This window comes from Pan troglodytes, chromosome 12 (genome assembly GCF_028858775.2).
Source record: "Pan troglodytes isolate AG18354 chromosome 12, NHGRI_mPanTro3-v2.0_pri, whole genome shotgun sequence".
In the NCBI taxonomy this organism is placed as follows: domain Eukaryota; kingdom Metazoa; phylum Chordata; class Mammalia; order Primates; family Hominidae; genus Pan; species Pan troglodytes.
Window position 1 is genome coordinate 91,551,336 of NC_072410.2, and position 61,213 is coordinate 91,612,548.

Consider the following 61,213-nt stretch of genomic DNA (forward strand, 5'->3'; position numbering starts at 1 on the left):
GACTTCATAAAGGCTCCACTCTGAGAGGTGGAGTTCAGAAAACACTGAATCTAGAAGGGGTGGCAGGAGCAGAAGCAGAAGTGCCACAAAGGTCAAGAATGCAAACTTAATGGGGAACTGCCTAGTGCCTAGATGCGCTGAAGTACAAGTGCACTAGGGGAGAATAAGAAGCGAGACATCTGGCACCCGGTCATGCAGGGCCTTAAAGGCAATCAAGGGCCTTGAAGGGGTGTTTGCCTTATTTGCATTTGCTAGGCCCTGAATTTTTTATTTTTTTTTTTGAGACAGAGTCTCCCTCTGTCATCCAGGCTGGAGTCCAATAACTGATCTCGGCTCACTGTAACCTCTGCCCCCCAGGTTCAAGTGATTCTCCTGCCTCAGCCTCCCAAGTAGCTGGAACTACAGGTGTGCACCACCATGCCCGGCTAATTTTTGTACTTTTAGTAGAGATGGGGTTTCACCATGTCGCTCAGGCTTGACTCAAATTTCTGAGCTCAAGTTGTCTGCCTGCCTCAGCCTCCAAATGCGTTGGGATTACAAGCCTGAGCCACCGCACCTGACCAGGCCCTGAAATTTCTGAGCTGGTTTGTGAGCTTATCAAGCAGTGTGTGGGATGGCACCAGCAGCTGTAGAGATGAGGTGAGGAGAGTACAAAGGAGTATGCAGACCAGGAGGCCACTGCTATCCTTTGGGGAGAGGTGACAAGGCTTCAAGGCCTGATGCTTTATTTTAGGGCAGGTGCAGCAGGGGAAATAGAACAAATGCAAGAGTAACTACATGGGAAAGAACCTAGCACAGGTCTTGGTACCTTTGACATGTGGCCTGAATTTGGTGACCAGTTGATGGTATCTAAAGAGGAGGAGGGAAGAATGAAGACAAGCTGGAAGATTTGAGTCCGCATGCCTGGAAAAAATGGGTGCTATCTGCAGAAAGCAGGGAGTCAGGATGGGGAGCTGGTTTGAGATGAGGGGTGTGGGGAGGAGTGCTGAGTTCTAAAGGTGACCATTGAGTTTCTTCATTCCCTCCTCTCTTCATGGGAGTATGGAGAAGAGGAGAATGGATTGCTGGAGTGTGTAGTTGGGTTGAAGCAGTCCTTCTGGATATGAAATTCAAGCCAGTGTCCCCAAAACCACTAGGGAGACTGTGGTAGGCCAGGTCTCACTAAGGCAGGCCTCCGTAACAACTGTTTCAGCACTGACTGAGTGGTTAAGTTAAATATTAAAATCTGAAAGTGCCAGTGCCCTATTACAAAGGCTAGAATGTAACAAAAGCCCACCAAGAATTTTGCCTAGGCCTTTCCTGGGCCTTGAAGGATGACAAGATAATGAAGGAATTCTTAACAGGGCCCTCTTAGAATTAGACAAGTTTTTTGGGGCGTCTGAAGAAACTCCCCAGGCCTCCACAAACTAATTTATGGGGGGGTCTGAAGGAACTCCCCAAACCTCCATGATTTAGCAGGAGACAAGTCCTGGACCTATTTAGATTAAGTATATTTACTGAGGCTCCAGAGAAAGGTCTTCGAGACTCAGACCTCAGTTACATATTAAAAGAATTTAATCACTTATGTCTTTAGATGAATGCGCACTTACACCTAGACATATAACTTAGAAGGTATATAAGCTCTGGAAAACTTTATAATTTTGAGTTAGTCTGGGGAGAATTTCTGGGCCTTCTTCCTACAACCAGTTACAGAAATAAAAACTCCCTTTTCTCCCAGTTCATGTGTATCTTGTTAGTATTAGAATAATAATGAATAAGCAGCTTATTAGAATAAGCAGCCTGACCCTCAGTTTAGTTCAGGAACAAGACTATGAGAGGATCTTTGAGTTGTCCAGCCTGTGTTTTCTGAGCATGCAAAGATACACGCAGTGGTCTTAGCATCCCAAAGGAGCAGGGGTGATTTGTTTGGGAGTTGCCTGGAACTGCCTTGGCATGCGTTTTTCTAAGGGGGCCTTCTTGGGAAAGGAAAGGGTATCTCTGCCCCTCTAGTAGACGGAGAGCCTGTGGTGCTCCCTCCTGAACTCTAAGGCCGTGGCAAGAGGACACTCTGGGCTAGAATCATGGTCAAAGGCATGGGTAAAGTACAGTGCCAAACAAAGGAGACCAGGCTCATCAGCTGTTCATCTCTCTAAAGGGTCATTTTTGGGTCTCCTATTCTCCATGCTGAGGCTGATGGCTTCTGAGAGACAGGGAGAAGAGCCAAAAGGAGGAGTCAGCTCTGACTCCAAGTCCCTGCTGTGGGTGACTGAAGGAGCCCCTGTCTCCACTGGACGGGTATGGAAATCCCCGACCCCTGAGGCTTAGGGTCTGTAGAATAACTAGGCTGGCATCAACTGTTCCTTCTGGAGAGGACTCAGTTTCCAACAGTCATTTTGTGTATTCTGACCAGATCTCAACTAGCCATTTCCAAAGCCACTACTATCATCCTGAGTTAATCTAGAAAAGATGTTGACATTCCTTCCAGCCCCTGCTGCTCACCATCCTCCTTCAAGACTCTGAATGGGATTATTTAAAGTAATAATGAAAAGCAAAACAGGAAATTCTTATCTGTTTTGGCAGGAAATTCTTTAGCTGTGTGGAAGGTTCTGCCCTGGGGGTTTGTGCCCTCCAGGAACTGTTCTGCAATGATTTATGGTCCAAGATGGCGCCAGCCCTTCCTTGGCCCACAGGGTGAGAGAGGGAGGCATATGCTGGACCCTGGGAAGCAGGATTTGCATTATCTTGAAATGTACATTTCTATTGATAACATATTCATTGTCTCCACTCATAAGTTATGGTCCTGTTTTTGTCTTGTCCTGGAATAAGGAGTAGCAAATTCAGGCGAAGTTAAGATGTTCCATTTCAGGTTTGAAAAGCTTCATTCTTTAGAATGTGTTACTTTATGTGAAATCCTAGGTAATAGAACATAGAGGAGAAGCTGTTGTGATAGACACTTTATGTAGGTCGTGTTATGTTCTCTCCCTACAGGTATTATTTTCTCCATCTCACAGATGTGGAAACTGAAGCTCACTGAAGTTAAGCAACCCGGTCAAAGTCACATAAGGACTAAAGGGTGGAGCCCAGAGGAAATGTGTTTTCATTAGAATCTGAGTGACCCTGAGGCCCAGGCCAGGCCAGCTTTGCTCCCCTCTGTGTCCCCAACACCAGGCAGAGTGCGTGGAATACAGCAGGCACTTGAGAAACAGATTCTGGATGAAAGGATGAAGGTGTGGGATCTGTTGGCTGCAGTGTCCTGTGGCTAGGCCTCCTTGTTCCTGTTCGCATGTGGTCTTCTGATTATTTCTAGTGTTCACCACACCGGAGATGACAAATTTCACAAAAATGCTGAGAGACTGATTGTTGGGTGTCACTGAGAGCTAGTCTCTCTCTTTCTCTCTGTCTCTCTCTTTCTAATTACCTATTGGGAGTTACATCCTTCTGTTGGTTCCACGACTTTGGGCTTTCATCTCCCATTCCTTTTTATAAGATTCCTAGCCAGGCGCGGTGGCTCACGTTTGTAATCTCAGCCCTTTGGGAGGCTGAGGCGTGTGGATTGCCTGAAGTCAGGGGTTCGAGACCAGCCTGACCAATGTAGTGAAACCCCGTCTCTACTAAAAATACAAAAAAAAAAAAGCTGTAATCCCAAGTACTAGGGAGGCTGAGGTAGGAAATCACTTGAACCCCGGAGGTGGAGGTTGCAGTGAGCCGAGGTAGCGCCATTGCACTCCAGCCTGGGCAACAAGAGTGAAACTTTGTCTCAAAAAAAAAAAAAAAAAAAAAGATTCCTTCCTTTGGAATCTGCATTAGAACAAAGCTGGTTCTGAAAGTGCTCAGAGGCCCACCTCTGAGGCTCAAGGGCCGATCTGTGTTGGAGCTGGCTCCTCCACAAACCCTCCTTCCTCCCTCATTGTCTTGACAATGTCTTGCTTAGGAGTCAGAAGACCTAGCTTCCAATAACAGGGCTGTCATTAACTGGCAGGCACTTGTACTTCTGAACCGGTTTCTTCATCTTTATTTTATTTGGCTGGCAAAAGATTTTGTCTGTAGCTGATTTTTGAATGCCTTTATCTACCAGGGCATGCGATCTCCTGTTCTACCAGTCCAGCGTGGCTTGTTGGCTTAGAGCCATCTACTTCACTTGTTTCCATTTGAGTTTGAATCTTCAGACAAAATGGTTCATGTATCCTCTTCTGGTGCCAACAACCCCTGTGTATGTGATTCTAGGATGCTTACCATGCCCCTTCATCCTGGCCTTTGCTTCCTATTCAAGAGGTTTGTCACTGGCGATGGTGTTTTCTCCACTGTCAAGCCTCCTCTATGGCTGGTGCTTCATACCTGGTGCCCCAACACTTTGCCTCTCTTCATGCCTGCTGACTGAGTCACTTCAAATTTCCACCACCATGGGCTCTTGAACTTGTGACTTCTTGGCCTGATTTTTATACCCACATTGTTAGCACTGACTGATATTAAGGTTCTCCACAGGTCTGACTGATCTGAGCAATCCCATATTCATTCATTCATTTATTCATCCATCCAAGAAATATTTATGTTAACTCATTGTTAACTTGCAGGGCCTCACTCTGCTGCCCAGGCTGGAGTGCAATGGCATGACCACAGCATACTGTAACCTCAGACTTCTGGGCTCAAACAATCCTCTCACTTCATCCTCCCGTGTAGCTGGAAATGCAGGTGTGCACCACCATGCCTGGCTATTTTTAAAAATTTCATAGAGACGGGATCTTGCTATGTTGCCCAGGCTAGTCTCAAACTCTTGGCCTCAAGCTGTCCTCCCACCTTGGCCTCCCAAAGTGCTAGTTGTGAGCCACTGCACCCCACCTCATTGTTACTTTTGGTGCTGCTAACTTACTTATAGAATGGACATAAGAATTCTTAGAATGGGCCTGAGAATTGACAATCTGTTTTTATTTATCCCTTCTAATTTGATAAGTAGGCTAACACTTGGAGATACGCGTTATATACCTGTCATAGTGTTACCAGTGGGTCTTTGTTCTTAGAGCTCCCGAGATGGCGGCAAGCCTTTTGCTCTCTGACCTGGGGTTCTTGGCCTCACGGATTCCAAGGAATGGAACCTTGGCCCATGCGGTGAGTATTACAGCTCTATTAGAAGCCATGGGTCACGGAAGAGAACTGTGGAACCCAGTGACTAGTGTTCAGCTTGATTAGGACAAACCCGGGCCCTTAGCCGCGCAGGAACAATAGCGAACCTCTAGCCCGATAGGGAACGGCAATGGGCGCCTTGCTGATCAGAAGCACAGCGTACACCCTGCTGGATCCAGAGGGGTGGAAGTTAGCAGCAGGTCTGCGACAGTGGCAATCAGTAGTGGTGGACGGTGAGCAAAAGCTCAGCTTGAGCCGGAACAAACACGGACCAGAAGAGTGTGCAGCTGCAAGATTTAATAGAGTGAAAACAGAGCTCCCATACAATGGGAGGGGACCCAAAGGGGGTTGCCACCGCTGGTTCGAATGCCTGGGTTTATATCCTCATCATTGTCCCTCCCCCTGTGCTCTCAGGTGATAGATGGTTGACTATTTCTTTACCTCCTGCTTTTAGCCTAATGGGTATTTTAGTGAGCTCTCTTTACTACCTGACTGGTCAGGTGTGAGCTGAGTTACAAGCCCCGTATTTAAAGGTGGGTGCAGTCACCTTCCCCAGCTAGGCTTAGGAATTCTTAGTCGGCCTAGGAAATCCAGCTAGTCCTGTCTCTCAATAGTCCATTTGGGTTGCTATAACAAAATACCATCGACTGGATGGCTTATAAATAACATAAATTTATTTCTCACATTTCTGGAGACTGGGTAGTCCAAGAAGAAGGCACTGGCATATTCAGTGCCTGGTGAAGGCCCATTTCCTGGTTGATAGTCCTCACATGGTGGAAGGGGCCAGGCAGCTCTCTGGGCCTCTGTTATAAGAACACTAATCCCATTAGTGAGGGCTCCACCCTCATGGCCTAATCACCTCCCAAAGGCCCCACCTCCTAATACCATCACTTTGGTGATTAGGTTTCAACATATGAATTCTGGGGGGACACAAACATTCAGATCACAGCAATGCCTGTTTTACAGATGAGGGGATGGAGACTCAGAGTTCTCAAGTTACCTACTCCGAGTCACAGGGCTAATAGCAGCAGCGCCAGGAGCCATCCACTGGTCCTCTGATTTTATCTTTTCAAGATGCCTTTTCGTTTCTAACTCCTGACTGAAAGGGGAGAGGCATTTCCAGGTTTGGAGAATTTCCTAAACTCAGAAAAGATGTTCTAAAAAGAAATTGTGTGCCTCAGCACTTCTCCTGAGAAATCACTGTTACAAAAAGTGGGTCCAGGATGGGGGGAGGCTGGGTAGGATGAGGCATCAAAGGGATTTGAGAATGTGAGCTCTACTGGGAAGTGGCTGGGTGGGAGGGGATGTTATAAATAAAGTTTTGATGCCACAAAAGAAATTGTACTTGAATACAAAATTCTCTTTTTAATTCTCAGCAAGGCAAGTTACTTCTATAGAAGGATGCACCCTTACAGATGGAGCAATGGTGAGTGCACACTTGGACAAGGGAGGGGAAGGGGTTCTTATCCCTGACACACGTGGCCCCTGCTGCTGTGTTGTTCCCCTATTGGTTAGGGTTAGACTGCACAGGCTAAACTAATTCTGATTGGCTAATTTAAAGAGAGTGACAGGGTGAGTGGTTTGGCAGGAAAAATGGTTATGACAGAGCAGGTAATCGGAATGAGTCAGGTGGAGCAGGTAATCAGAATGAGTCAGGTGGAGCAGGTAATCAGAATGAATCAGGGTGGAGCAGGTAATCGGAATGATTCAGGTGGAGCAGGTAATCAAAAAAGGTTGCTTTATGAGGAAGTTAAGTTTAAAAGTAGAAGGCAAAGAATTGAACATACTGACATATTGATTCTTTGAAAAGAAACTTAGAACTCATATCTAACAGGGAGAAAGATGGGGCACACAATGGCACATACTGCAGACCGGGGTGCTTCCTCCCAAGGCCCTGGGGAACCCTCTTGAGGACTTGAGGTTTTAGAAAAGGGCATTGTCAGGAGCTGGCAGCCACCTGTGAATTGGTGGTAATGAATGTACTAACACTGTTACCTGTTAGGAGGAGTAAGAAACACAGTCAGAAGATGCTTGGGAGGACCTTGGAGGAGAGGCAAGTTCTGGGAATTTCTGTGGGTAGGCTTTAGGGGATTTTGTAGCATTTGGGAAAGTGTTTTGAGCCAAAGCAGAAGACCAGCCTGCGGCCTCGGCTTTACAAACTATTTGTCAGGGCTGAGGTCTAACAGAGTGATGGCCTGACCTAAGCTGGAGGACAGAGAGCTGAAGGTCAGTGATCAGAAGGCTCTACACAGCAGAGAGAGACCAAGAATTGAATCTTGCACCAAGCTAACTGAGCTACTAAGAGTGTGTTTCTGTGATTTATAAACCTATCTGTCCTTTGTGTGCCAAGATATTACTTCTCAGTGTCATAAAAATTGGCGTATAAAAATATCTGTCTTCCTTTCCCAGGTTAACCTTCTCCAGGATCCTGTAGTTATCTCACTCTATCCTCTCCCTGTCCCCTTTGTGTTTTGTAGGGATGACTCACTCATTGCAGTTTGCCTGGGACTTTACTGGTCTAAGTGTTACAGGAAAGGGTTTCCGATCCAGAACCCAAGAGAGGGTTCTTGGATCTCATGCAAGAAAGAACTCAGGGCAAGTCCTCAGTGCAAAGTGAAAGCGAGTTTATTAAGAAAGTAAAGGAATAAAAGAATGGCTACTCCATAGACAGAGCAGGCCCTAGGGCTGCTGGTTGCTCATTTTTACAGTTATTTTTTGATAATATGCTAAACAACGGGTGAATTATTCATGCTTCCCATTTTTAGACCATATAGGGCAACTTACTGATGTTGCCATGGCATTTGTAAACTGTCATGATACTGGTGGGAGTGTAGCAGTGAGGACAACCAGAGGTCACTCTTGTCGCCATCTTGGTTTTGGTGGGTTTTGACTGGCTCCTTTATTGCAAGCTGTTTTATCAGCAAGGTCTTTATGACCTGTATTTTGTGCTGACCTCCTATCTCATCCTGTGACTTAGAAGGCCTTAACTGCCTGGGAATGTAGCCCAGTAGGTTTCAGCCTGATTTTACCCAGCTCCTATTTAACATGGAGTTGCTCTGGTTCACACGCCTCTGACATAAGCACTGAAAGTCCCATGACCCAGGAAACCCCCAATATGGGCAAACTAGGACAGTTGGTCACCTTAATGGTCTTTTCCTCCACCGACTCCTTCTTAACCTGTGAACATTCCCATGTCACCTCTTTGTTAACCAATTCTGCTTCCCTTGAGCTCCTATTAATTCTTTTTCATCTATGGACTCCTAAACTTCTTCCAAGTGTAGTCCATGCTCTCACTATGTCCCTCACCTTCTAGAGGACTCCTAAACTTTCTCCTACCAAACTTCACTTGCCCTCCCTCTTGATAATGTTTCCATTGCATTTAGCACTACTGGGTTCTGGGACCATATTTTCTCCTTCCATCTCTAAAGCTGCTATTTCTCTGTCTCAGATCTAGGAAGTAAACCCTGCCTCTGCTATCTCTGTCCATTTGGGACACCCCTCAGGGCCCAGGTCTTAGGTCTGTGCTTTCACTGATTTTTCCTGTAGGAAAAGCCTACAAGAGTCAGGTGGGCAATGCAACCTCTTAGGAAGCTAGAATGGAGATGGAGTGAACCAGACAGTATGTGCTCCATCTAAAGAGGTTTTACTTTAACAGGTTTTTAGAAGAGTGGGCCACCCTTGGTTTGAGTGCACAACTTTTGAGGTATAGCTGCAATCAGAAGTAAATTTTCAGGAGGATACGTGATCTAACCTGGGAAAGGAGTATTTCCACTGAAGGGCACAGTGGTAAATCTGGCTATACCTTATGCAAGAATTCATTACTCAGCTTTTGGAAATATCCCATTTTTGACTTGGGAGAAGTGTTCTTGGCCTTACATTGGGTTGAGAAGGCTCTTATCCTCACCTGACTTTGTGCCACCTTTATCCCCCAGTAGGTGATCAACAAGTTCCTAATCACACAGGTCATCACAGAGCAGTTATGACCTTGATGGGAACAGATAAGAACCAACTAGTGAAGTCCTGGGAACATCGTTAATGTGGGGAAAAAAATCTTCTAGCTGATAAAAATCTTTTCACTCATCACAGATTCATTCATCTTTCCATTGCAATTAAGGGGCAGCGTGTGGCATGATAGTGAGCCCGTGATGATAAGCAACTAATGAACAGATAGATCACATGAATTTCAGACACGAACAAGGTCAACAGCTTGAATATTTAAGCTGTTTTTAGTATTCAGTGTCACATGTCTAGAAAGGACTGTGAAGAATAATTTGTTTATTCTTCTGGTCTCTAGTGGAGCTGCATGTAAATAATCTCGTATTTTACATATTCCAAATTTTTATTATTTCCTTAAAGATTTTGTGCCCTTGGCTCCTTTATTAAAACAAATTTCTTGGGTGGATCACCTGAGGTCGGGAGTTCGAGACCAGCCTGACTAACATGGAGAAACCCTGTCTCTACTAAAAATACAAAAATAGCTGGGCGTGGTGGCGCATGCCTGTAATCCCAGCTACTTGGGAGGCCGAGGCAGGAGAATCACTTGAACCCGGGAGGCAGAGGTTGTGGTGAGCCAAGATCACGCCATTGCACTCCAGCCTGGGCAACAAGAGTGAGACTCTGTCTCAAAAATCAAAAACAAAAACAAAAAAAATTTCTTCCTTCCCTTTTTTAGCATTTTTTTGATGAATGTTTTATAGGCTTTAGAGTTGAATATAAAGTCAGTAAAACATACGTCTCTATCCTTAAAAAGTCTTCATTAGAGATGAAAGAACAAGATATACACAAGAGCAATGACTCTTGCAAAGACTTCTTATTGCTAATCCTAGATCTGCCATTTATTGGATGGCAACCTTGGGCAAGTAACTTCATCTCTTGCACCTCATCTCAGCTTTACCCTTTAAGTTTCTTTTCTGTAAAATGGGAGTTATGATAATCGTGCTGACTTTAGAGGGTTGTTCTGGTGTCCAGATGAAATGCATGTGAAGGACTTCACCTGGTATATATTAAGTACTTAACACATGTTAGCAATCATTAGTAACTTTAATACTCACACAAGTTCTGGTAATATTACCTTTATTTTATAGGTTAAAAAAATACCTGATATTTAATCAACCAAGGCTACTACATGGTTTATTTGGGCTTCCAAATTAGGCCTACTGACTTTATAAAATAAGCATTTTCTTCTGGATGATTCTACCTCCCCGACACAAGAGGTTTCTCACTGGTGATGGTGTTTTCTCCATTGTCAAGCCCCCTCTATGGCTGGTGCTTCATACCTGGTGCCCCAACACTTTGCCTCTCTTCATGTCCACTGACTGGGTCACTTCAAATTTCCACTACCCTGGGCTCTTGAACTTGAGACTGCTTGGCCTGGTTTTTATACCCACATTGTTAGCACTGACTGATGTTAAGGTTCTCCACAGGTCTGACTGATCTAAGCAATCCCATATTCATTCATTCATTCATCCATCCAATAAATATTTATGTTAACTCATTGTTAACTTGCAGGGCCTCACACTGTTGCCCAGGCTGGAGTGCAATGGCATGACCACAGTACACTGTAACCTCAGACTTCTGGGCTCAAAAAATCTCTCATCTCACCCTCCCGTGTAGCTGGAACTGGCCTCAAACAATCCTCTCACCTCACTCTCCCGTATAGCTGGAACATGTTGCAAGAAACCTCTCGAATTGATGGTGTAATGTTGTCCCAGTAATACCAAGAGTTCAGGAAAGCAAAATAGAAGGCTTCAGTATTCAAGGAGGTACATTTCACCATGCTCTGGAGTAAGTGATGGTAACAGAAGTTGAGGTTTTGTGAGGTCTCTGGGTGTCCGTTAAGCATAGGGGAGTTCCAAATGAACTGTTGACATCAGGCACACTTTTGCCTTTCAAGGGTTGTCCTTGTCGCCATTTGCATGACTCAACTTCAGCAGGAAGAGAGGGCAGAAGTTTGGCGTGTTGGGAAGGTTTGAGGACTCTCCTGTGGCTGCAAGGCCAAATCTCAGACTCACCAGCTCTGGTGTGTGACCGGCACAGCCGGGCAAGGCTGGAGGCTTCGTAGGTTGCTGCCCTTAGGACCCCACTTGCTGGGCCTGTGCTGACACGTCCAGCGCCAAACACCAGCAGATCGCCTATGATTAGCCTAGGCAGTTGGGAAGAAATGACAGGAATAGGAAACATAAGGCTGCCCTCTGTTAGCTTACAGCCTTGTTGGCAGACAAAAGAAAGACACTTGAACCCTTAATAAGTGCTCAGTTGCATGTTATTTGGTGTTGCATTTGTGGGTACCATCAAGTTCAGGAAAGGGAGAGGTCACTGTGGACTTGTGACAGAGCTGAAAAGAGGGGAATGTGCTACCAATCAGAGTGGGCTTGTGTCCTACCTGCCTTCTGCTGGAGGTTTTTGGCAGGCAACATCAGGAGGAAAGGGGATAGTGCCATGCCTTTGCCCAAGTGCTGCAAAGCGGTGAAAGGGAGGAAGGCAATTGTAATGTATTGAGCACCTTGTCTGTGCTAGGTCCATTACAGACATTGTTTCACTTTATTCTCATGAGAACCCTGTGACAGTGGGTTCAATTGCCTGTATTTTACAGATGTGGTTCAAAGAAGGGTTCAATAACCTGTCCAGGTGATAAGCTGCAGAGGCACTGGTAATGGGCTTGGTGGCCTTGAGAGAGGACTGTTTAATAATATGCAAACGTTGTCCAGAATCTTTGAATTGCTCAAGCAGAGGCACTTTTCAGTGTCTTCTTTCCAAAACTGGAATTGCTTAATAGAAACAGGATAGGAAGGTTGTGGTAAGGTATGGTTTGCAAAGTCATTCTCAGGTGCTCTTTAAAACTGTTGCACTGCTAAAGAAATGGAACAAAAAACAGTTAACACATAAGCAAGCACACACACAAATGCACAGAGTTTCTCTATCTCTCTCTTTCACACACACACACACACACACACACATACACACTTGTGGATGCTGAAGCCCTGTAGACACTGCAGTGTTCCCAATACTTTGGCCAAAAAAAAGCTGGATTAGGGCCAGAAACTACAATATCTGAAATAACTTCGTATGAAACCGTTGCAGGCAGCGGGAAGAGTCAGAGGAAGGGCACTGGAGAGATTATTTTGCTTTTTATCCTTGCTTAATTAATGCTCACAGTGATGGGAGGGTGGACTGAAATTGATCATCTTTCCCCCATCACAAATATGCCCTTTTTATCTAAAAAAAAAATGACTGTGGTTTGGGCCACATGAATGATACATTTGGCTTTCAAAGGATATTTCATTTTTGCATTGGAAGAAAATTAAGGTGTTCATTAAAAAAACAAAAACAACAACAAAAAACTTATCTAAAGAGTTGCATTTCCTGAGCTTCGAAGAAAAAAATATCTTTCCCTTCTCGTGACTTATCTCCCTTTCTTTCCACAATAAGTCATCCTGGGTTATTTCTTTCCATACGTGGATTGAATGAGACCAAGAACAAAAGGAAATGATAGGACATGATGATCTCAAAGCTTAGCCATGATGGAAGGTAGTTCTCAACAAGAGAACTGATGTGGGTTGCAGAGAAGGGGCTCACAGGAAAGGAAACCAAGGGCTCCCCAGATAAGCAGATAATTAATAACATAATCAGGCCCCAAACCCCAGCTCAAAACATGAAACTCTCACCATGATATCCAGCAGTCACTGATTTTATTATTTTTTAATTTTATTTTGATGGGAAAGAAGGAGCCAGAGTACCCAACTCCAGTGACCCAGAGCTCATGCCAGACAGTATTTCCTTTACTGCTACATATAGATATTGAAGTCCACCTGTACAGACAGAAAGGATCATGATTTCTTTCTTTTTTTAATTAATAAACATAATTAAAAAAATTTTTTTTGTTTTTTTGAGACTGAGTCTTGCTGTTGTCGGCCCAGGCTGGAGTGCAATGGTACGATTTCAGCTCACTGCAACCTCTGCCTCCTAGGTTCCAGCAATTCTCCTGCCCCAGCCTCCCAAGTAGCTGAGATTACAGGCACCTGCCACCATGCCCTGCTGATTTTTGTATTTTTAGTAGTGGCGGGGTTTCACCATGTTGGCCAGGCTGGTCTGGAACTCTTGACCTCAGGTGATCCCCCTGCCTCAGGCTCCCAAAGTGCTGGGATTACAGGCATGAGCCACTGCGCCTGGCCAACAAACATTACTTTTTAAAGCAATTTTAGGTCCACAGCAAAGTTGAACAGAAAGTACAGGGAGTTCCCGTATATCCCTTGTACCCCACCCCACACAACTTTCCTCATTATCAACATCCTGCTCCAGAAAGCACATTTGTTGCAATAGAATCTACACTAACACATCACTGTCACCCGAAGCCACAGTTTACCCTAGGGTTCACTCTTAGTGTTGTACATTCTGTGGGTTTCCACAAATATATAATGACTAACTGCTTTTCAGATGCAATTCTTTGTGCATGTTTCAAAGGCATAATATTATAATGACTAGACAGTCATTGCTGGAAGATACTGCATCCAGAAGTAATTGGTCTGGACATATGAGTGGCCAAGGACCGTCACAAGGAGACAGAACTTCATCAGTGACTATCTGAGATTTGGGGGGACATGATGATTTCCTGGGTCGTGTTCGGCCCCCAGATCCTGAGGTCTTGTAGCCTAGGCCATACACAATCAGCAACAGATTTCCAAAGGCATATTCTATGAGGGGTGTTGCTTACAAACTCCAACCACTAGGATCCTCACCACGAAGACCAGTTGGAATTCACTATGGCCAGGTTGTTATTCATTTAAAAGTATCTGCAGAGAATTCTTTTTCTCAAGACCTTTCAAAGATGGTAAAGTGATTGAGGATATGGAATAAGATCTTTGTGGTTTACTAAACTGTTAACTATTTATAGCATGTATTTATGTATATAATAAACTATATATAAGATACAATATGGGTTGGATATTAAGTTTGACTCCTCTTCACTGAGGAACTGGTGAAACCTTAGTCTTGAGGTGAATGCGCCACAGTTCCCCGGGTATGTGCCAGGAAAGACACTGACAACTGGTCATGGAAACCGCACTGCTCTCCGACTCCTATCACCAGCAGTGTTCCAGGCCTGCTGCCAATCCATAGTCACTTTGATTTTGAAACCAGCTGTGGGTATCCTGACCCCCCTCAGGTCTTTTGTTGTCATCGTTCTTTGTCATCCACTGATCTTTTGTATCCTATAAGTCTGCAATTGAAACTGTCTCATCCTTGTCATTAGGGCTTTTAGATTGAATGTTAGAAAGTCTCAGTTTTTATATGCAGTTGTTCTAGGCTGCTGCTTAAGGGCAGTATCTTCATCAATTTCATTTCTAAGGAAGTGTCCCTCCCTTGAATGCTTGCTTTATGTAAAGCTGGGGCTGGAGCTGCACCTCAGGAAAGGATGCCTTCTCTCTCATCTGCCAACTTGTCTCTCTGAGCTGTGGCAGGTCCTATAACAGGAGAGATTTGCCTTTTCTAAGAAAATAAGAAACTACAGGTGGAACAATCTGAGCAATGGTCTCACTCTGCACAGAATGAGCCCTGTGGTCCTTCTCATCATTCTGTAAGAATGACCCTCTGGCTGGAGCTGCCCAAGGGGTAACTTTGGGGCCACTTTCACAGGAGAAGTCCTGCACATTCCATGGCTCCATCTTCTCCCAGTGATTCAAAGTGGCCTGCCAAGGATCTGGTGCCATGTGGTACATATTTTCTGGCAAGACCACTGCACCTATTCACATGGTCAGCTAAGTAATCCCCAGCAAGCCATCCTCTGATTGGATTTGTCATCGAGCAATTGATTGTTCATTAATGCCAACAAGTATTTATTGAGCATAGACAGTGTTGCAGGTCATGTTCCCTGGGAAGCAGACTCTGAGATGGAGTTCATCATGCAAAACGTTTATTAGAGAGTGGCTTTGGCTTTACACTTGGAAAGGGGAAGGAAGAGAAGCAAGATTGGGCAGAGGGAGCAGTTGGGCTCTAATGCAATCACAAAGGCTCAGCTGACCCTATAAGGAGTTCTGAAGCTGGGATGTCCCTTCAGAACTGTTCCAGGTTGGGGCAAGGGGCCAGAACTTCATATGCCCTCATTGACCAGTCATTGGGTACAGCTGCCCCTGGGAATGGGGTGTGACATAAGCAGTGAGGAGGCAGAACTCTGCAGGTGAGGGAAATTTCTGGAGACAGCTTGAAGTGGAGCAGCTGGATGAATAAGTCCTTTACCGCTCATAGGGGAGCTAGGGAAGTAGCAAGGTATGTATTGCTCTGTGCAAAGCATATTCTGTGCTCCTAAGAAGCTTATTATCTAGATAGGTGGAATTAAACAAGTGTGCAAGTGACAGTGTTATAAGGTGGCATCAGGCAGGTGGCACTTCCAAAGCTGTAGGGGTTTGCAGATGGCAGGGATGGTGGGAGTGGGGTGTCACATTTGCTTGGAGGAGATATTTGCACTGGGTCTTGGAGAATCCTAGCTTGAGGATTTTTGTCATTTTCTAGTCATTAGCCTGATTGAAATCCTTGGTGCATGAAGAGGACTTCTTTCACACAGACCACTAAACCAGGATTACAGACTAGACATTAAGTAAATCCCCAGGGCTGATAAATAACATCTGGCCAAGTGCTATAGCTCAGAGTTAGTTTTCTTGTTTTCTCTTCATCTCAGGAAGTTCCAGGAAATGTCGCTGAAGAGTTCAATGCTATCGTTATCTCAGGCCTCAATTCCTGTGGCTCTTGGATGCACCAGGGTATCAAGAGGATAAGCTGCAGCTGCTTCAGGCTGAAACGGTTACTCTGCGCAGGGCAAGAAGCACCAGCTGAGTTCTTTGCAGTGAGTTATATCTTTTCATTCCATTGCATATTCCTGAAGACTAGGCTTTTCTGGAATGAGGGGAATTGCCTTGTATGGCCAAGAAAGCTGTGGAGACATTTAGGAAGCAGAGATGATCTGGAGGGGAATTCCACATATAAGCAGGTGCCCACGTGGTGTCAGGTCCAGACACCTGCCTGACACTCCTCTCTTGCTGCTTTCCTTGCCAGACTAACAGGAACCCCTCTCACTGGGCTTAGGAGGCTCCTGTTAGACTCATATCCATGACCAGAGTCAGGGCTGCAGCATCTGACCCCATGGTCACACATACAGCCTCTTAGTTCCTCAGATCAGCCAGCTGTTCCATAGCAAAACTCAGCCCTGTAGGATGGAGCAGACATGGATGATGGGAATGGAGAGTGTGTGTGTGAGAGAGGGAGAGACAGAGACAGAGAGAGAGAGACTGTGTGTGTGTGTGTGTGTGTGTGTGTGTGTATGCATGCATGCACATGCACGTATGCATGTATTAGTGGCCTAGAGAGGACAGAATGCCCAGTCGGGAGAGGGGTGGTCCTCTGGCATCCTGAGCTGGGCCTGGATGGGCAGGAGAACAGGAGGGGGTGGCCTGTGAGAAAGGAAACCTGGACTGAAGTCAGATTTCACCAATGTTATGATGCCACTAAGCTTGAGATTCTTTCAAAGGTGAACCAAATCCTAGTTCTGCCCTGTGATGGGACTGAGATGCAGTAATGGGTCCCCTCCTTTCCATAGTGATCTGGCATTTGCCACTGCCTTAGCTCCTTGTCTTCAAGGAGGTTTAAGAAATGCTATAAAAAAGCACTGGCTGTCAGAAAAGGAAACTTTACAACATAGTGTGATCCTGACACTTTGCAAATGAAGAGAAACATTTGCCATTAGAGTCATGCGTTCAACACACTGGAGGATCTGCTGTCAGCCTTGGAGTTCTCAGGTGGTCTGCATCGTAACCAGACTGTCATGCCACGATATACCCAAACCCACCCCAGTGAGTGCCCCTTGAGTGTCCATAGCCCCTTGTCAGCACCAATCATGATGGCTGGGAAGCCAGGCAGGGACTTTGGGATATGCATTTACCTAGGAGGCAGTGGCCACAGTAGGCTAGGGCTGCAGGTTCCCCACAGGTCATCTCCAGGCCCCTGGGCACCTTTCAACACTGTAAACATTGCTGCACTCAGATCCTTGGCAGGATCCCCCAACTCCACATCTCTTCTAGTCTCTTTTTCCTTTGTACTTTTACAGGGCTTGATTCTTTCCTTCCTTCCCATGTATAGGATTCTCACCTCTTCCCTGAAGCATGCCTCTTCTAGCACATTGGCAACAAAACTCTCTCATGTAGAGTGTTTACATTGTTGGTGAACTTTCCCATCTCCTTGTTGCCTCATATCTCCAAATGTCTGAAGTGACCCCACTTGGGGAAAGAATAAACAGAGGCACAAAGAGGCCCCATGGCTTGTTCTGTTGGAGGAACTCAGGTCACCAGATGCCCATGCACCTGCTCCCGCCGGACTCTCTCTGTGGAGTTGGTGTTTTTCTGTGCTGACCTGCCCTCAGGCCATGGCTGCCACCACTACACTTCAGTGATGCACCCTGGGGTGGGGAAGGGTACCCTACACTTCATGAAATTCTAAGGGAAGGACATAGAGCTGCTACTTCTGACATGTCCTTATTTTATAGCCTCAACTGTCTAACATGCAAATATTCATCCCAATTAATTCTTAGGAAGGGATTCTTGCTTTGAAAATTCCCCCGCAGCATTCTTTCTGAGAAACGCTGTCATGTCCTCTCCTATCTTCAATTATCTTGCAAAAAACCACCTCTGTGTAGTGTCCCAACCTGACCCAAACACACATAGAGATGCACAAACACACACACACACACCCTCCATGAAGCCTCTCCTGCTGCAGCCTAGGTCCCCTCTGTGCAATCTGTACATGGCAGCAGTGCTCAGGCACCATAGGTAGGTGGGCAAACACAAAGTGGCGGATGGCTGCTTACGGTGCTACCAGTGTTGCCATTGTTTTTCCAACCTCACAAACAAGACTTCCAGCTTCTTGAGCAAGTATAGGAAGCTGCGAAGCCAGAGAGCTGCTGTTACAGCTGTATAGCTGCTGGGTCCACCTCTGGCATGATCTACTACAGCACAGTCTCCCACAAGTATATCTAGTTGGCGGGACCTAAAATCACATCCTGAACCTGGCTGCAAGGGAGTCTGGGAACTGTAGTTTTACTCTTTCCAACCTGGATACCTCCCTGTGTAACCCTAGGCAGACAAATACCCAGTCAATCCCCAGTACCTACATTCCTGAAGAAAGAAGGCAAATCCTGTTCTCATTTGACACTGTAAGTGGGAAGTTCTCTAACTTAAAAAGTCACATTGAAGGGTGGAGCTAGGATATGGCAGAATACAACTCAGACACTGAAGGGCTTTATGTGAATCACCCATCCCTTCAGCTTCCAGTGACCTCCGTTCTTTTTTTCTTTTTTTTCTTTGAGACGGAGTTTCACTCTATCGCCCAGGCTGGAGTGCAATGGTGTAATCTCGCCTCACTGCAGCCTCCGCCTCCCAGGTTCAAGCGATTATTCTGCCTCAGCCTCATGAGGAGCTGGGACTACAGGCACGCACCACCATGCCCGGCTAATTTTTGTATTTTTAGTAGAGATGGGGTTTCACCATATTGGCCAGGCTGGTCTTGAACTCCTGACCTCGTGATCCACCCACCTCAGCCTCCCAAAGTGCTGGGATTACAGGCATGAGCCACTGCACCTGGCCAACCTCAGTTCTTAGGAAGGCAGGAACTTGGTTTCCAAGAAACTTTCTTTGCTTTTCACTTGCTCCATGGGCTAAACTATTGACAGACTTACCAGGTCTGCTGGTCATGATGGTATAGGCTATGTCAGGTAACAGCCCCATGACTATCCATGGTTTAACAGTAAAATGATGGAGTTTATGTCTTATTCATGGCATCTGTCCAGTGTAGGTGGGGAAGGGGTTTTAGCATGACCCAGGACTTAGGCTCCATTTTCACACTCACTCCCACACACATTCCTGGAGAGGCAGGAAAAGTAGAATGTGGCAAATTGTACATTTGTCTCTGCGAGGAAGAGACATGTTGCTTACACACCTACTTCATGAGCCAAAGCAAGTCACACAGCTCGCTTACTTCAAAGGGAGAAAACCAAAGTCCTCCCATGAGCCGGGGACAGGAGAACTGACCTGTGGTAAACAGCACTAATGAGGAGTCTGTGCCCGTGACGTGCCCCTAGTGTACTCATCACTCGGCCGGGATAACTGACATTCTTCCATCACCATTTTTCTTTCCCTCCAGGCACTTAACATTTCAACTTTAAAGATACTGATACAATTTTCACTTGAAAATGGCCTATGAAAAAACAGCACAGTCCCCAGAGGCAAAATTCTAATCATGCTTTTCCACAAATACTTCAGTGGTTCTCAGTCTGTCATGATTTAGTGGGCTGAGAATGCTCTGTGTTGTGTTTTATGTAAAAATTCTGCCTGTCTTCCTTAGATTAGGAAGGAAGAAAACAGGCCCAAGAGGTTGGCCCCAGACGGTTTCTCAGTTCCAGTGCCCATCCTGCTACAGGCTTTCTCTGACCACCTTCTCCCCAGTTTGAAGCCAGTTCTGACTTTCTTGAGCACCCCCCTTTCATGTTCCCTCACCGTATTATCAGTGTTTGCATAAGTGCCTCATCCCCTCTACTAGGCTGTGAGCTCTTTGATCCATATAGAATTGTCTCTACACTCAGGTAGACTTTATTGAGTGTTTTTGAATGACTCAAGGAATGAATCTCTATATTCTCCCTCAGGATGTTTTCTGTAAGAGGTGCTCAGCATCTTTTGAATATAAAAAAGATTGATGGATGAATGGATGGAGAAATTAAATAAAGGATTGAGGATGTATAGACTCCAGACAGCATCACATAGGAAGAATAAACAAGCCTATTCTCTTCAGGTCATTCAGCAGATTCTGATGAGTTAACTCATAAATACAGGTTTTGGAACCAAATGGAAGTGGGGATGACTCAGGGCAACCACTCATCACTCTGCAAACCAAGGCCCATGCCCTGCTATGGTTCAGTGGTGTCATCTGGAAATATTCATGTAAATGAGCACCCCAGTTTTCTAAGAGCTGTTTTTTTCTTCCTCTCTTCTTTTTTCCATTTCCTGGATTCCCAACTTCCTAGGTAGCCCTTTAGAAATGCAAATATAGGCCTGGCGCAGTGGCTCTCGCCTATGCCTGTAATCCCAGCACTTTGGGAGGCTGAGGTGGACAGATCACTTGAGGTCAGAAATTCAAGACCAGCCTGACCAACATGGTGAAACCCTGTTTTCACTAAAAGTAAAAAAAAAAAAAAAAAAAAATTAGCCAGGCGTGGTGGTGGAGTACCTGTAGTCCCAGCTACTTGGGAGGCTGAGGCACAAGAATGGCTTGAACCTGGGAGGCAGAGGTGGCAGTGAGCCGGGATCATGCCACTGCACTCCAGCCTGTGCGACAGAGTGAGACTGTCTCAAAAAAAGGGAAATGCAAATATAAGCTTTCATCTCCCCTTCACTAGACATTCCCTACAGGGCAAGTTCATCTCTCTGCTCCAAAATAGTCCTCCAGAATTGACTGCCAATTTGCAGACCAAAACATGCCCTCCTTGAGCTTTCACCTCCAGGGGTTGCCTTGGAACTCCCACCCTCCAGGGGCTGCCTCAGGACTTTCATTCACTAGGAGGGTATATCTCAAGTATGCCTACTTGGCCACTTTTAAAATTTATTTTTGCCCAGGAAGGCCCGACTCAACTGTCCAGTAGATAAGGCACCATGCTATCAGGCGGACCCTTGCTCACTTGCTCCCTTACCTTATAAAAGTGCCTGCTTTCTGCTCCAAAGGGGAAGCGGCACATTGAAAGGCAGGACGTTGTGTGCCCCTCCTCCAAGCTAGCTTTGGAATACATTCACTTTATTGGTATCAGACTTTACTCTTGTCCGTGGGACTTTGCATACATTGAGCAACTAACCCGCATTTCGGTTACATTCATGTCACACTTTGGTCATGATTTAGCTCTTTGGTACCAGGGGCAAGCTTTGCTTGGTCAGTAGCATAGGGTGTTGCTGTGTTTATTGGATGGATTCCACGGCCCAGACTGAGTAATGTCGGGGCATGGAACAACAGGACAAGTGCTCTAGAAATTCTTGTCTGTGGGGCTGACATGACATGTCTCTGCTTTCCCTATTAAATGTTTCCTGGGCTTAGGCATGAGATCTCCCAGGCCCCTGAAGCCTGGAAGGGGTCAGAAAGCCAAGGCAGCAAGGCTAGAGGGCAGTGCCAGGGAAAGTGACCCACATCTGTCCCCTGAAACATCAGTTCCTCTTTCCAGGGAGATGGGAGCTGTGCAAACATGGAATTCCCACACCTCACAGGTCTCTCCTGGGTGGAGACTTCAAGAAGAAGAGAGGGAAGAGAGGCAGCATATGTAGAAGGGCAGGAAAGTGGCATGTGTGTCCAGTGGCAGTGAAGAAAGGGGATAACAGACATCTCCCTTTCCTATAAAATAAAAAGACAGGAACTTCACCTACCTCTGCTATTTCCTTCCCATTTCTCCTTCAGCTCGAAGAAAGGTGTGGAGCTGAGAAGTGGTCCCTAACCTGCACTCGGCACTCAAGGGTTTTCTCCAGAGCAGGCGAGACCTCTTTGCCTGGCCTTTGTCTGCCCTTCATTTCATGTGAAAGAGAAATGTGTATTTGCAGAAGGAAGCCCAGGGGCTTAGGGAACATCTTCACTCCAGAGGAGCAGGGAGCGGTGGCTCCACCAGCTGTGCCTGGGTTGGTCACTGAGCCTAGACAAACTCCAGCCCACTGGGAAGCTGGTTGTGGATGCTGGCCATTGGGTGGCCCCAGTGAGCCCTTTCCAGCCAAAGATTTCACCAGGAACCCCAAGTAAGAACCCAGCCCTTCTCCCTCAGCCTCCATTGAATGATGCTCTGTGGCCAGGCAGGTACCAAAGAATAAATGTACTGTATTAACATGAAGACTAATGACAAATGCACTGCAGTAGTAAGCACGTCATAGATACATAGAATATTCTCTATATAGTCTGAATATGGATATAAAATAAGTTATACTCATTTTGTTTTCCATCACAGTAGGAGCATAGCATACAAAGTGATTGGTTCAGTGGCCATGAAGCAAGCCAGGGGAGAGACCATAGAAGAGAATGTAGGGCATTGAGTACAGTGGGGATTTGCCAAGGACACTGCAGAGTCCCTGGGGACCCTCTGGGGAACAAGGCCCCAAACCTCTCAAGTTAGCCTTCTGAGAATAGTAGGAGGTCCCACTTGACAAGAGACAGTGGCTGCATCTGAGCTGGGATGATTCAGGCAACTGGGTGGGAGGCAGAGCAGGGACAGGCACGAACAGCATCCAGCAGGCTAGCCCACTCTCCTGCTGGTGCTGTTGGATGTCTATGATGCTGGGAATATGGGGCGCAGAGCCAGAAGGCACGGTTTGCTTCTGTGACGTGACAGATGGCCAGACTGATGGCCCACCAAATGCTGGCCGGCCCTCCTCCCTTGCCAGCCTGTCCTGGGAGGCTGCAGGGGGCCTGCATACTTTGCTTGTTCTCCATAGTTTGTCATTAGGTATCAATGCTGGGATCCTGCATACATCATAGCACAGACAAGTGTGTGAGGGTCTGAGGCCCTGGCTTTGAATCCTCTCTCCATCACGTGACTTCTGTGAGTTTCAGAAGGTCGCCTAAACCCTTCTGAGGCTACTCAGCCTCCTCATCTGCAAAATGGGAAGGCTAATGCATACTTCCCTGGGGCATCAGTGAGGGCCACATAGAATAATGTATATAAAGTGCCTAACACAGCTCCTGGTACGCAGGAGGGGCTGGGTAAATGTGAGTCAAGTATGAACATCTAAACATCATAGGCCAGGTGGAAAGAACATCTAACAAAATCTATGAACTAAAACCACCTTGACTGGTTTTCAATAGACTACAGGACAATTTCCTCACTCTTATCAATTTTTTTCTCTTCTCTCTCCCGCTCTGGGATTCTTTAAAATGAAATACTGGCAGAGTTCAAAGCAAGGTTTGCCGAAGAAGAGGCTTAGATTAGGAAAGAACAGAGCTCCTGGGCCAATGTCTCTAGAAGACGCTTCTTTTCTCACCTCTCCTCCCTGCAGCTGCCCGCCTGCCCTCAGATCTCCTAGCTCTTGAATGGATTTCTTATTAGGAAGCCAAAGCAGATAGGGGAAGCACAGAAAAAGAAGTGAATTGTCTACTAAATGAAAAGTCTTTTCCATTTGCTCAGAGCCCGGGTGTGGAGGCACTGGGGAATCTGGAGGTGGGTTGGCCATCTGTGCTGGCAAGTGAATTGCCTCAGGTCTCGTATCTGGGGAGTGGCCGAGGAGAGGGGAAGAGGGATGGAGACTTAGGCTTAGACTCTGGGGCCTGGGAGTGCTCTTGTCCTTCTAATCCCGAGAACTTGGAGGTGTGCCCAAACAAGTATCAGCTGCAAACGTGGGCGTCATGGTCCTCTCTCACCTGCAGAGCAATGTCAAGATATGCATATGTGTGTGTGCATGTTTGTGTGTGTGTGTGTGTGTGTGTGTAGTCACCGCTCCCATCTCCTCCTCTAACACTGCCCGTCTGAATGTCCCCCCACCCCATCACTCGGCAACTTTCCTCTTGGACGGGGGCAGGAGGTGGGCAGGCAGCTCGTTGGGCAGCTCGTGCCCCTCCAGCTTGACTTTGATGAGGTGGTTGGCCAGTGCAAACTCCTCGTCGTCCAGCATGCCATCCTTGTCAATGTCGGCCAGCTTCCAGATCTTGCCCAGCACACTGTTGGGCAGCTTGGAGCGCACCATCTCCTTCTTGGCATTAGCGCCTGTGATCTTGCCATCCACCGGTGACAGGGTGTAGAAGATCTCGTCGTACATGGGCTTGTCCCTGGCCACCACCCACTCAGCATCATCGATACCTTCTCCAGCCCCCTCCCCATAGCCATGCCCAAAGGGGCCGTGCAGGGTGCCCTCGAACGCTCCACCCTTCACCATCTGGATGGGCCGCTGTGACTCCTCCTGGCGCACTAGCACCATGAGCTGGGCAATGTCATGGGCCAGCATGTCGTCCACTACCTCCAGCAGCTTGCTCTTCAGCGGCTGGAACTTGCTAAAGTCCTGGGCCTGCAGCTGGTCCTGGGAAGAGGAGGAGAGAGGATGAAGATAGGATACAATGAAAGGAGAGCCCTCCATTTATCACGTGCCTCCTATGAACACCAGAATGTTCACAGCTGATCCCTTTCTACAATGAAAGACGTGTGACCTAGAGGCTCAGCTGATGGACATCACGTGGTAATCGAAGGTATGAGAGAGGAGGGGAATAAAGGCCCACTGGGCTGATGATGGGATTTTTCGGGAGGGAGTAGAAGGGTTGTAGGGGCTGGGCAAGAAAGGGAAATTTAACAAGTATTGGCATGATCTATTTATTTCAATCCCCTTTAATGTCATTCCAGAGAGGAAATCATTACATTTCTCTTTAAGTCAGTTTTGGCTATTGAATCATGTCTCTTGAATGCTGTACCTCTGAGACTGGGTCATGCGGGCCTCTACTTTAATAAGGGTTATACTGTACTTGAAAATCACCGCAAGTGCCTTCACTACATTACCTCGTTCACTCCCCCAGCGCCCTTCTGAGGTAGGAAAATCACATTCTATCCCCACTTAGTGAAAACAAAAACAAAAACAAAACAGGGCACAGGGTACTAAAACCAAATCATAACAGAAGCCAAAGGTCATCCCCAAATTATGGTTCTTTATCAGGATGCTCATCGGAGTCACCTGAAGAGAGTTTTCAAAATACAGTCATGTGCTGCATTACAATCTTTCAGTCAATGAGGGACCACACGTATGACGAGGGTCCCAGAAGACAATAAGGGAGCTGGGAAATTCCTGTTGCCTAGTGACATTGTAGCTACTGTACATAACACAACGCATTATGTGTTTGTGGTGATGCTGGTGTAAACAAACCTACTGTGCTGCCAGTGGTATAAAAATCTAGCACACACATTTCCATAGAGTACATAATACCGGATAATGATAACGGCTATGTTACTGGTTTATGTAAATATTTACTATACTGTACTTTTTATTGTTATTTTAGAGTGTAGTCTTTCTACTTATTTAAAAAAAATGTTAACAGTAAAACAACCTCAGGCAGGCCCTTCAGGAGGAATTCCAGAAGAAGGCATTGTTATTACAGGAGATGACACCTCCATGTGTGTTAGTGTCTCTGAAGACCTTCCAGTGGGACAAGATGTGGAGGTGAAGACAGCGAAACTGATGATGCTGACCCTGTGTGGGCCTAGACTAGCATGGGTGTTTGCATCTTAGTTTTTAGCACACACAAAAATAAAAAAGTAAAAAATAAATTTTTTTAAATAGAAAAAACTTATAGAATAAGGATATAAAGAAAATATTTGTGTATAGATATACAATGTACATTTTAAGCTAATTTTTACTACAAGAGTCAAAAAGTTTGTAGGCTGGGCGCAGTGGCTCATGCCTGTAATCCCAGCACTTTGGGAGGCTGAGGCAGGCGGATCACGAGGTCAAGAGATCGAGACCATCCTGGCCAACAAGGTGAAAACCCCGTCTCTACTAAAATTACAAAAAAAATTTAGCTGGGCGTGGTGGCACATGCCTGTGGTCCCAGCTACTCGGGAGGCTGAGGAGAATCGCTTGAACCCAGAGGTGGAGGTTGCAGTGAGCCGAGATCGCGCCACTGCACTCTAGCCTAGCAACAGAGTGAGACTCTGTATCAAAAAAAAAAAAAAAAAAAGTCTGTAAAGTAGAAATGTTAATTTATTATTGAAGAAAGAAAATGTTTCTAAAAATTAATGTAGTGTAGCCTAAGTGTACAGTGTTTCTAAAGAAGTCTACAGCAGTGTACAGTGATGTCCTAGGCCTTCACACTCACTCACCACTCACTCACTGGCCCACCCAAAGCAACTTCCAGTTCTGCAAGCTCCATTCATGGTAAGTGCCCTGTACAAGTATACCACTGTTTATCTTTCATATTGTATTTTTACTGTACCATTTCTATGTTTAGATACACAAATACATTGTGTTACAATTGCCTACAGCCTTCAGTATAGTCACATGCTAGGTCTGTGGCCTAGAAGCAATAGGTCATCATACCATATAGTCCAGGTGTGTGGTAGGCCCTACCATGCAGGTTTGTGTATATACATTCTATGGTGTTCACACACAATGACAAAATCACCTAACAATGCATTACTGAGGATGTGTCCCTGTCATTAGCAAGGCATGACTGTCCCCGAGGGTTTGACACAGCAGGCACAGGCAGGCAGGTGGGCATGCCGATTTTGAAAGAGCTCCTCTTGCCTTCACATGACAACCCACACCACACCATAAAAGAAATATCTTCCACTTTGCAGGTCTCTGCAATTTTGAAAGTTTTCGAGTCTAGAACACCAACTTCTCCATGGCCTCTAGAGGGTGATAAGGTGACAGCTTTCTGCTCCTACCCTGGCTCTGGCCACCTAACTCTCCAGAAGCTGGGAAGAGGCCAGTACACAGGGTGAAGCACAGCTAGTCTGCTGCAGAAAAATGCAAAAAACACCCACAGCTTTCTAGGGCAAGTGCTAGCCTGGGTACTTCTCACCTCCTTCCTAGGGTGAGGCTGAGCCAGGAAGGCCTTAGGGCTGAAGGACTCCTGGAGGAGGAGCAGACAGGGCCCTATCTCCCACCCCTCAGAGCATCATGTCCCAAGGTCCTCCCACCTCTCATTCCTCCTGTCCTTCCCAGCCTGCTCACATCTAGGTATGTTTGGTGGGCTCCCATGCAGGGGTCCCAGTATCAACTAGGGGGCATGGTGGGTGCTCCCATTACCCTACATGGACACCCACACAGGACAGCTGTTTACATTGTGGATTCAGCATATTGAACTGCAGAACAGAATATTGAACTGGCAAACAAATGAGGTGAGAATCTTTGTTTTGAAAGAATTCCTCACATTAAAACTGGGGTCTTAGGGTCCCTTTCAAATGTTATCTTCCCAAATGTTTGCTTACAAATCATTAAATTCTTAACAAAAGCAGAAACGAAGAGCTGAAGTGCTCCAAGTCAAGGACCGGGAAACCCGCAAAACAAAAGCAATGCTGGTTAGTGAATGGCTCGTGGTAGGTGGTTATGTGAGTGAATGGACACATGAACAAATGGACACATGCACAAATTCCAAATACTTGGAATGTGTATTTTTTTCTTTTTCTTCTGCCAGATAGGAAACTAAAAATGCCTATTGAGGACTATAGTGATGTTATGAAAAACCTAGATTTAAACTGAGAAACTGATTCCCAAGCTAAAGATCAAAACAAGAGCAACAGCATCTATTAAGTGCTTCCGTGGCTGCTATTTTTTGATTTTTCTAATTCCCTAATTTTTTTATTTTTTGAGATGGAGTCTTTCTCTGTTGCCCAGGCTAAAGTGCAGTGGCACAATCTTGGCTCACTGCAACCTCTGACTCCTGGGTTCAAGTGATTCTCATGCCTCAGCCTCCCGAGTAGCTGGGATTACAGGTGCTTGCCACCGTGCCCAGTTAATTTTTTTGTATTTTTAGTACAAGTTTTGCCATGTTGGCCAGGCTGGTCTCGAACTCCTGGCCTCAGGTGATATGCCCGCCTCGGCTTCCCAAACTGCTGGGATTACAGGCGTGAGCCACTGTGCCTGGCCTCTAATTTCCTAATTCTAGAATCATAAGAAGTTGCAAACATTGTACAGTGGGTGGGTGCTTTGTGCTCAGCACCCACCTCCCTCTGCCCACCTAATGATTTGCTACTGTGTACTAAGGGCATAGTCTGTCTGGCTTTGTGCTAAGGGCTTTGCAAAGATTATCTCACTGATGCTCACAACACCTGTATAAGGCGTGATTTTGTAGCTTCAGTTTACAGATGAGGAAATGGAGGCTCAGAGGATCCAGTCAATGTTGTGGTTTCCTGCTTGGACCTTTGGGCCCAGCTCCTGGCTTTTCTTCTGTGGCCTATGTGAATGCTACACTCAGAAAATGCTGAGACCTCTGTTTCTTCTGTAAAAAGGCAGATGAAAAATGCCTCCCTCTGATGAGTGCTTTGGGGAAAACCGTAAGAAACCATGTGTGATGGCCACTGGCCCAAGATAGGCACCTGCAATATGACCCAAAGATGACGCGTTCCCGTGTGCACTTCTGCCTCCCCAAAGCTCGTGTCCCAGATTGCTCACAAGGGGGACCTCAGATGTAAACTCGAGCACTTTTAAGAGCCTGGAGAACCTTGGTCAGGTGACCCATCCCACTGCACCAGAGATGGTGGGGACGTCAAGCCTGTGGTGGCTGTGACTAGAGAAGGTCATTAACTGGAGGTGTCAGCCCCCCAGCATCATCTAACACACCTGCACCACTGGGGCGGTGGGCTCTGTGTTTCTCCCCAGGCCCAGACATGGCCCCTGTTGGGCCAGTGATGGCCCAGCTAGGAGTGTAGATCCAGGGCCACCTCCTTGCCTGCAGATTCTGGGCTGGGTTCTCCCTGGGGGGCTCCAAGAGTGGCCTCCTCCATACTCAGGCTGCTCAGCCAGCTCTCGGGACACTGTCCCTTGTCTTAGAGACCCCAGCCCTCGCTACCTGCATCCTCTTCAGATTGGGGAAGTCCCCAGGTGAGATCTGGTGCTCCCGCTCGATCCGGCCATAGATCTCGGCCAGGTTGTTGACCAGCTCCTTCTTCTTGTTGTCCTTCCCGAACACCGAGGGCATCTCCTTCTTCAGAGAGCTGATGATGTAGGCGTGGACCTGACAAACAGGGCCAGAGAGAAGCCTTCACATCAAGACCCTGGACGGTCCCTTCCTTCTAGGATGGCTCTTGCATCATTTCTTCCCCTACATCCCTCCCGCCTCCTCCTGCTCCTACTTTTGAAATAATTTCTACCTCTACCCTCATGCCTCCATGTTGCTTGCAGGGCTGGGCTGTTTTTCTATGTTATGCGGGCAAGGTGAGGTTGTGGGGAGCTATGGTCAAGGCAGGGTGAGGTGGTCATGTTGCTGCTGCTGAAGGCAATACCAGCAGCTGACAGTTGCTGAGCATCTCTGAAGGTGCCAGACACTGTGATGAGGGCTTTGAGACTCTTTATTTCACTTTATCCTCCAACAACCCCTTCATTTTACAGATGCAGACAGAGGCACAGAGAGACTAAAGGCCTTGCCAAGGCTGGGAATCCCACAGACAGTAAACAATGGAGTCAGTTCCAATCTGGCCATCTGACCTGAGAGCTTGTAACCATGGCTCCCGCACTGTCCTGCCCCTTGGTGTCACACACATGATGCACTGGCTGTTGGAGGCAGCAACCCTCAGCTCCTGCACCTGACCCCAAAATCTGGGCCCCTGCCCAAGCTGCCCACCTCCCAGGGGGCTGCCTTACCTTGGCCAGCCTGGCCCTTTTGATGAGGTCGTTGAGCTTGCGCAGGGCAGCATTTCGGGGCAGACTCTGGATGTCCCTGAATAGGTCCTGTTCCTCAGCCTCAAAGAGCTTCCGGTTGTCAGGGATGAGGAGGGGGTGGGACCAGAAGGAGCCGATGTAGACCCGGATCACCTCTGGGGTGTTCACGATCTTCCCCAAGGACCACATGAGGGCCCCGTACACCCGCATCAGCTGCTGCGTCTCGATCTGGTCAGCTTTGTTCAGCACCACCCGCATCTTGTCCTCGTGGTTCTTGAGGGCTTTGATGACTTCTGAGAACTCATCAGAGATGTCCAGTTTGTGGGCATCGAAGAGCAGAATGATGCGGTCAACCCGCTCGGCAAACCACTCAAGGACAGCTGCAAAGTCATACCCTGCCGGCAGAGGGACAATCAGGGGCTGGGGCCTTTGGGGTATAGGGTAGGGGTTTTGAGAAGCAGTTGGGTGTGGTAGAAATAACACAGTCTTGGGAGTCAGATCTAAGTTTAAATCCTGGCTCCTCCACATTTTAACTCTTTGGACTCCAGCAAATTACTCAATGTCTCATAGAATTTTTTTCGTCTAAAAATACTGTTAAATGCTAAAATAATATGAATACCTAATTAATAGAACTATGAAGATTAAATACTCTTAGAATCCAGCACTTAGTAGGTGCTCAGTAAATGCTAGTTACTTTTTTTTTTGAGACGGAGTCTTGCTCTGTCACCCAGGCTGGAGTGTAGTGGCGCTGCCTCTGCTCACTGCAACCTCTGCCTCCTGGGGTCAAGTGATTTTCCTGCCTCAGCCTCCCGAGTAGCTGGGATTACAGGCATGCGCCACCATGCCCGTCTAAGTTTTGTGTTTTTAGTAGAGACAGGTTTAACCATGTTAGCCAGGCTGAGTCTTGAACTCCTGACCTCAGGTGATCCGCCTGCCTTGGCCTCCCAAAGTGCTGGGATTATAGGTGTGAGCCACCGCCCCCAGCCAGCCACTGCGCCTGGCCTAGTAACTCTTATTAACGTCATTATTTCCATACCAGCTCCCCTATCCGTGCTTACTGTATTTAGCAGCCTGCTGGAAAAGAAAGTCTGGACACCTAATCTGACACAAAGACTCAGAAATTCTTTCTAAGGTCTGAAAACAATGAAACACTAAAAAGTAGATACTGATGATGTGGTTCAGACCATGCCTGTCACTGGTCTGGAAGAAATCTGCAATTCTTGTTATAAAAACATCTTGTTCTCACTCAGGCTCTTTCCTTTGTAATCAGCTGTAGCACAAAATTCCCAACTCTTGAAACCACAAGGGGTTTCTTCCTTAGGATGTGACTGGAACTCTGGCCACCCGCATCTTGGTTATCTAGCACTAAGCTGCTTTAGGTCAGACTGGTTACAGGAGCCCCAGAGAAGTTGTTCTGCTCAATCCCAAGTAGCTGTGGATCCAGTAGGAGCTGAAGTAGGAGGGTGGACCAACAGTCTATACATTCACTGACACCCAGAGCCCCAGTAGGTCTTACCTCTGTGTCTCAGGCTCCTCTTACATAAAATAGGAAGACAAGAGATAAGGAAGTGGGGCTCAGAGAAGTCAAGTGATTTGTCGAAGGGCACACAGCTCATGAGCAGCAGCAGTCACATGAAGATGGAGGTGTTAGGCTTTCCCATTCTGAGTCTGAGCAGGGTTCTCAGCCTCTCCTCCTGCCACTCCCCCGTGGCATACCTCTGGCACCAAGGTAGGAGCCCTTTCTTGGGTACTAAAGTGACCAACCATCCTGGCTCCCCATAGCACAAGGGTTCCAAGGTGACACACACTGGGGACCCAAAGCTCATTGCCACCATCGAATGGGAAACCAAATCATTAGGAAAAAGCCTGCCCTGCCTCACAGAGGGAGGCTAGAGACCAGGCAAGATCATCAGGCAACTGCCTTGTGAGTGAGTCAGACTTAAGAAGCTCTGACTGTCTTTAACAGGGGTCCTGACTTAGCCTCCATCAGAATCCCCCACAGGGCTTCTTAAAACCCAGATGGTTGGACTCTATCCCCAAAGTTTCTGATTCAGTAGGTCTGGCGCAGAGCATTTCTAACAAGCTCCCAGAAGATTCTGATGCTGTTGGTCCAAGGGCCACACTTTGAATACCACTGGCCCATAAAAATAACAATAGCATTCAAAAGGTGTTCGGCACTGACCTAAGTACTTTATAATCATTCATTCCTTTAATCCTCACGATGACTCTGTGTAGGGTCATTAGACACTAATATCAGCCCCACTTCTCTGAGGAGTAACCAGAGATACAAACAGATAAAGGAACTTGTCTAAGGTCACCCAGCTGGTAAGCAATGGGCTGGGACTCAAGTCCAGGAAGGTAGCCCTGGAGTCAGTGCTATGAACCACTGCACTGAGTTGGCTTTCACTTTCAAAGGCTGTCATTTCAGACTAAGTAGCAGGCATCGATGGGGTGGGGGATGAGGATGAATGGAGCCAACGGAGCTAGGTTTAAAAAGCCTTTCCCCCACCCTGTGGCATCTAGTGAACACCCAGTGGGGTACATATTTAGGACGTGTGGAGGCACTGCCACAGGGGGTAGGGTGATGGGATCAGCACGGTCGGGAAAACTTGCTGCCGTAAAGCTTCCTGGAGGACCCCTGTAATGTTTCTCTGGTGGCTGTAAGAGAATTCTAACAAACAAAGGAAGGTCAAATCCTCCTTTGGTTACCCAGATGCCAGTACTACTCCATTTTCAGCTCCTCTGTCTTTGGTAAATGAAGTGCTTCCAAGCATTCCCATTCCCATGTGATTTTCTCCAAGATCTGTCAGCTGCTCAATTAATATACAGCTCAACTAACACATGAGTCTTCTCCCCCTGCTCCTGTGGCGTAGCCCTATGAGGCTACGAGGAGCTTAGCCATCAATGGTCCAACCTCCTGATTTACAGATAGGGAAACTGAGGCTCAGGAAGGGGCAGAGCTGGCCCAGTATCTCCAGGTACCATCCTGAGGATAGTTCCTGATGGGTGCGTCATCAAGGGCCTGGTGTGAACTAGATTTTGCCTTCTCTTTTGAACACAGGTGTCCTGTCTCGGCTCAGAGACAAGGCCCAGGAAAGTGCTTCAGAGGCTGCTCTGCCCAGTGGGCAGGGGCATCATCAACCCTCCCTCGGAGATGTTCACGCAAACTCTATGAGTTAAGTGACTCAGCCAATACCACCCATGAGACACGACCCCTAGCCTCCAACTCGAAGTTCAGTGCTTGCTGCAGACGGTAAGATGTTCATGTGATTATCTCATTTCACCCTCACGACACGCTCTGAGGCAGGCAGCGCGAGGAGTATCTTTCTCACTTCCAGGGGAGGAAACTGAGGTTCAGAGAGGAGAGAGTCAAACAGTTGGCAAGTCCTGAGGCCAGATGACCCAGCTGTCAGCCATCCAGCCATTCTGCACCTGGCCGCTCCCCGCCTCCCTCCCTCCCTGGCACGCAGGCACAGCCAGCTCCTCACTGGAGCCCGGGAAGCCTAAGCATTCCCACTTCAGGTGAAGCCTGCAGCCCGCACTACTCCCCTCCTTCCTACATCCCTCTGCCCCTCCTTCCCTCCCCAGGGATGGCTCCAGCCTATTTTTATCTTCCCTTCAGCACAGCGCATGGCAAGGCTGCTGTCACCTCCCAAAGGCAGTCCCTCAGACCTGTGGGTAGGGAGGGGCCAGAGGGCTAAGAAAATCCCCAACCCCCACCTCTGCAAACAGCTCACAGCAGGAGGGCAGTAGGGCCCCTCCACAACTCCCTGCCAGGCCTCTGGCCTTCTGCTGCTCCTTATTCCCCAATCTGGATTTTAGCTGTGCCAGTGCAGGCCACAGGAGGGGCTGCTGGGAGGACCAAGACTGAGCTGCAGCTCCCTCTCACCTGTCCAGCAAATCTCAGCCCCAATATATTGGCTCAATGGCTCAGAACAGGCTAAGGCAGCCAGGGCAGCCAGTGTTGAATCCTATGCTGACAAGGTAATGGAGGTTTATAGAGGGTGAGAGAAAGGCCCAAGGCCATGCAATGCTGGGTGTCAGAGCCAAGACCTGAACTCCAAACTCAACTCTTGCACTGTAGCCACGCCTCCACCAGGCTGGGGAAAGCAAAGACACCAGAGAAGCTGCAGAGAAGGGAAGAGGCTCTGTCCCTGCAACTTGCTGCAATCCCTGATGACACCAGCGATGTAAGAGAAGGCTGTGTCTGCAAAGGCTGAGGGGCAGCAATATGTCCATGCTGCCAGAACAGGATAGACCCCTGCCTATCCCTGTCCCTGCCCTCAGTGGTCTTGTAGCATCATGCACGCTCCTGTTCTGCTCTTCAGCTCACTGAAATCATCCTCGGTGCACTGGGAGCTGGACAGGGCAGGGGCAGCACCTCACCCTTCTGGGCTTCCCCTGCACCCAGCACGGTGTGTGGCACACAGCAGGTGCACTATCAGTATTTGCTGAACGGAACTGAAACGTGGAAAACGTGGAAACCTGTTCCACGTTTGGCATCTGGGAGACAGTAAATGAGTAATCTCTGGGCCTCAGTTTTATGGTTGAGGAATCAGTGACTCAGTCGTAGGGTTATTGTGAGGATCTAAACAAATCAGAGGATGCAGGTGAAACTGCTGAGCTGTGACCTTGGCTGTTCTCATTGCCCTGCTGTTTTTTGTAAAGCACTCCTTTTAAGCCCTAGTTTCTATGAGATGGGATGTGCTCTGTAGGAGTCACCGGAGGAGCACTGGCCTGGGTGAGTCCACCTCTCGTTTCTGCTTAGCCACTAACTTACTGTGTGTCCTTGGGCAAGAATCTCTCCTCTCTAGTCCTCTGTCTCTTTGCCTGTCAAATCAGGGGATTGAGCTGGACAACCTCCGAGCTTCCTTTCTCGGTTCACAATTCTCTGCATCTGAGACCAGAGGTGTGAGGGTGGGGAGTACAATAGGATGGATGGAGATTAGCTACAAGGGACCCTTTGCAGGCACAGCAAGAGAGAGAGGCTGCAGGCTGCTGTCTTACAGGCCTCGGGGATGCCTGTGTGAAGTCTGCCTCTGCCTGAGGACAGGCCAAGGGCTTCTGGGAACTCTTTCTGTGATTTTATAAGCAGAGGCCTCCTATTTGCTCTGGCAAGCTGCTATCCAATTACAGACTCAGTAATGCCAGAAGCTTCCAGCCAGGTGTGGCTGTGAAGACCATGACCATTAAGCAATGACTCCATGGATTGCTCTGAAGCTCGACCTCCCTGCTCCTGGCTAACCCCGAGCCTGTGTCATCTGTAGGGTGGATATTTAGTTGTTCACTTGGCCTGGACTTAGGTGCAGATCTAGGAATGGCGGTATCTCAAAGGTATGGACTGGACCCAGTAAGAAAAAGGGTATGGTATAGGATTAGCTTTCTCATTTATTTGGCAAATCTGAACCTCAATTTTCTCAGCTGCAAAATAGGGATAACAAATGACTGAATGAGGGGTCTGTGGTAGAGCTGAATGAGGGCTCTGTGGTAGAGCTGTGGCAACAAGATCTGACAGCACAGACTGCCTCAGCAGCTGCGGTGAGTGCTATGGCCAGTGACAGGCCCCCTTCCCCTCTCTGGTCCCAGCGATGGCTCTGAGACCCACAACGGTAGCTCTTGGGCACCTGCGGCAGCCCAAGTGTTCATGAAATATGGACTAGTGAGTTGGGGGAGATTCAAGCCCCAAGAGACAGAGCAGAGAAGCTGCCCTTCCTGGACTTCATAGCACAAGTCTGCTGGCTCTAAGAGGTCTAGTCAGCCAGCTCCGGGCCTGGAGACTGGGCAGCCTGCAGGGATCTGTGGTCCCCTCCAACCGGAGGCTCCAGATGACTGGAAAGAGAGCACTTTGAAGTAATGCCAGGCAGGAGGAAATCAATCAGACAAACACAGTAAGGAAAGCCACCCCTTCCTCACCCGCCGGCTTCCATCATGGTCTGGCAGGCAGTGCCTGGGCCCTCACAGGGCAGCATACTTCTTCGGGTTTCCAGCCACGTGACCTCATTCGCTCTTCATAATTCTCTGTATCCCAGGAGGTAAGTAGGGCATACACATCTTACAGGACAGGGAATCTGGACACAAAGAGATTAAGGGGCTTGCCCAAGCTCACACAGCCAGGTGGTGGCAAACTCAGGCCTGGAACCCAGCTCCTTGACTTGCAGCCCACGTTCTCTTTCTATAACAGCTCACAGCCATGTGAGCCTGAAGCTCAGAGGCTGAGCCCTCAAACCAGGCACTTACTTGCGGTGGGTACATACAAAACCCCATCCCTCCCCAAAAAAATTTCCGTCAAGATTTAAAGACATTTGAGCAAAAGAGGAATAACAAGGCATCAATTTCCAAAATGTGGGAAGAGTTTGGCTGACAATGGGGAAGAAATGCCACATTAGATGCTTCCCAGAAGTAACGGCAAAGAGCGGCCCGAGCAGATGGTTGGCAAGGCCTTTTGAAGGGCGTCAGGACTCGGCTGCTCTGCCCAGGCACAAGAGCGCCCACACAGGCGTGCCTGTACCGGCACATAGTCTAGGAAGACCCAGAGGCCTTTAAGTGCAGGCTCTGCTCCAATGAGGGTGCCCTGGATGGGCTAGGAATGTGAGGCTGCAAGGATCAGCCCAGACCTGCCAAGGTCTGAGCCCTAAAGACCCCTAGAGGAAACCTGGAGATGCGAGGTTTGCCCTCATTCCTACCCCCTGTGCTCTTCCTGGGCAGGTGATGATAATGTGCTGAGAAGCCGTGGACCAGGAATAGGAAGACCAGAGTTCCCTAGATGTGTGATCCGGGCAAATTTTCAACCTGCTCTGGCCTTACTGAGCTCACCTGTGCAGAAAGGGGCCTGTGGGGAGGAGCTTCAAGCTGTGCAGTCTGTGATGTGAGCACAAAGCCCCGCCCTGCTTTCCTAAGGTGGCGCCTATGGGGATTTCTAGCTGGGAAGCAGCCAGGAAATGTGGTTCCTAAGCTCAGGACACTCAGCCTTCTGGAGCCCTCCCACTCCTGCTGCATCCTCACTTCTTCCCAGTAATGAGCCAGGCTGGGGCACATCCTGCCACTTCCAGGAACCACTTCCCTGTCTTCCTCCCCTGCCCACCCCAATGCATCTGCATCCAGAGACAAGTGCTGGCCCAGGACCTCCCAGAATCAGCTTCCCGGGCACCCCAGCCTTCTTCCCACAAGACACACCCCGCCCCAGGCCCAGTAGAGGGTCCACACCCTGAGCAAGGACGACCCTTTGCCGCCCTAGTCCAGCCTGGGGCCCGAGTGCTCCTTCCTGTGAAGCCTGAGGTCTTGGAGCCCTGGGAAGCAGCTCACTTTGCAGAACAGGCAGTCTAATATGGCCAGTAGGGGCCTCTGTGCCGACTTGATAACCATGCCCCTTTTTATCTGGTGAGACACAGCCCTGCACCAGGTATGAGGCTCAGTGAGCAGAAGGTGGGCTGAGTTTCAGGTTCTAGATGCCCTCGTGTAGGACATAGTTGGCAGGACTATCCCAGGGAGCAAGGGTGTCCGGTCCTTGCCTGGGCTGGCTGGAGTAAGGCGAGAAGCACCCAGTCTGCTCTGTGGCCAAACCCAGAGCTCTTGGAGCCCTAGGCAAGAAGCCATGAGAAAGCAAGTTTGGTTCTATGCACACATTTGTGTGTGTGTGTGTGTGTGTGTGGGAGGGGGTTGCTGTGGGGAAGAGGGGAGTTGTGTATATGTGTGGGATATGTGTGAGGAGTGTGTATGCATGTGTGGGTGTGGGAGTGGGTGTGTGCGTAAAAGGAGGTATGGGTGGGGGAGGGTGGGGGAGGTGTGCGTCAGTTTAAACTGGAACTATGTGTTCTAAGGCCAATTGTGAGAAAGAAAGGGGTGGGGCTCTGCACCCTGGAAACTTTACTCGTTTGGGGTACCACAGATAACTGAGGGTGTCTGACGCCCTTCCCCCAACTGTCCTGGTCTCCTCAGGGTGCTGAGGTCAGCACCGCCCCAGGCGCCAGCAGCCCAGTTCTAGCTCTTGTTTTTAACGCAGGCTGCTTTTGCCAGCAGCTCCATTTACAGTCTGGACTCAGGAAAGCAGAAAACAAACTGGCCTGCAAAGCCACTCCTGGGGCCATCATTTCTCCCAGAGGTAGGGGGACCTGGTGCTTAGTCAATGTGGGGTGGGAGGCATTAGGAAGTGCAGGCAAGAACACCAAGGGCCTAATTTGCTTAAGGCAGTCACTGGGGTCCAAAGACTAAGGCAGGAGAGAGGTAGTGAAACCCCGTCTCTACTAAAAATACAAAAATTAGCTGGGTGTGGTGGCGCATGCCTGTAGTCCCAGCTACTCAGGAGGCTGAGGCAGGAGAATCGCTTGAACTCAGGAGGCAGAGGTTGCAGTGAGCCGAGATTACGCCATTGCAGTCCAGCTTGGTGACAGAGCGAGACTCCGTCTCAAAACAACAACAACAGCAACAACAACAACAACAACAACAAAAACAGAAATAGGAAAAGAATAGAATAGGATAGGAACTGAGGAAGGCAGGAGTCCCTGGGAACCAGCCTGCCACATACAGGTGCACAGGCTGTGCACTGCACAACTACAAGGGAAACTATTCACACAGATTACTCTGGGATTGTATGATAGGTGGTGCCAACTGACAGGGAGGGAGGGAGGAAGGTAGCTCATGGTGATCCAGACCCAGGGCTATGGCCCGTGTTTTCATATGGTCTATAGACCTCACAAGATGGCTGTGTGGTACATATCATTACCCCTTGTTACACATGGGGACACTGAAAATGTGACCTGTTGAGACACACACAGGTTCTAAAGCCCAGAACTCTGAATTCCTAGTACAGTGTCCTTGGAAACCGCAGAGGTTGGAGTCCTCTCTGGACCCGCTGGTCAGGCTACACTGGCCTTGCAGGTGCACATGTGACGTCCCCCAGGGAGTTCACACTGGGAAGGGGTGGCTTTCCCCAGCCTTCCTGGAGGAGTCCTGAGCTGCCTGAGTGAAACAGCAAATCCCCTTCAGGCTTAAACGCAGGGTAAACCCCAGATGAACCACTTGGGGTTGGGAATAGGTGGGTTAGGAGAAAGGGGGTGCTCCAGCAAACAAACCAAAGCAAGACAGAAAAACTACCCGTGCTGTCCCTCCACAGGGCCCTTAACAGGGAGCCAGGTGCTTACAGCGTGTGTGCTGGCTGGAAGGAGGGAGGCTCAGACATCCCTATTTTCCCAGGCCAGGGGTTCCAGCTCCCTATCACCTCCACCATACAGCCCAGAGACAGGGAGCCAGGAGATCAAGTCTTCCAAGACCCCCTTCCCAGGGGACACTGTGATGTCCCAGAATTCACAGGCCACCAATTACAGGAACTGCTAACACAGTTTCCCAAGTCCCTCCTGACTCAGCTGCTTCATTTCCCCTCTTCTTCCCAGGTCTCACCTCCTAAGCAAAGCAAGAGGTGGTAAGGAGGGAGGGCAGGGCTTTCCTCTCAGGATGTTCAGCCTCCCCATTCCCTCCCACCTGCTACAGGAAGAGGACTCCAGGCTGTGTCTTCCCTGGAGGGCTGACTGGGGTTAACCTGGCCCTTGAGCAGGCTGCTGACCTGGAGGGCCTCTCTCACTGTCTTCCCTTTCCACTCCCAGCCATGGCAGCTCACACACAGCCATAGTGTAGCCTCAAAGAGCCGAGCCTGGCCCTGCACCATAAACCTGCCCTCATCAGAAGAGAGCTGCTTTCTGCAGAGAGGACACCAAGGCAGCTCACAGGAGCACTGGACAGAAGCCCAGGTCTGGCACTGGTGGCCTGCACCTGGGCCAAGGGCCTGCACCACTTGGGCCTCGTCAATACACAACTGCAGGAGCACTGGCCTGTCACACCATGAGGCTGTGACCTCTCCTCTGAGGGGTCTGGGGTGAGCAGTGCTGGCCTGGGCAGGCCATGCTCTTGCAGAAAGAGCAAAGGTTTCTGGGTCCCACTATTGTGGCACAGACATGGGCAGGGCAGATCTGTGTCCCAGCCAGAGCCACAGAGCACAGAGGGTGAAGGCACATGCAGACAGTCACCTACCTAGGTCCATTCAGGCAAGAGTTCTAGCTGCTTCCCAGAGAACCCCAGCAGTTCAAAGCCCTTCCTTACCGATAGGCTGACTTCTGAGTGCTGACGTGGCTCCAGCCCTGGCAACTAGCTCCAATATTGGGGTGGGCATGGCGTCATCTGATTTTCTTGCCAGGGATACAACACATGGCACAGAGAGGGTAGGGGGCTATACAGGACGCTCAGCAAACTGTGCCAGGACAGGCTGGGGGTGGGGGCCCAGAGCAGTTGTTTTTAGCTTTTGATAGCATCTGCCTAGCATTTTAGAGTTAGAAAAAACAAAACAGGCCGGGTGCGGTGGTTCCTGCCTGTAATCCCAACACTTTGGGAGGCCAAGGTAGGTGGATTACGAGGTCAGGAGATCGAGACCATTCTGGCCAACATGGTAAAACCCCGTCTCTACTAAAAATACAAAAAATTAGCTGGGTGTGGTGGTGCACGCCTGTAATCCCAGCTACTTGGGAGGCTGAGGCAGGAGAATCACTTGAACCCGGGAGGCAGAGGTTGCGGTGAGCTGAGATGGTGCCACTGCACTCCAGCCTGGCAACAGACTGAGACTCTGTCTCAAAAAAAAAAAAAAAGAAAACAACGATGATGATGATGATCATCTATAATCCCTCATGGTTACTAGGTACTTGCTATGTGCCAACCAGAAAAGGCTTTTTATCTTAAGCATTTCTTTTCATCTTCAAACAACTCTGTAAGATGGATAATACTATTCCCACCCCACCCGCCCCCACCGCCCCACACCATTTTTCAGACAAAGTAACTGAAATAAAGAAACCTGCTGAGGGTCACTGTGCTAGGAAGTGGCAGAGGCAGGCTTAGAACCCTGCCAGCCTGACTCCAGAGTTCTGTCTTCTAACCACCATACCAGGCAACCTCCTTTAATGAGCAATGATCCTGTATTTATCTGGAGTGAACAGTTTTTGAAGTGCTTTCACCACCTGGTTCCCTCCTCTTATGACCCAGAGCACTGATACCATTGAGCTGAATTTCTCTGTATGCATTTGGCTGCCCTGCAGAGCTGCAAGCTCCCCAGGAACTTAAGAAGCAAGCCAGGATCAGGGCCATGGAAGGTGCCCCTTGTAGCATGAATAAACCCAACGAGGTAAGACTGATATTGATGTCTTCATTTTACAGATGAGAAGACTGAGGCCAGCTATCTCCTGAGCTACGGTGGACCTGAATTCCTCTCCCGACCCCTGCCAACCCCGGCCTAGGACTGCCCCAGGTAAAATGATCCCACACAGCACAGGAGAAGTGCCGGCTCACCAAGGGACAGCATGGCCCTGGGTGCTTCTCTTCTGGTATGTAAGAGACTGAACATGCCAGAACCATGGAGCCCACAGCCAACACCCCTCAGGCAGGTTGCTTACCCCGGCTGATCCTCTGTTTCTCCCCAGAGAGGATCCCTGGTGTGTCGATGACACTGATGCTCTCCAGCACAGGGTTAGGTAGCTGGGCACACACGAACCTGCATGGGCAGAGGTAACCTGGGTGAGTACTCGCCCACCTTTCATGACCCAGCCGCATGACTCCAACCACCTGTCTTGTCTCTCTCAGGTGAGCTGCAGGTGCATCCTGAAGGGTTTAGTTCACCATGGACTTGCCCAGTTCAGGGTGTGGCTGACAGCTGACCCGGGGCTGAACCCCAGTCCTCTTGCCTCTCCCCACATCCAGTGTTAAGAGCGCCCTGCACCCGGGTGTGTTTGGTAAAATGCTGTGTGACCAGCAAGCAGGGCTACTCCATAGCGACATCGGGTCTTCATGTGTGATCAAAGCCTGGGTTTAATTCTTACGGCCCCAAGTCCTTAGTTTGTCATTGGTCAGCTACCTCCTTGCCTTGAGTTACTCCACTTAGCTTGGCCCTCTCTAGGAACCTTAGCTTCTTTAGATAGCCAATGAGAAGACCCCCTGGCCCCTCTTCATATGAGCCCCTAGGGACTAGCGGGGCAGGAGGGACTTCAAGGGTCTGTCCCAAACCATCACTGCAGAGTCAGGGTCTGGGGAGCCTCCTTCTGATTTGATCCTCGTGGGCAAAGTGGCTGTGCTTCTCTGTTTATGTCCTCATTTGTAAATGGGATATCATTCAACAGTAACTGAAGCCCTACTCTGTGCAAGATAACAGGCTGGGTGCTATGGCCAGAGGATCACAAGCCTGGCTGGCTTAAAATGGAGACTCCCAGGAGCCAGGCCAGAATCCCAGCCCCAGCCCCAGAAGTGGGTCTCACTCAGGATCTATGACTTGAGGAAGCTCCCTGGATGATTGTGAGGCAGCCATGGTTCATGCTTGCCAACTCCTGCTTTTGGGGACACTAAGATGTCCAAACCTCGATCCCTGTCTCCAAGGAGCACAGCCTGGTGCAAGACAGGAGGCCAGGAGGCCTGTACATGGACAAGCAGAATACACAGTGCAATGGGACCAGCACCCTGAGAGAAGTCAGATGTAGTGTTTGGAAGATTCAAGGCAGAGAGATGGCTTCCTGGAGGCAGAGGGAGGGCTTCCTGGAGGAGGAGGCACTGGAGCTGGCCTCGAAGACTGGGAACCACCCAGGAACATTTATTTGGGCATTTAAAGGCCAAATATCTCTATTAGGAAAGCAGTCAAGTGTTATTTAAGAGAAGCGAGGGAAGGGGAGCAGACAAGGGATGTGAAATAGGACCACTCAGCAGCATAGAGACAGGAACCTGGAAATCTAAGGTGCAGCACCTTGTATGGACTGCAGTGAAGCTGGTGGCACATGCAAGAGGGATGCAACATCATTCCCTGTTGTCGTTTCAATGGACATGCCTGGCAGACTCCCAGCCAACCTAAACATCCACTACTTCAGCGGCTGCGTGCTCCTGGAGAAAATCTCAGAACCTCACGATTTCATAGGTGCCTGCAGTAAGCCACATTCTTTCATCATTCTTCTCTGGTGATGCATATTTTCTCCTCTTTCTCTCTTCAGTATTTTCTGCTGGGAATGTCCTCTTTTTTTTACACTGTTGGTGCCACTTCACTCATCATTTAATGTCAGGGTCAAATGCCAACTTTCCCACAAAGGCCTCGTCAGGCCTGCTCTTCCTCTTGCCTGGGTTATCACTGGCTCTTTCCAAGCCTGTGTCCACTGGACTGGATCAGCCTTATATTCCCCCACAGAATAGAGCCCAAGGCCGCTAGGGGCCTGGTGTCTGTTGAAATAAAACATGAATTCTATCCCTTAGTAAGATACCTGGGAAGGAGGCAGGAGACACAGCCCCTCCTGTGGCCACATTTCTTTCCTTGTCAATGTCTGCTCTCCAGGCCAGACACCAAGTCACTCTGGAAATGCAGGATCTTGCCTCAGTCACCTTCATTTTATTCATTGAAATCACAGATTTAGAGAGAGATTCCTGATCCCTTAATAGTATCACCTTTTATGTGCATGTTATTTGTTTCACAACACCTTCCTATATATTTTCTTTATAAATTTTTTTTGTAAAATATATGCACATGGTAAAAAACAAACAAACAAAAACCAAAACAAAACAAAAAACCAAAACATGGTCCAGCAAGGCATAAAATGAAATAGGAAGGTGTTCCTCTTCTCTATCCTTCTGCCCTGCTCAATTCCACTTCCTAAATGGAACCACTGTAGGCCGGTTACAGGCTCACACCTGTAAACCCAGCACTTTGGGAGGCCAAGGTGGGCGGATCACTTGAGGCCAGGAGTTTGTGACCAGCCTGGCCAACATGGTGAAACCCTGTCTCTACTAAAAATACAAAAATTAGCCAGGCGTGGTGGCGCATGCCTGTAACCCCAGCTATTCAGGAGGCTGAGGCGGGAAAATTGCCTGAACCCAAGAGATGGAGGCTAAAGTGAGCTGAGATCATGCCACTGCACTTCAGACTGGGCAATAGAGCAAGACCTCATCTCAAAAAAAAAAAAAAAGGTAACCACTGTAAAGATTTATATATTTTTTCCTTTCTCTCTCAGATCTTCTTTACACAACACACAACATTTGCAGGAATGGATTATTTACATTTTATCACTTTCTAGATGAAGATAATAATATTCAAAGAGGTGTCTTTACTCAAAGTAAACCACCCCCACCCAACCTCACCCACACCACCTGGTTTCAATAAATTTAACAATGGAGTTAATGAGACTTGCTGGGTTTGATTAATGACATAAAGGCGCTCAGCTCTCAGGAATGCACCCAGCATATGATGGCAATCACTTAAATTCTGTTATCATAATAGGCTATATGCTATTACATATAATACAATACACTATATCATTATAAGCACAATTATCCCAAAATGGCATTAACCACTAAACCTGTACTCCTCTCTTGTGGTGAGTCCAGTTTCCTCTTGTCTCCCCCTGACTTTTCCCTCCTTTCCCCTGGGGTCCAGCTCCTCCTCTCTGCCTTCAGATAGGACAGTGCTCCTCAGCTGACTCACTAACACTGCAAACTCAATGTGTCCAAAATCAAATTCATTGCCTACCCCCTCGCTCAGATATCCCTGCTTCTCTTCAGCTCCAGCGACTCATTCTCCTGAATCATGCTCATCCCACACCCTCCTTTTATGCATTTCAGCATTTTGGGCATCCAGGACCTCCTTACTCAGTTCCAGGTATAAGAGACCCCCCTGGACTCCAGGACACCTGCCCCACTGCACCTTACCACCACAACCTCCTCATTCTTCCTAAACGGACCTCAGCTTCATTCCCAACATAAACCAAGCCCCATGCCTGGGCCTCTCTCTCTGCCAGGCCAAGTTCCCAAGATTTCTCAGCGTGACCCTTCCTCTGCTCCCTACTCTGGGCGCACACCTTGGCCACTCACAGTTCCACATTTCATTCATGTGGTGGTCTCCCCGTCCCTGTCTTAGACTGTTATTGACTCCATGCCACTATAAGAAAGGTCAGAGACAAGTTCATAGGTTTATAAAAAATATTATTTGGGGCCAGGCACGGTGGCTTACGCCTGTAATCCCAGCACTTTGGGAGGCTGAGGCAGGTCAATCACCTGAGGTTGGGAGTTCGAGACCAGCCTGACGAACATGGAGAAACCCTGTCTCTACTAAAAAAAAAAAAAAAAAAACCACACAAAATTAGTCAGGCGTGGTGGCACATGCCTGTAATCCCAGCTACTCAGGAGGCTGAGGCAGGAGAATTGCTTGAACCTGGGAGGCAGAGGTTGCGATGAGCCGAGATCGCGCCATTGCACTCCAGCTTGGGCAACAAGAGTGAAACTCCATCTCACCAAAAAAAAAAAAAAAAAATACATATATATATATTTATATATATATATATTTATATATATATATTTATATATATATTTATATATATATATTTATATATATATATTTATATATATATATATTTATATATTTATATATATATTTATATATATATTTATATATATATATTTATATATATATATTTATATAAATATATATATTTATATATATATATTTATATAAATATATATATATTTGGGATAAGAGACATCGAGAATCCTTTGGGCAATGAGCCTCAACTTCTACAATGAAAAATGGCCACAGCAGATGCCTATTCCATTCACTAAACAATTAAGTAATCAAATGAAACAAGACATGGTAACACTATCACTAACTAACCTGTTGGTTACTATGTTCCAGGCACGAAGTGTTTTCTGTTCACTATCCCACTTATTTCTCCTTTAACTCCTATTATCCTATTTACAGATGGGAAAAATTAGAAACAAGTAAGTTTTGTAACTTGTTCAAGAGCCACAGTATTAGGCAGGATTTGAACCCAGGTCTATCTGAAGGCAAAGCCCGTATTCATTACCTCTACTCTAAAAACCTCCAATTAGAAAAAGTAGTTTTAAAATTATTTTCAAAGTATTTACCATGCACATGTGAAACTGGATTTATCAGTGTAATAAGTGTGAGCAGGGGATCAGCCTGCATTCTGGTTAAACAGAATAATTAATGTGAAGGCCCAGATTAGTGTGCCAAGCATTCCTAGAGCTTTCTCCATTCACATCATCATGATGATCTTGGTATCTGCAAGGCTGAACTTGTCCCAGGGAAAGAGAGGTGACCTGTGCAAGGTCATTCAATTTAGTAGAAGAGTTAGTGCTCAAACCCAAGGCTTCCCTCTTAATTCCAGGGTTCTTCCCACCAGGTAGAAACAATATCCGTGAATAGAAAAGAACCTTCGTCTGCCTCCTTCCAGTTGGATGCAAATCCCAGCCACTGAATGTTTAGGCAAATGCTGGGAACTATATGGAGCATCCTCCTCCACTTTTACTAGGGGTAGGTGCAGGGTAGGGGAATGTGACCTGAGTCATTGTATGCTTCCCTGCTCCCTGATAAGGAGGAATCAACCCAGCATTTGCAGCTGCTGCATCTCACAACTGACTCAGTTACACTCTCAGCAAGCAAGGGACAATCTAGGTATGGAAAGATTGACAGGAGACTCTAGGCACCAAGCCTCCCAAGACCCTGCCTACTGTTTTTTCACTCCCCATACCCCAAGAAGAAAAGAGAGCACCTGAAAGTGTTGTGTTCCCTCCACACTCACCTGTTCAAGAAGGCGTTGCCAAAGGCGTTGAGTTTCCTGAAGGGTTTCTTGGGATCCACCACCAGGGCATTCCCAGGGATGATCCCCTCCATGTCTCCCTGCATCACTGCAATGAAGGAGTCTGTGGTGGGCTCAGGCCCAATCCTCATGCCTGGGAAGTCCTGTTCCAGCAGGTACCTAGCAGGAAGAAGCACAGTCCTAATGCAGGCGTTCTGCGCAAAGATCAACACGGCATGTCTACTATAAGGCAGACAACATGCGAGTCAGAGGGGAGGGCAGGGCCACCGCAGCAAGATCTCATGGCTGGGAGAAATGCCTGCTGGATAACAAGTCCAAAGAACTTTGTAGAGGAGGTGGAATTTCAGCTGAACTTAAAATATTCTGTTTTTTGGTCCTTTTTCCCTTTCTCAATCGGTTGGGGGCTGGTGGGCAGGGGTAGAAGGAGCAAGGTTTGGGCTCAAAAACAAAGCATGGATTGAAATGATTCTTACACAGAGTATTACAGACTCCATAACTGAAGGTAACCTGCTGAAGTACCCACACAAAGGCATGGTTAGAACTAAACCTTCCATAGACTCTGCTGGGTTTTCATAGGTCTTTATTTAACCGGTTAGTTCTTTAATATAAAAATAGCTCATATATGATACAAAATACAAACAATATAAAAGGTACACTATGAAAAATGAATCTCTGGCCAGGCGCGGTGGCTCACGCCTATAACCCCAGCACTTTGGGAGGCCAAGGTGGGCAGATCACAAGGTCAGGAGTTCAAGACCAGCCTGGCCAACATGGTGAAACCTGTCTCTACTAAAAATACAAAAATTAGCTGGGCGTGGTGGCAAGTGCCTGTAATCCCAGCTACTAGGGAGGCTGAGGCAGGAGAATCATTTGAACCCGGGAGGCAGAGGTCGCAGTGAGCCAAGATCACACCATTGCACTACAGCCTGGGCAACAAGAATGAAACTCTGTCTCAAAAAAAAAAAAAAAAAGAAAGAAAAATGAATCTCCATCCTATCCTACCCTCTAGTATCTGTATTTTGTATCCTGTATTCTTCCAGAAATGTCCCATGCACACAAATACTATGTTATTAAGTGTTCATGCAGATCTACACATTTATGATCTTATTTATTTATCTTGTTGAGATGGAGTGTCATTCTGTCACCCAGGCTGGAGTGTAGTGGCGTGTTCTTAGCTCACCACAACCTCCACCTCCCGGGTTCAAGTGAGTCTCCTGCCTCAGCCTCTGAAGTAGCTAGAATTACAGGTGCCTGCCACCATGCCTGGCTAATTTTTTTGTATTTTTTGTAGAGATGGGGCTTCCCCATATTGGCCAATCTGGTCTTGAGCTGCTGACGTCAGGTGATCCGCCTGCCTTGGCCTCTCAAAGTGCTGGGATTACAGGTGTGAGCCATTGTGCCTGACCTGATTTATTTATTTATTTATTTATTTTTTGAGATGGAGTTTCACTCTTGTTGCTCAGGCTAGAGTGCAATGGCATGATCTCAGCTCACTGCAACCTCCGCCTCCCAGGTTCAAGTGATTCTTCTGCCTCAGCCTCCTGAGTAGCTGGGATTACAGGCAGCCGCCACCACGCCCGGCTAATTTTTTGTATTTTTAGTAGATACGGGGTTTCACCATGTTGGCCAGGCTGGTCTCGAACTCCTGACCTCAGGTGATCCACCTGCCTCGGCCTATCCCAAAGTGCTGGGATTACAGGCATGAGCCACCACATCCAGCCACCTGATCTCATTTTTTAGCATAGAAGCAACCTGCACACCTTTCATTCTATCTTTCTTGTCATTATCCATTTAATTCCAACTTTCAAAGAAGAGACTACATTCAAAATGCCTTGTATAGTACCTGGCAAAATAGGTATGTTCAACAAATGAGTCCTCCCTTGTGCCCTTGGGTATTAGGCAATTTCATTACGAATGTAATAGTATATGGAGGGATTCCCAGATAGAGATTATAATTGTGCTATGTTTTTAAATGTGTTTGGCTTTTTACCTGCACTACCTAAACAGGTGTCAAAAAGTTACCTTCTATCTGTCAATGCCTTCCTTCTGTACCCAACACCCACACACACACCCCTCCCCACAACGTGTGCATGCTTTGTAACCATGAAGGATGTTGTAATGTGCACAGGTGGACTGCAGCAGCAGGCCTGGTCTGCAGAGGGGTGGTGGCCAGGGAGGCTTGCCAGGGCTTCCTCCCACTCATCAACATCCCATTTGTGCCTTTGAGCAGCGTTCTGAGCTGTGAATTTACTCTGCAGTTCCATGGTAGTTAAAGTCAGGTTGCTATGGGCTCCGTCCCCAAGGAGGAGCCTCGGCAGCCAGCCCTGGAGGAAGCTGCTGATCTGCTGAGAGTTGGAGCCCTCCTGTCCAAAGGCCACCCGCCACACAGGGCACAGATGGGTTTCAGGTTGTCTTGGGAAGCCCCTCATCCCTCCAGATCCCAGTTCAATAATCAGAGTGTGAGGGCAGGATTTCCCCTGGTCAGAGGATCACTTTGAAAGCTGGCACCGAGGTTGTGATGAGAGTGAATCCTAACAGCTGCACCCTTGGCTAGCACTTCCTGCCTTCTCAGAATACCTTCTCCTTCGGGGCCTCCTGGGAGAAGCTGTGAATCTCAGTGGCCTGGGGCCAGCCAACCTGCTTTCTCTAACCTTGAGGGCTATGCTCTTCAGGGGGTACTTAACTCAGGGAACCTCAGTACCTCACTCCATAACGTGGCGGGTAATCGTTCAGACTGACTGAGTACCTGCGATGTGCCGGACGTTGTTCTAAACTTTCCATGGATTATCTCATTTCACCTTCCCACATACTATGATATCAGCACTATGCTCTTCCTCATCAAATGGACCTAATAAGAAAACCTATCTCACAGGGTGTTCTGGGGATTAAATTCATTGCAGAAGTTAAGCATTTAACCAGTACCTTAAATTACCTAGATTATCATTCCATTTGAAGGAGGAGGAGATAAAGGTTCCCCAGGTGATGCACTCAGTAAACAGTAACAGGGTTAGGATTTGAACCTGGCCCTTGGATTTGAGTTCATGCTCCTAACCACTACACTCACTCTCCTTTCCTGCCTTGACCAGGAAATGCAGCCATCTTTAGGGACAGGCCAAAAGGGTTGAGCTCCCTTTTAGAACAATGAATGGGACAAGAAGGCCACAAAGAAATATGGTTTGGCAGGAGGCAGGCAGGGCCAGGCCTTGGAGGAGAGGTGAGGCTTTGAGGCCCACAAACGCAGGAGTGTACTCATCTCTGTAAATATCAGCTGTGGGGTTCCCTGCTTGGCCTCAGTGACTGGGGTGTGGCATCCCAAAGCTGCTGCTATCATATGATCAGAGCAGGTCCCTGGCTCCATGGGCTCTAAAAGGACACTTTTGGATTTACAAACAGTTGGGCAAGATTACCCTTCATGAGAAAGATTCCACCCTGATTGGGAAACCCCATCTATCTTTGCCTGCCCAGGCAGCTGACCTAGTGAGTGTGTGGATGAGAAGCCCTAAGCAGGGCTCTGCAAGGGAGCAGCAACAGTGGATTGCGGGAAGTAGGGATCATCAAAGGCTCCAGGGACAGCTGAAATAGAGAGAGCTGAAAAGAACCATTCTGAGGCAGCCTCAAAAATGCCCAGAATGAACAGGGCCAAACAGCAGCGATGAAGAATCCTTCTCACACAGGCGTCTCAAATTCTACCCCTGAGAGGGACGTGGTGTTCTCAGCAGATGAGTGAAGGCTTCCCAGCCTAGCAGGGTGGCTTCTGGGGAAGTTACAGGGCTGCAGCCCGAGGTGGTCAGGCAAGGGCCTAGAGTTTGTCCTGCTAAACCCACATGACCCAAAACTTGCTGACCACACATGGGTCTGGGGAAACACTGAGTCTAATGAGGCCACCAGCAAGTCCAGGTAGCACAGTCGGGTGGGGTAAATTCTCAGGGACATTTGGGTATGGCTTACAGCAGCGGGTGCCCCTGTAACAAAGCCACCACTGTGTCCAGAAAGGAAAAATCTATTGAGGAATCTCATGCACTGATTCTTTATGGGAAGCGATACAGATTGCCTCTGTTGCCAGGAGAAAACATTCCCACAGCAGTGTGAAAAAAGAAAAGTTAATTCAGGCCAGGGTGGGAACAGCGGAGATGGGGATGCACGAGAATGAGGGGAGACAGGACAGACTGAGTCCAGGATGATAATACTCGCCCTGTCGGCCTCATGGGGTTTGAGGGAGACTGTAACGCATCCCACAGACACAAGCGAGAAAGTGGATGGGAGACTCTCCACGGCCAAGTTGAGGCATGAGTCAGCTCCGTGTTCCCTGGAGCAGCTATAATTGGCCCTGTCGAAAGCACCCTCAGCCATGTGATGAAGGGATTCCAGCACGAAGGAGAATCTGGTGGCCAGACAGTCCAGCCTCCTTGCGACAGGCCAGCCCGCCCAGGGCACTACCCGGCACTGTCCCCAGAGCTCAGCGACGTGCCCCTTCTCCAGCCCTCCCCTTTGTGCTGGAGAAGGGCCTTCCCGCACCTTCCTGAGAGCCTGCCTCTAAATCTCATGTTAGAGAGTCAGCTCGAGAGAGGAGAGGAAATGATAAAGCCCCATGCGCGGTGCCTGGAGCACAGCTGGTGCTAAACTGGTTCTGCCTCCCCCTCCCCACCCCGAATCCGGTCAGTAATGCTGTGAGGCGGTTATTACTATTCGCATCTTATGGATAAGGAAACTGCGGGTCAGAAAGGGGAGGTGGTCTGACCTCTGTCAGACCTTCCTAACCAGGTCCCTGGGCAGGAAGTGGTGGAGCTGGATTCTGCTGACTTGGACTGTTTTCCATGGCCTTCGTCCCACTGTCAATGGGAATGGGAGGGAGACCTTTCCCCAAAGGTCTTTCTCCTCCCAGTAAATGTTTTTCCTGATGACTGCCAGGCACCTGACTTTCAAGGCAGCCCCTAAGCTGGACCGAGGCATGCAGACACAGTTCCTCTGGCCTAAGGCCTTCTGCTTCCTTGTGTAACACTTAGGCCTTGTAAGAAGCAGGTGGATTTTCACCCAGGCCCCTTTAGAGACCCAGCAGATCAGAACCCTGACAGACAAAGGACATCCCCTGGCCTTGGTGGGTGGACAGGGCTGAAGGTGGTGCAGGGGCTGTGCCTGCCAGGATGGACTTTGCAGTGAGTGGGTCTACTGGGGTGGTGGCCCTCTCACTCTATCCCTTTGGCTTTCTGGAGAACCATCTTTCCCGGCGCAGTGGCACTGTAATGCCTGGGGTGGGGATGTCAGGTTGGTGATGAGAGCTGGTGCAGCCACAGCAAATGCCAAGGCACCTTTGGGGTGGGAGGTTGCAGTCTCCTGAAGTGGGAGAAGCTGAAAGGGTCAGCTCAGTAGCCCTCACGATGGACTCCCATCCCAGCAGCCCTACCAAGTGCTCATGCCTCAAGAGTCCAAGTCACACGATAGAAGGTCCGTGCAACCCTCCAGACCAGCCCAGCCTCCCTAAGGAGCCTGGGGCAGCTTAGCTCTGCAGCCCCAGGCCCCACAGCCAATCCACTAGAGCCTCTCTCTCAGCTCTGCCAAGGTCCAGGGAGGCCTCCCTCATGGCCCATGGAAGCACTCAGGCCTTCCTCAGCCCCTGGAGCAGCCAGCTACTCACCTCCACTACCTGCAGAATAAGGGGCCCCAGAAGTAGGCAGCGAGAAGGAGTGACCAGGGGCCAGATGGTCCAAGGAAGGAGGGATTCAAGGCTGCATGCCGGGCAGAGAAATAGCAAAGGGAGAAGAATAGCAGAGGCAGGAGGAAAGGCTGCCAGGGCCAGAGGGACACAGAGCTACTGTACTCCAAAGAGGCAGCCTGTGTTGGAGAGGGCAGCCGCCAAGCCAATTTACTGTTTATTTTATTACTCTGTGTTGCCGGGCCTTAGGCCAGGGAAGTTATTTCAGGCAGAGATCACAACACATTAATTAGTTATTAAAAGAATGTCCTTTTCTGTGTGTTCTTCCTCAGACAAGAAATAGATGCCGTGGCAAGCACATATTACTGAAAGTGGATGGACCCTCAGGGGCAAAACGCCAAGAACTGGGGGAATAAAGAGGCAAATCTTTGTTTCTGAGGAAAAGGCCCCTCACAGGTTCAGGCCTGGCATGGAGACAAGAATCAAGGCAAGAAGCAGGGATGGGAGAAGGGAGAGGAGGAGGCCTTCTGAGACCTAGGCATGGATGCACTTATCCACCCCAGAGCAGCCTTACTCGCATTGGGGAGGGGATGCAGTGTCAACTCACACTCTCGGAAAACAACTGCAAAATATGACTCTTAGTACAAAAATTTTAAAGTTAAAAAATATTTTAAACAAAACTCTGCCCAACCTTTGGCCTAGCAATTCCACTTCTGGGAATCTCAAAAAACAAAAACAAAAACCACACACACAATATAGGAAAAAATATTATACACAGAGATATTCAGAATTATTCTACAATAACAAAAAATTAGAAATAGCCTAAAACATCCAAGAGAAGTAGATTAAGTAAGTGAAGAATCGTATATACACACAATGAAATAGTATGCAGCTGTTAAAAACAATGCTATTCATTAGTTGAATGAATAATTGTATGTACAAATAGTGAAATAGTATGCAGTTGTTAAAAATAATGCTGACAAATAACGCTTGTAACATAGGAAATGTTCATGCTATAAGTAAGAAAAACTGGCCAGACGCAGTGGCTCACGTCTGTAATCCCCAGCACTTTGGGAGGCTGAGGTGGGTGGATCCCCTGAGGTCAGGAGTTCAAGACCAGTCTGCCTAACATGGCGAAACCCCATCTCTACTTAAAATACAAAAATTAGCCAGGCGTGTTGGCGGGTGCCTGTAACCCCAGCTACTTGGGAGGCTGAGGCAGGAGAATTGCTTGAACACAGGAGGCGGAGGTTGCAGTGAGCCGAGATTGTGCCATTGTACTCCAGCCTGGATGACACAGTGAGACTCCATCTCAAAAACAAAAACAAAAATAAACAAGCCAGCATACAAAATTATATGTACAGCATGATCTCAACTGTGCTATAAAATAGCTACAAATACTGGAAATATATCTATATATAAATTATATGCTTTATATATAAATATATTTTATATGTAAATTAAAATAGCTTCTCCTAAGTCATGGGATTATGGGTGACTTTTTTTCTTCTTTAAATTTATTCTTTTCTATATTTTCCAATTAAAAACAACTGTTTACTGGATTTTATGAGAAAGAAGAAAAATACATGATTTGGTTCTGGAGGGTTCCCTGTGGTATGACCCCTCCTACAGCGCTGGCTGACACTCCCTCAAGGGGAGACAGCTTTTGAGGCATGAGCTAAATTCAGTTGCTGACATGAGTGGGGAGAGGGAACTACTGCACACGGAGGATAAGAAAGAAGAGGGATCTGCCTCTCCTGGTCTTACTGTCTCCCTCAGATAAGGAATCATCTGTGGCAATTTGACTCTGCCACTTTCTTAGACCCAGTTAACAGCCAGCGATGACTCAGGCAAAGCCGGGAGAGTGTCTCAGACAAAAGGCGCTCAAACCTGTCTGCTGCTTGGGGATCCTCACCTCTCCCCATCTTCCCTCCCATTCTGCAAAATGTCCGCTGGGAACCTCCTATAGCCGAGACCCCGGGCGAGGCCCCAGAGATGCTAAGGCATGGATGTTGTCTTGTCAATGATTGTACACCAGGAAGGAGAAGCTACAGATAATGTATGAAAGGTTATAAATACCATATGTGTAGAGAGCCAGGGAAGGCTGAGAGGGCAAGGGCCATCTGCAAATGGCCTGAACTTCCCTTGAGGCATGAATGGGCCAAGTGGAGGCCAGGGCTCACAAAGGAAACTCTGCAGGCAACCCAGGCAGCTCTGAAGTGCCTTTGGCTGCAATGGGTGCTTAATAAAACAAGGAGCATGGCTTAGATCAGGGGTTCCCACCCTAAAGTCCAAAGAAGGCCCTTGGACCCCCAACATTATATGCAAATTTGGGATGTATGTACATTTTTCTAAAGATAGAAAGTTAAGAAGCAATGGATTAGTTTAATCTCTAAGGCTTCTTGCAGTTCTATCAATATAAAACATACAAGAGCCAACAGGCCCATCACCTCCCAAACTCCTTCAGAAATCACTTGGCCTCTCAAAGCTGCTGAGCCCTAGGCTGTGCACTCCACAAGGACAAACTCTATGTGGTGTTGTGTTTAGACATGACCTATTAGCATGGTGCTACTTCCAGAAGGCTGGCGTTACAAGGTGGATGTTAGAGAAAATTAGTACCTAGAAAATTAGTAACTAGACTGTTAACTTTTCTGCACTCCTCACCAAACAAAGCACAGCATTTCACATGCTGTGGATGCTCAAACAGCCAAGGAATAGGAATAAGGGTACCCCTGCTTTCCAAACCCTCTGCAGGAGATGAGCACACTTGACTTTGGGGGGCCACCAAACTCCATTCTCAAGCTGTGGGAGCCTGAGTCTTAAGACAGAGGGCCACAACATTCTCAACAATTTGGAATGGCTATAAAAGGGGCCAAGAAAATGGCTGGCCTTGAAGTTGGGAAGATTGAGGACTGGAGTGAAGCCTGTTCTCTAAAGATAAGAAGGGCCTCTGGTGGACTTCTCTGAATGCAGGGTGAACAAATTGACTTCTTGAGCCTCCCTCCAGCCCAAGGATTCTGTAATTGAAGGGAATGGATGACTCATTCTCAGAGTTACAGGCGTTTAGCCAAGCATCTCCTCACATGCATCTAGGACTTAACATCCCAGGTCTGCTGCCCACTCTTTAGATGGCTCTGCACAATTCATTTAACTTCTCTGCGCCTCAGTTATCTCACCTGCAAACTCAGCAACTGGATGAGACAATGCCAATATCCCTTCCATCTCTAAGAGTCTTTAACATTATTATTGAGCCATTAAGATCAAATAAGAGAAAGGGAAAAAAAAAAGCATTCTGCTTCTGGACTCAGCTTCTGTTGAGTCTCCAAGATATATACACAGGAGCTCTGCTTTAGAGAAGGAAATGATAAAAGGAGGACAAGTAGCATCCCCAGGCCACCTCCGTTCCCAGGCCTGCACCCATCAGAACTCAGCTGCAACTGTGAGGCCCCCATGTGAGTGCCAAGCCCCTTGAAAAACAAGGGAAGAGGTTTTGCCCGTGAATGATGTGTTGCTAAAAAGTGAAGACGTAAGACATCCCCACCAACATAAGGCGCTCCAGAGACCAGGAGCTCTTTCATTGTGCCTCCTGGGCCTCGGTTTCACCATCCATAAGATGGGGAGACTGGGAATGGCTTTACACTTGAATACTTCAGGTTGACCACCACAGCCAAGGGCCAAGTAGAGTGGACAGGTATTGGGTAGGATGGGAAGGGGGACCAGCAAAAATTGTGGGGTAAGATTTTGACGCCTGCACAAACACAGATCTCTTCAGAGCCCTCAACTGAAGGCTTCCCATTGGTCCCCTGTCTGGGATGGAGCACCAGGAGTGACCGGAGGGACTAGGCGCTGGGCTCCGGGGTGGGCTGCCAGGACCCTGGGCCGGCTCACCTGATGAAGGTGGTCTTCCCAGTGGAGTACTGGCCCACCAGCAGAACCATGGGCTTGTTGTCGAAGTCGGCATCCTCCAGGGCGGGCGAGTGGAACTCGTGGAAGCGGTAATGCTCTTCCAAGGGCAGCAGCTTGCTCTTGTAGAGTTTCTTGAGCCCCTCACTCACCGTCTGGAAAACCTCGGGGTCCTTCCTTCGGCGGTCGTCCGTACCCAGCCAGCTGAACATCGCGGCCGCCGCTCGCCCCCGGCACGCAGCCCCAGGGGAAGACTCCTCCTCAGGGGAAGATGTCCCGTAGGACCGGTCCGCCGGGCTCCGAGCCGCGCCGCCGCCTCACCCAAGCGCGGGGCTCAGCCGCACCATGGCCCGGGCACGCGGCTAGGAGGGCCGGGAGCGCACTCTCCCTGCTCCTGGGACCAAGCCCAGCCGCTGCTGCATCCAGCAGCCCAGGCCGGAGGGAGGATAAATAATCTGGGCTTGAGGAGGAGGGGTGAAATCTTGGCAATTAAAGTTGAACCTGCAAGGAAACTGCCAGATGCCGGGGTCCCAAGCCGGGGTCCCCGATCGGCCCCCAGCCCTCGCCTGCTCTGCCCTGCGTGCAGCAAGGGATGCTTCGGCTCCGCTCCTGCCGGACCGAGGCGGCTCAGGGGAGACGGCGACGCTGCCCAGCCCGCGGACAGCTCCACATCCGCAGCAGCATCCTGCAGCCCCAGGCGCTGGTTTTAAATGCCAGCTGGGCAGGAAGCCGGCGCGCAGAGGAAGTCCCCTAGTACTGGCAAGGCAGGGCCGGCCCCACGGTTGCGGCGACGGGAAGCCGTGCAGGGCGCCGCCATGTTTGTGGGCAGGCGCTCAGCTCTAGACCTGCGGCCGCGCGGGGAGAGGGATGCTGATCCAGTCCAGTGGGAGAGTGCCGGTGTCTCAGTCTCAGCCTCTGGGGCTTCGATTTGGGAACAGCGCCCTCTCAGGGACGGCTGCGAGGACAGAGTTGACCTATTCATCACACTCCCTGCTTTGAATCGCCTCTCCTTCAGTTGCTGAGGTCAATTCCCTAGGAAAACAGGTACTCTAGTATTGGGGGATTTTTTTTTTTTTTTTTGGCATAGAAAGAGGATCCACTATCAGGTTACACAAAATAACCAAAACTGTCACTACCCAAACTTTTAGCTAGGCTTAGGGTGAAGTCAAAATCATTCCCATTTACTTATTCATTCATTCCAGCAAAACAAAACAAGCCAACAAGCAAAATCCCTGCAAGTATTGGGCATTTATTATGGGGCAGTTACAATTTTGGTGACTGTGGATACAGAGATGAGTGCTGAACAGACTCTCCCTTCCAGGAACTCCAGTGAAGGCAGGCTTTAAAGAGGAGGCATGAGCAGAGGGTCATGGGAATACAGGGAGGAGTCACTCCTTTTGTGTGGCTAATTTGAGGAAGGCTTCATGGAAAGCATGACTGTAAGCTGGATCCTAAATGATGAATTGACATCCATTATTCTAGGAGCGTAAGGAGTATTTGCAAAGGCTTGAGGAACTTGGTGTGTCCAAGGCAGAGTAAACAGTTTGGCATAGCTGGAGTGTAGGGTTTAGGAAGGTGAAAGAGAGTGAGGGAGGCCAAGCATGAAAGGCTTTGCCAGAGATGGGGAACCAATAGCAATGCTATTACTAATCATTGTTACATTAACAAAATGCTCAGCATGTGCAGGGGCCTGGGCTAAGTTCTCAGTGAACATTGCTTTATTTAACCTTCATGGCAGATCATATTATCTCCAGCATCATACTAAGGAGAGTGAGTGGGAACACTGTCCAGGTGTAGGCAAAAGCAGTGCATCGTGTGTAGAGAATTTAAACCCAATAATAAACTTGCTGAAAGTTGATGTGCTTTGTATTGGCACCATTCTAAACAGTGTAGTGATAAAACACTCCTCCCTGCCCAGGCTAATGACTCCCACTACCCTCCCTTCCACAGATGAAGAAGGAGTAGGCTATGGACCAGGCAGGAACTGGAATGCCAAGAGCAGTGTTGGAGGGGCAAAAGAGGTTGGGGGTTGATATGGTTTTGCTTTGTGTCCCCGCATAAATCTCATCTCTAATTGTAATCCCCATAATCCCCACGCGTTTAGGGAGAGAGCTGGTGGGAGGAGATTGGATCATAGGGACAGTTTCCTTCATGCTGTTCTCATGATAGTGAGTGAGTTCTCGTGAGAGCTGATGGTTTTATAAGGGGCTCTTCCCACTTGGTTCCTCATACTTCTCTCTCCTGCCACCTTATGAAGGACGTGTTTGCTTCCCCTTATGCCATGACTGTAAGTTTCCTGAGGCCTCTCTAGCCATGCAGAACTGCGAGTTAATTAAACCTTTTTCCTTTATAAATTACCCAGTCTTAGGTATTTCTTCACAGCAGTGTGAAAACAGACTAATACAGAGGCCAAGAGACCATTTAGGAAACTATTCCAAAACTTAGGAGACAGCTGCAATGGGATTGGAGAAGAGGTCAGACTCAAAAGATTTTTTTCATGGAATAGAATTGTCAGATCTTGGTATGTGATAAAAAAAAAAGAGGACATAAGGGTGAGGCACAGTCTAGGATGATTTTGAATTTTCTGCCATAGGGGATAAGATCATTGGAGAAGCTCTTCCACTAATTAGGGGAGGCAGAGAGAGAGCTGATTTAGCAGACAGAGATAATGTGTTCGATCTAAAACGTGTGGCGTTTGAAGTGCCTGCAGGAGCTTCAAGAGGAGTGTGGTGAAGCTGCAGGGATTTCAGGGGAGGGGGGATTATCAGAGGCCAGTGCTGAATAGAATCTCCTTAGTTACATCTCAGATCTCCCGACTCCCTCCTTGAACCCCAAAACTGATCATCTCTTGTTGAGAATTCACTCAGATTAATATTTCACCCTTGGTGTTTAGCTACTACCAACATACGAACCTAAGGAGTAATATTAAAGATATTTAACAACTCACAAGGCATGAGAATCAAACACCCGGAACAGACACTGGCCTTCCTAGTGGAGCAAGGCTTGCGGCCCTGTGCCACGCCTGGTGTTAATACAGTGGTGTCTGGACCTTGGAGAGGTCTGAGCCTGTCCCCGGAGAGAGGTCAGTATGGCCAGCGTGACAGGAAAGAAATCAAGGGGCCCCATTATGGAAATATTTCAAGAATTTTGTAATCAGTACAGCCATGCCATTGTCTACTGCTGAATGTCTGTTCCGAATATCTAATTTACCAAGTGCGTGTTGACACATCTACTCCCGTCTCAGTCTTGAGTAGTTGAAATCTATCTGTTTAAAAAAGGAACTAATGGAGCATTTCTATAGACTAGCAATAAAAAGTCATGAAAGATAATATTCAAAAAAGATACTGTGTTCAAAAGAACAAAAACCTACGGATAAATCTGACAAAAGATATGCGAGATCTTGATGTGAAAAATAATAAAACTTTATAGAAAGATGTTAAAGAAGTTCTAAATAAATGGGAGAGACATGCCATGTTCCATTGTGGAAAGATTCCATGTCACAAACATGTGAATTCTTTACAACATGATTGATAAATTCAAAAATTGAGAGATATGATTGAAATCAAAATCTAAATAAGGTTTTCCATGGAAATTGGCAAGGTGATTCTAAAATGTATAACATATAGAGCAATAGTAAAAAAAAGCTTAGATATTCCAGGAGAAGAAAGAAGATAAGAAGAATAAGGAGGAGGAGGAGAGGGAGAGGTGGAAGGGGAAGGAGGGCAGAAAAAGGAGAACAGGGAAGAGGGGAAGACAACAGTAACACAGCAATGGCAACAACTAAGTGAAGAGAACTTGCCCTAGTGGACATTGTTATAGAGTTACAGGGGTTAAGATGGTTTTGGCACAGAGACCAACAGAATAACAACACAGTAAATAGCCAGGAAATTTGGAAGCCTGGTATATACAGAAGTTGCAATAGAGATTGCATGTATATCACCACAAAGTCAGGAAGAATTCTTTAAACAAGACATCAAAAGCACAAACTGAAAAATGAAAAAAACTAAGTTTAGCACTAGCAAAATTTAAAACTTTTGTTCAACTAAAAATACAAAAGTGAGTGAAAAGATATTTCCTATACACAAAAACCCACGAAAGCACATCCAGAATATAGAACTAATGGCTGTGCATTGATAACAAAGACAAACATTCCAATAGAAAAAAACTTGGCAAGAGCCACAAAAATGTCTTTTACAAGAGGCTACATGAATGCCCTATAAACGCAAGAAAACATGTTGCATCTCATTAGTAATTAGAGAAATGCCAAACCACACTAACACTCCATACCCACCAAAATGGCAAGAATAAAAAGTTGGATGGTAGGGTTGGTGAGGATGTAGAGCAATGGGAGCTCTCATAAGATGCTGATGGGCGTGCAGACTGGCGCAAATACTTTGGGAAACAGTTTGGCATTGCTTAGTGAAGCTGAAGATTTGCATGTCCTATGACCTATCTCCTTCCATTCTGTTTCAAGGCGTGATCTAGAGAAACTCTTGCACATGTGCATAGGGAGATAAGTCTAAGAATGTTGATGGCAACATTATTTGTAGCAGCAAAAATTTATAAACAACTAAATGTCCTTCACTGAGTAAATGGATAAATGTGCCACATTCATATAAAATATATACCACACTGGGGTCTAGTTGAGGGTGGAGGGTGGGAGGAAGGAGAGGAACAAAAAGCAAGAACTATTGGTTACTAGACTTAACACCTGGGTGATGAAATCATCTGTACAACAGACCTCCGTGACACTAGTTTACCTATATAACAAACCTTCACATGTACCCCCGAACCTAAAATGAAAGTTACAAAAAATACATACTCTACAGATGAGAAGAATGAGGGAAGTGGTACTACCTATGCCAAAATATGGTGTTAAGTGAATAAAGCCAGAAGTAGGCTATTATGCATAGAATCATACAATTTCATTAATGTTTCAGGTCATGCAAAAACCACTATCTGTTGTTCATGGATGCATATGTGTGCATTGAAGTTTTTAAAAAGAGAAGCAAAGGAACATAAAACACTAGTCAGGAATGAGGTGTTCTCTGGGACAAAAAAGGGAAATGGAATTGGGGATGGGTACACAGGGAGCTTCAGCTATATATACACTGTTTTCTTTCTTTTTCTTTTCTTTTCTTTTTTTTTTTTTTTTGGACATAGGGTCTTGCTCTGTCACCCAGGCTGGAGTGCAGTGGCGCCATCTTGGCCTACTGCAACGTCTACTTCCTGGGTTCAAGAGATTCTCCGCCTGCCTCAGCCTCGCAAGTAGCTGGGACTACAGGCATGAGCCACCACACCTGACTAATTTTTGTATTTTTAGTAGAGATGGAGTTTCACCATGTTGGCCAGGCTATTATTCCTCAAATTTGATAGTGAATACTTGGCTGTTCATTTCTTATTCCTTTTATCCTTTATTTTAAAAAAATCTGGTCCTTGGATGCACAAAGTTGGAATTTTTTTCATAATTGTGGTTCAAGACAAACTACACCTGGCTCCTTTATTATATTTTTAAAAAACTTAACACATGTTTTTGTAATGGACCCTTGATGAACCCATCATTCAAACCAAGGACTAGAAAAATTAGCAGCAATTTACATCTACTT

At 47.8% G+C, this 61,213-nt stretch overlaps 1 protein-coding gene across 1 annotated transcript; it reads right to left on the bottom strand.

The window, feature by feature from the left end:
- Positions 1–21,952: 21,952 nt before the first annotated feature.
- Positions 21,953–56,509, bottom strand: EHD3 (EH domain containing 3). The gene is made up of 6 exons (XM_515386.7): positions 55,593–56,509; positions 46,037–46,213; positions 40,871–40,968; positions 29,427–29,839; positions 28,636–28,800; positions 21,953–24,158 (listed from the first exon to the last, which is right to left on the bottom strand). Exons 1-6 carry the CDS (start codon positions 55,817–55,819, stop codon positions 23,631–23,633), a joined length of 1,608 nt encoding a protein of 535 aa, XP_515386.2. The 5' UTR covers positions 55,820–56,509; the 3' UTR covers positions 21,953–23,630.
- Between the last annotated feature and the right edge of the window lie 4,704 nt (positions 56,510–61,213).

Bases quoted from the DNA above. Each gene is read 5' to 3' on its own strand.
- EHD3 (XM_515386.7), bottom strand. From the start codon at position 55,819: ATGTTCAGCTGGCTGGGTACGGACGACCGCCGAAGGAAGGACCCCGAG. The intron at 28,801-29,426 runs GTAAGGCAGCCC...CCTGTTTGTCAG, and splicing joins AAAGGGCCAGGCTGGCCAAG to GTCCACGCCTACATCATCAG. The intron at 24,159-28,635 runs GTAGCGAGGGCT...TCCTCTTCCCAG, and splicing joins CCAATCTGAAGAGGATGCAG to GACCAGCTGCAGGCCCAGGA.